At 37.3% G+C, this 72,089-nt stretch overlaps 1 protein-coding gene across 2 annotated transcripts; it reads right to left on the bottom strand.

Moving 5' to 3' along the window:
• Nucleotides 1-29,269: 29,269 nt before the first annotated feature.
• Nucleotides 29,270-33,813, bottom strand: RGS1 (regulator of G protein signaling 1). Of its 2 annotated transcripts, none has more exons than XM_042924713.1 (5): nt 33,582-33,813; nt 33,058-33,138; nt 32,343-32,404; nt 30,860-31,023; nt 29,270-30,100 (listed from the first exon to the last, which is right to left on the bottom strand). In XM_042924713.1, the coding sequence occupies exons 1-5, from the start codon at nt 33,716-33,718 to the stop codon at nt 29,915-29,917; spliced, it is 630 nt and encodes a 209-aa protein (XP_042780647.1). In that variant the 5' UTR covers nt 33,719-33,813; the 3' UTR covers nt 29,270-29,914. The 2 variants fall into 2 exon arrangements, with proteins under 2 accessions (XP_042780647.1, XP_042780645.1); XM_042924711.1 differs by having other exon boundaries at nt 32,343-32,407.
• Nucleotides 33,814-72,089: the final 38,276 nt, after the last annotated feature.

Consider the following 72,089-nt stretch of genomic DNA (forward strand, 5'->3'; position numbering starts at 1 on the left):
TAGCAGAGAGCCCAATGAGGGGCTTGAACTCATGAACTATAAGATCATGACCTGAGCTGAAGTTGGATGCTTAACCAACTGAGCCACCCAGGTGCCCCAATATAATTACTTTTTAATGTTTCATTAGAATTAATAGAGGTTTTCCTATTTATTTTATTTTCTTGCAATTAACCATTCCTAGATTCACCAATGTATAATTTATTAATTTCAGTTTTTTATCTAGTATTTTCTTCATTGAATAATTTTATTCATTGAATAACTGCTTTTTCTTGCTGTTGTTTCTTCATTCTTTTTGTGATGTAAGTATTTAATACATTTATTTTCCTTAAAAAAATAAGCAATGAACTTGTGATTTTATATATAGTATTCTCAAGTTTGTTGTTGAAATGGTCCTATGTTTTATTTTACAAATTGTTCTTTATTTTATTCTTTTGACTTAAGAGGTTTTCTTTAGAATATTATAATCAAAAACCGTTTTTTGTTTAAATGTGTATTTTTAATATCAGATTTTTATTGAATTGTGGTCTGTGTAACTTACTTTTTCGGAACTTATTGACGATTTTCTTTGTGATCAACTTTTCTCATGTTTTATTTGATCTTCAAAAAAGATGCATTTATTCTCTTTAGAAGGAACATACCTATGCTAAAAGAAAGACACATTTTTATTTACTGCAATTCTTTTGAAATGCACCATATTTATTTGAAAGAAATTTACTAAGAGTTCAGAGTGGTTGGGAGTGTGGTGTTGAAGAAATAGAGTCCACGGCAGACTTTTTCTGCTGCTATACCCCTATCCCCAACCCCACCCTGTTTCATTTTTGAGGTTGAAATGGCCTTGGAGGCTGATCTCATACTGTGGGATGGGCAGCTAATCCCTAAAGCTCCTTGTCTCATCCTTCCTCTCAATGTTTAACTGTGGAGTACACTTATTTTGGGATGCTAACTTCTCTTCTCATAGCCTTACTGTGTTCTGGGAGAGAGAGAAACAGATGACACTATAATATTAATGATGTTTTAGTTAATCCAACTGAACCACATATTCATGAGTCTTTGCCATGTTTTCTCTATCAAGACTAAGCAGATAAAGTGGCAAATATCATGCTCCTTTATGAATTAACATATAGAGACAGTCTAAGTTGTAATTCCAAGTGCTTATTTAAATAATATAGTTCAGCCTTTAGTATGTAAAAATGATATTCAGTCAGAGTTGAAAATAATGGCAATTCATTGTTATTTTATAAACTTTCTTTAGAAATATTTTTATTAGTAGGGGCACCCGGATGGCTCAGTCAGTTCAGCGTCCGACTTCAGCTCAGGTCATGATCTCGTGGTCTGTGAGTTAGTGCCCCATGTCCGGCTCTGTGCTGACAGCTCAGAGCCTAGAGCCTGCTTCAGATTCTGTGTCTCCCTCTCTCTCTGCCCCTCCCCGGCTCATGCTCTGTCTCTCTCTCTCTCTCTCTGTCAAAAATAAGTAAACATTAAAAAAAAATTAAAAAAAAAAAGAAATATTTTTATTAGATGAGTTAGGTCAAGAACAGTTGGCTAGCACATTTTCTTATCAGAACTTTATAGACTTGAGGAAGTAGTGGTCAACGCCTGCCTCAATGTTGTGAGGTGATCTGAATGTTCTTAAAATTATCGAAGTAGAAACACATATGAAAATGATAAAGAAAAACAAAACAAAAAAGAAGTACATCAAACACGTCATACATCTCTACATCTTGCTAAGGATGATGACTCTGACGTATGGAGTTAGATGGCACTAAAAAGTATAGACTATGATTAAAAATAGTTGCTGTGGTCAGACATGTGAGACCACAAAGCGGAAGTAGTCTAATCTTGAGCCACACGTATTTTTTAGAAACAGCCTAGTGCCCATTTATTTACAGCAACAGTCTTGGCCATTCACCAGTAACCAAGGCAAGAAGAAGTGGTCTGATACTAATGCAAAATGTTAACTATTTCAAGTTGAATGAATATAATCTTGGTATATTTAAGTAGTTATATATATAATGTAATAATCAAATTTTATATAAAATTTTGTTATTTGTATAGCACTTTAATATATGTTGTCTCATATGTTTTTGTAATATTATCCTGAGGAAGATAGGTTAATTGTTTATATTATTCCTATGTTATAAATGAGGGAATGAAGTCAGAGAAGTGAAATGACTTGTCTTAGATCACATAACTATTTAATGGTGAAGCCCAGACTCAATCTAATCTTCAAAGACTATAATCATGGAATAAAATTAAAAACCATCAGAAAACATTATCCAGGTCCATTTCCGTGCTTATGGTTTACAATATTACTGAGATGAAAATTATCTCAAGAGTTTGTTGGTGGCAGATGATTGAATATTCCATAGAATACTACAATTGTAAAGCTAGATAGATCTAAGAGATCCAATTTGGCCATCTCATTTTATTTTGTGTTGTAATTATAGTTCCTTCCTGTTAATCTATCAAAACCAAATTTTAACTGTTCACATATGTAAAAAATACTAAATAAATATAGTATGTAACAAGTTTGTCCATATGATGCTAAATACTTTTTTTTAATGTACAAGAAAATCATAATACCATATATTGGAACAGCCATCATACTCTCTTAAGAGAGAATATAGCCTAAAGCAGTTCATCCATAATCTGCTTACATTATAGGGTTTATATTTTGCTCTTCTTGGTTTGTCTCTAGTCTACTTAATATACATTTTCTAGATAAACACCAACAACAGAATAAAATTTATGTTGGAAGATGATTGAAAACTTGAGGCTAAAATTTTCCTACAGGTTTGATATTGTGTAAATGATCTATCTTTCCATTTATATATGAGTTAAACTTATAGTCTAATACTTTGTCATTTATTTTATAAAAATTCCTATTTTAAAATATTCTGAATATTAAAATGCAATTTCATGCCGAGATAAAATGTGTCCTGTAACTGCAAAGTTATTAGCAACAATTATGTTGTATACTTTGGAGAGTAGAGAAAGGTAAGATATTATTTATAATACAGATTAGAACTATTGTAACATTCAGAGATGTTATATCAGACACTTGAATTTGTTGAAGTAGGACTTGAAGTGGGCTTCGAATGATAGATCTGCCTTTGCGGAAGAGACGTGTAATGTTCTAAAAATGAGGAACATAAAAAAAAAATCTCACAGGACTCATGGAAGCAGAGAGTAGAATGGTGGCTACCAGGAGCTTGGAGGTGGAGAAAATGGGGAGGTGCTGGTGAAAGGGATCAAAGTTTCAGTTATGCAGAATGAATAAGATCCAGAGAGCTAGCATACAACATGGTGACAATAGTTAATATTGTATTGTATACTTGAAATTTGCTAAGAGAGTAGATTATAATTGTCCTCACCAAAAACAACAACAAAAATAATGTGATGTGATGGTTATGTTAGTTAGCTTGATTGTGATAATGATTGCACAATGCATATGTGTAATATCAAAGCATCACATTGTACACTTAGATGCATGCAATTTTTATTTTTAAATTATTCCTCAATAAAATCTGGAGAAAAAAGAAAGAAAAATGGATGTGGAATAAATGCCGTAGCAGACCTTACAGTGAAGCGTCTGAGCTTGTCTGCTTATGGGATAATCCAGGCTGAAAAACTTCAAGTTAGAATTGATGAACTCAAGTCTAAGCCAGCTCTAGAATATGGAATCAAGGTTATCTGAAAAGCGGATATGTTGGCCAGTGTGTGAAACCAGGGAGTTTGACTATCAGGAGAAGGCAAAGTAACTCTAATCAAGGGTCCAAGACAAGTACAGGTCCAGAGGGAAAGAGGATAATTATCAAGAGAGGCTGAAACAACAGTCAACAAACAGAAAGTCAGGAAGATAAGGAGCTAGTGAAGATACTAGTGGAGGTCTAGTATCAGTGCCTGGGTGCATGGGGCTAATAAAAGGTAAGTCAAGTCAGTATGAGGCACTAGTGATCAGAAGAAAAGATGAAAGGTCCTCATGTCAAAGTGGACATAAGCAGCAAGACTAGCTCAACATAACACCAGGAAATTATTAATACAGGGATACTCATATTCCTTTGTTTTAGGTGTAGGATTGCTCAAAGCCTAGAGGCAGGGTTAAACCTGTGAGTAGGGATACTGAGTCTTCAACAATGGGGTGGATATAGAGATTAGGAACCAAACATGCCATTCTTCATGATTGAACTTGAGAGCAGGTATTAGAGTATGGGAAATAAAGTTGGGCATGAACAACTCAGAAACTAGGAAGAAGAGTTCAGTTTTGATGTGGTTGGTATTCCATAGGCTCTTCAGCAGGGGAGTAACCACATTGAGGTAGTTATTTATGCAAACTGTTCTGGCAATAGCATGTGTGGTAACTGGAAAAGGGAAATTGAGCAGATAAGAATATTTTGTAGTGGGGCCCCTGAGTGGTTCAGTCGGTTGAGCGTCCAATCTCCGCCCAGGTCATGATCCCACAGTTCATGAGTTTGAGCCCCGCATCCGGCTCTCTGCTGTCAGTGCAGAGTCTTCTTCAGATCCCCTGTCTCCCTCTCTCTTTGCCCCTCTCCTGCTTACACTCTCTCAAAAATAAATATGAAAAAAATAATATTCTGTAGCAAATATGTGAAGTTATGGTACACATTAACTTTATTTATTAGGCAGCTTCAGAGAAGTTGTGAGGATATAAGTTTCAGTGCAGTGGGTTGAAAAGTGGATAGGAAGTGAGTCAAGAGAATGTCTGGGTGTGGGGCACCCGGGTGGCTTAGTCGGTTGAGTGTCGGACTTCAGCTAAGGTCATGATCTCACAGCTTGAAAGTCTGAGCCCTGTGCTGGGCTCTGTGCTGACAGCTCAGAGCCTGGAGCCTGCTTCAGATTCTGTGTCTCCCTTTCTCTGCCCCTCCCCCACTCATGCTTTGTCTGTCTGTCTGTCTGTCTGTCTCTCTCTCTCTCTCTCTTTCTCTCTCTCTTGGATAAAGGCAGTGAGGATAAGAACTAGTCAAAGATAAGTGTTGATTTTAATTTAGAATTCTAATGGGGATACCTGGAACAGAAGTGGGTTTTAAAGAGTAATGGAGATTTATAGAAAAATGATTAGCTTAGATTTGAAAAAAATCTCTAATTGACTCTTACATGTAAAAAGCTTCAAATTTTCGGCAATCAGATTGTATGTTTGTATTACTCATTTATGAGTTTATTTATTTAGAGCAGGGAGGAGCATTCTAAATGGAAGGATGGGCTTTTACAGAGTTAAAAAGCTTACAGAGCTTTATGTCTATCAGTATTAGCTAGGGCATCTTATCCATGGGAATGTGCTCACATCCATGCTGGACATAGTTAGGGACCATTTTCTCCAAAATTACACGTAAATTAAAAAAAATTCTCTTTCTAGATTGTCAGCATGATCACTTCTATAATTCTAGTCCTTTTCAAGGTGGTATGACACTAACATTATGGATAGTTTGGAGGATGGGAGGGGCATCTCAAAAGTGAAATGAGATAACCAGGAATAAACAGTATTCTTAATAAAAAGGACTATGGACTGAAAAAGTTAGGAATACATTAAAATCTTATATTTAGTTTCAGACAATATAGAGAGCTTTCTTCAAATAAATTCATGTGAAAATGAATAGGATCTTAATGCAATATAGTCCAAAAAAGTTATGTGATTAATTAAGAAAGAGATACAAACACAGACAGCATTGACAGAGATGAAGTGGGCTCAAGGGAGATCATAGTTTCATTGTATTCTGCTGGTGTCCTCTACTTTCACTTTTTGTAACAGTTTTTAGAAGATTTTGACTAAATGAGGCTCGTTCTGGGGACAATGTCTCCAATGGAACAGTCAGGTCAGGAGTTGCCACAGGATATGGGGTTGTTAGTTCTGGAGAAGAGGTCTGTTAAATACCTAAAACTTTCAATTGGCGTTTCTATATCTGTTGAAAGCTTATGACTTTTTAACACATGAAATAATTAAGCAACCATCAGTCTTGTTTACTTCCTTTTATTCTGTGACCAAATGGTCTTATTTATAAAAAGTTTTGAGTGGGTGGAAGTAAAATGGAGTGTTTGAGAAGGAAAGAGTGGTGGCTAATACTTTTCAAAAGCCAATCACCATCCTTGCATTTTAAATAAACTTGAGGGAAAATATGCCTCATCTAGTCTCTTTTTATTTTCCAGGAGTTTCCCATGGGCTGGTGCTTTGTCACCTCTTCAGTAATCACAGAAAGGAGAAGAGTCACACTGTTACTGGCTATGTCATTAGTGACAAGATTAATGGTTGTTGTCTCGGGGTGGTGGTTACAAGCCCATGTCCCATAGCTGCCTTGATGTCATTTTCTTTTCATCTGATTTATTCTGTGAAGTTTTCAGTCTTCACAGTCTGACCATTAAAGGACATCAATCATGCAAATTTCTCCCTTTTAGATTATTTTAAAAGACAATTAGATTATAATAATCAAAATGAAGAAGAGAATAAAACAACATTAGGAGAGCATTGGACTGAAACTGGGTGGGTTTGAGCAAGTCTCTCCGTCTCTCCTAAGACTTTGTTTCCCTAGGTGGGTTTGGAATAATCATCCCTGAAAAAGTTCCTCTCAGTTCTGTTGTTTGGAATCTGTCACCTGTTCTGGACAAGAGGGTTTTCCTTTAACACTGGTGACAGCCATGTCCTCTGTGGTTTGTATCATTCCCTCTTAGTGTAGGACTCATACACCCCTACCTGAATAAACTACATATGATAAATAAGGCGTAAAAATCCTTCCAAATACTACTAGTTACTAATGATGGTATCAGGTATTTGTATAACATTTTATATTTTTCACACCCATGTCTAAAACATTCTTATTTGATGGGCATAATAAACACATTAAATAAGTAAAAGCAAATGAAATCAGTTCCATTATATAAAAGGTATTGAATGGGGCGCCTGGGTGGCTCGGTCGGTTAAGTGTCCGACTTCGGCTCAGGTCATGATCTCACGGTCCGTGAGTTCGAGCCCCGTGTCGGGCTCTGTGCTGACAGCTCGGAGCCTGGAGCCTGTTTCGGATTCTGTGTCTCCCTCTCTCTGCCCCTCCCCTGTTCATGCTCTGTCTCTCTCTGTCTCAAAAATAAATAAACATTAAAAAAATTAAAAAAAAAAAAAAAGGTATTGAAGTTCATACAGGGTCATGGCAAGCCCTAGATTATACAGCTAATGTGAGGTAGGCCCAAGGTTCTGATTTCAATTCAATTCAATTTCCACACTGTCAAATAAACGGATCTATAAAAGTGTTACTTATCATTGCAGTTAGGTGGCCAAATGTAAGAGAGCTACTCTGCCTGACTCTCTCTGTCTGCTACCACAGGGAACATTGATATACTTTGCTGTAACTTTGATGATTTTCTGCTTGAATGTAATATATCAGATTAGCAAAGAGAATTATTAAAGGGAGTGGGCTTTTAGAGATATTTGGGTAATTTTCTTAGCGATTTGGAAAGCTGTCCAGGAAGATTTTTACATTGTTGAGGCCCACAGGACACCAGGCTCTCTATTGGGCCATCCCGATCACACCCCAAGGAAGCTGCATTCCTGTATCATCACCTGCAGGAGCAAAAGGTCCAGTCTGACCTATCCCACTCCTTAGCTACATCAGCACAAAGCCCTGAGCTGCTTTCTTCTGACTTATGTGACTGTAATCTCTAGTCAACCAGCTAGAGAATCAGGTCAACACTCAGCATAATATATCATGGATTGAGCAGGGAAGTCCGAACACTGGAAAATAAGATAAAAGGGCAGGATTTAGCAAGTTTAGTGCGAAGAATCTCATATTTCTGTGCCTCTGGAGTTAGGCTGAATAGCTTCAAATCTTTCCTTCCTACCTGGTAGCGGTGTGAACTTGTACAAATGATCTAACATCACTGAGCCTGAGTTAACCCATTTGGCTAATTTTGAAGATAAGGGTATGTGTCTTAACCAGTTGTAGGTGAGGATTAAATGAGAAATCACAGCAAAGTACTTAATATAGTGCCAGGCACACGGGAATGACGGACAGACTTGCCACCCACTTATAATTCCCACGTAGTGACCAGAGACTTAGTTAAAAAGTTATGAGTCATGTTAGAGGAAAAAAACATCGTCTTTTTAATTTTTGCAGAAAATAGTCTAGGTTGTAGGATTTTTTTGGAAATAGCATTTATCCCTTTGAAAAATAATAATTCTAAAGTATCAAGATAAATTATAGGTAATATAGAGATCATATCTTGTAACTGATAGGTTGTCCTCACTCAGCCACTAATTGGTGCCCTTGGAGAAGTTATTTTGTTTTTCTGAACTTTTATAAAGTGGATTTAGATGGTCTCCAATACTTCTAGGTCTAATAGCCTGTGATTCTCATGAGTATATATATATAGTCTATATACATACACACACACACACACACACACACACACACACATATAGTCTATGTATACCTATTATTTGTAAGTTATATATATATATATAGTATATATATATATACATTGTATATATATATACACATATATATTGTATATAAGTTATATATACATATACATATACATATATATTGTATATGTACTTATATACATATATATTGTATATAAGTTATATATATATATAGTATATATATATTGTATATATATATACATTGTGTGTATATATATATATATATACATTGTGTATATATATACATATATATGTGTGTGTGTGTATATATATATATATATATATATATATATATATATATATATATACAATTATTTTAAAAATTTGGGTGCCTGGGTGGCTCAGTCAATTAAGCGTCTGACTTCGGCTCAGGTCATGATCTTCCGGTCTGTGAGTTTGAGCCCTGCGTCAGGCTGTGTGCTGACAGCTCAGAGCCTGGAGCCTGCTTCTGATTCTGTGTCTCCCTCTCTCTCTGCCCCTCTCCTGCTCATGCTCTCTCTCTCAAAAATAAATAAATATTAAAAATTTTTAAAAACCCAATTATTTAAAAAATACATACCTCTTCTTCTTCACGGAAATTCCTCTTTATAGCCTTACCATCACATGTTGGGGATTTCCCCTTGGATAAACTAATGGTTTGAGCACAGCCTCAGTCATCCCGAAAGAAGGGAGGCCCCTCTGAGCCTAATGGACACATGCGTTGACAAATATGAGGAAGTTCTATTTAGTGCAGTGGTTACTTTGCTTAAGGAACTTGTCACCCCAGAGATTGTAGCTTTAAAGTATAAAGTATATCAAAGCTAGCTACCATTCATTGCCGACTTTCTACATGCTAGGTGCTGAGCTGCAAGCTTTACTGACACTACTTCATCCCCCCGCCCCATACACACCCTGTCAGTTAGGTATTGTTCTCATTTTATAGTTGGGAATCCTGAAATTCAAAGATGTTAAGCAACTTGTCCACAGTGACGTGGGTAGTGGTGATGCCAGGTTGGGTCTTTCTGACAACTCCACTGATGCCCTTAACCTCCACATTGCCTCCACCAAATGGTTTAAATATGTGAGAGTTAAGAAGTCAAACAAAATGTTCTGGAAAAAAACCCTGCTAACTTTCTGAGTTTGACATAAATCATGTAATCTCTTTTTCTCCAGCGTATTTCTGAACACCTTTGTCAGACCCTAGTTCAGATAAACTATGACTTGCTTTCATGAGGGAAGGACTGTGTGTTTTTACCACTGTAGCACCTGCACTTAGTACAGTGTTGGAACACAGTCAGTATGCGTTGAATGATGAATGTCCAAGATGTTTATTTATTCAGTAACCATTTATTGGGTACCTATCATGAACAAGGCATTCTGAGACATGTTCCTTTATCTTCTAGAAGGTTATAATTTAGGGAAAGGGGGATAAGACATGTATTTTAGTGCTAAATGAAGTAGCATATTTTCCTCCAAGATGATTATTTCTCCATTCAATCTTAAAATGTAGACTGGGCAATAATCAAATTTTCCTTAATGGCTTTCGTATTGCTTGACTTTTTTTAAAATTGGCTTTTTATCTAATTTCTCAGTTGCAGCATATATTCCTATGTATCTACTATCTAAAAAATTCAGCAATTACATTTTTTGCTAGGTTAACCATCTCTCTCATATCTATTCTTATCAGTGTTTGGCAATCCTGCTGTCAATACCATGGTTTAATCTATCTGTTTACTGTATTAGTCAGAGTTCTATATAGAAACAGAACCAGTAGGATATATATAAAGCTTTGAAATATTTATTTATTTATTTACATATTTATATATTTATATTGATATAGGAATTGGCTCCTGTGATTGTTGGGATGGGCAAATCTGAATCTGTAGGGCAAGCTGGTAGGCTTGAAAGGCTTGAAACTAATGGTGCAGTCTGGAGGCAGAATTTCTTTTCCCTCAGGGAAACTGATTTTGCTCTTAAGCCGTTTAGACTTGATGGAAGACTGCTCACATTTTTAAGGATAATCTCCTTTACTCAAGGTCAATCGATTATAGATGGAAATCACATCTACAAAATATCTTCCACAACAACACCCAGCCCAATATTGGATGAATGGGGTACTTGGTGGAGACAAGTTGGCACATAGAACTAATCTTCACAATCACTGTTGATAATATGAAGAAAATTGCCAAGATAATAGAATAAGCAGGTTTTTCATTTTTTTTTGCAAAGAGGAAAGGATTCTTTTTGTGGATTGTTATGTTAAACCTCTCGATTAAATTTTAGACATCTGAAATTGCCAAGGAGAACTATAGAGTTCTGATAGATCAAGAGTAATGCTTTGATTGCAACAAACAAGTAAAGAATTGTGTTCTTTCAAGGAGTATTATGGTAAACACTTCCAGAAACTCTGCACTTCAAAATATACAATTAGAAATACACCATCTTTGTTAAGATTTCATTTCCACTCCTTCTGGCACTTCACAATCATTCACCAAAACAAACCCATCTTTTGTAGCTAATGGAGTTGAAGGCTAATCTCCTTAGCTCGTCGCTTGAAACAGTTTCCTGTAAATCATTTAAAAACCTCTTCAACTTTTCTTAGACACATTTTTTAATTACCTTTCAATGTGAAGATGGGTACAGGTCCATTCTCTAAAGTCAAGACTAGTTCCCAGTCTAGTTTAGAGATATTTCTATGCATCAATCTATATGTTTCTGTGAAACTGTCCTTTAGTAGTTTTATTTCAGTTTACATTAGAGAGTTCATTCTCAGAAATCATGTGCAAATCACTCTTGTTTTGGGACTTTCTTTCTTCTTCCAGTTCTCAGTAAAAAATGTCCCTGAAACTTGAGTTTTATAGCCTGTGTAATCCAAAAACCATACCAAATTTTCCATCAATTCTGAGGGTAAAAAGGAGTTGGAGAGCTTAAATTTCATAGTTTCTAGGTCTTTTTCTTTAATGATAGGCTTTGCTTATTCTTCAGCATCTCAACACAGATGAGCACAGATTCTTCCTTAGTTTATTAGCAGCAACAACAAAAAATTTCTTCATTCACACACAGCACTTATTAGGTAAGTTAGCACATGTTACTGTGGAAAAAAGCCAAACAAAAAGTGTGTATTTTTGTCTGGGAAATTGGGTAAAGTGAAGGAGTTTACATCATAATAAGTCAACCTCAAATGAAACAAGAGATACCCAATATGCCCTGTTACCTCACCACCTCCTCTCTGGCCCTCTCAGCTTGTGGTCCTCCTCTTTCCTTTCTCTGGCTCACTCTTCTGCATTTATAGCTACCACTTCCTTTGAGGAGCCATTATAGCAACTTGCTCCCTTTGCTTACAGGGAACATCTTCCCTACCCATATTCAGCCTGACACCTATGCCCTTAGATTCTAATCTATCCTAAGGGAAATACTGACTTTTTAAATCAGATATCCTATAATTTTCATAAAGAACAATGAGACACTAAACACAAAGGCTGCCTAATGAAAAGGGCACATATGTATTGCAAGTGATGGCAAGATGGCAATAATGTGACCTAAAAGAAGACTTTCAACCAGAAAACATACACTGTACAGGTAAAGAATGCAACATTTTCTGTTCTATGGAATGCTGCTCCTGAATCAAAGGAGAAAGTTCTTTTCATTTCTCTTCTGTTTCAGCTACCCATAGGGACTGTTTGGTGGTTTTTCCTAACTCCCATATTCCTTACACGGAGTGTAATACTCAACACTGTTTTTCGAAGCTATTGATAGATTGAATGATATTTTCATTCACCTAGCAAACATGCATATTTATCAGGAATAAAAGGGAACGGAGATGCAAAAGTAAATTAGGTATTTTGACTTCAAAGACATGACAGTCCAATGATTGTCATTTAAATAAATTATCCAAATACATGGTATCAGTGCTATGATAAGCTTGCGTTGTGGATACAGAAGGGTTACAAAAGAGGGTCTGGACAACTTTTCACTGACAATGTTTATGTGTGGGTGGCACAAGTCACTTTGGAAAACAAATAATTATTATATGTTCCAGAGATGGACCATTCAACAGTGGGACAATGGAAAATGCTTTTCTAATGGATCAAGGTACCTATTGGGTATGGGGCACATGTAGAGAAAGGTGAGAAATGATAGAAAGGTAGAATAAAGATGAAGATAGGGAAATTTTTCTCAATTTATTGTCTGCTGTAACACATTCAAATTGCTGGCAACAATTTTCTCAGAAGCATCTAGCAGAATTGTGCTGTTTTCCAGCTTTCAGGATAATAGCTTACCAAATTTGCACTAACAGAGTATGAGATAATGGGGAGTATGTAAGTGATGGATCAGTGAGCTGGCTATTAGTGGTTGTTATGTGGAATCAGGCTAAGATAACTTACCTGATGTTGGTGTGCAGAAGAGTCACTGGCTAGACACAATAGAGGCTCCACGAGTTATTGTTCAGCAAAATATTCATAGCGTTAATTGGCACTTTCTGCTTCACCTTGATAAGATTTGTAAGCCATAGATTTGTTATTGATGTATAATTCTGTGCAGGGTAAACTGCCCTGTCCTAATGCATTTAATAAAAACAGAGAACAGCCTGGCATTGTATTACTGAAGTATTACTGGAGCATTGTATTATTCAAATATTACTAAAATATTCCCAAGATACAATTGTGTATACCAGCTTTAGTGAGGGAGTCAGCATGGGACAGTTTATAAAACTCTCTGCTCTGAGAGAGGTTCTAGTGCACTATTGACTTGTGGGTTTTTAACTTTGTAAATTTATTATATGGGTCTCCATGGTCTCCATGGATAAACCACTTGATCTTTTTGCACTGGGGCTTTAAAATCTACCCATAGGAAGAGTAAATTAGATAACACAAGATCTGACATTCTGTGATTCCAGACAATGGGATAAATAGTGTGGGTTTTTATTTTCCTCCCACCACGCAGATGAGAGAGTACTTAGCTAGACAAAAAGCCCATTTATATTGCTTTCTCATCTCATGACTTCCTCCCAGACACTACTGACTGGAATAGACATTTAATAGGTCCTTCTTGACTGAGTAATGATCTCTCTGGATGGTCAGGAGCCCTCAGGGATTTTTGAAATATTCTCCAGATTTGGACCCCAGGGTATTAAAGAAAGATGCCCCATTTTGTCAATGATGTTTCTTTTATGACACATTTAAAAGCATGGATTTTGGGGCATGTGAGTACTTATTTTAGTCAGGAATTTTCCTGGAATAAGTTTGAACTGCTGTAATTGGAAATTTTTTCTGTTGTAATTATGTTATAGAAGCTGGGACATGGGTTCACTTTTATAAATGGAAAAGTAAAGTAATGCAGGCCACGAGGATTCATTTTTGAAAGAGAACCTAGTGGAAATATCACACCATCCCACCTTAGAAACTTGATGAATAAATACCCAGGGATAGAAACAGAAACCACAGGAGATAGAAAAGGCTCTGAACCTTAAGAAGGAGGAAGAATGTAAAAGGAAGGGCCTGAATCCTGACCATAGGAGGAGTCACAAAAATCTCCCTTTGTGTAGGTCCACGGAGCTTGTTGGAAAGGGAAATGAGTGGGTGGAGGATCATTGAATTTCCAATTTCAGTGAAAAGAAAACTTTCCTGTTGCTTATGGCTGAAACAGAAAAGAGGAAAAATCAAAGCAAGGGTGAGGACAAAAGGGGGAAATAGCTTTCAGCTAGTATTTTTGTTTCTTTTAATATAGGGTGTCTGGCACTAAGCCACATGTGTATCACTGAGTATGGTGGATGAGGGAGGAATATGAAGTATAAAAATGGAGAGTCATTTTAGAAAAGAAGCTTAAGAGTTTTGGGGACATGTTCAGAAAACTCTAAGTTAATCCCTTCTTAGCTTTTTCATATCATTATGCACATCTTAAAAAAGGATAAAACTTGCCCATATTACTGTGGTAGATGCTTGAAGGCATCCATTTTCAAGGGTGATAGGCCAGCTCTGGGACTTTAGCCACCCCATGTCCCACCTGAAGGGCAAAGGAATTAAATATCATTGTTCACCTGAAATGTAAATACCATGATAATAAATATATTACTGTTTTAGCTAGATGAAAGGTTATAACAAAGAGACTCCAAAGGCAAGTGGAAACATCTCCAAGTCATTGGGCAGGTAGATGACTACTACTTCCCAAAGCCATGTGGGTACCCAACCAACAAGGGTTGCTCTGCCTTCCTCTGTGACATTGTCATCATCTCTATAGTTAAAGCTGGGTGGGTATGTGTCTAGGTTCTAGCTGACAGGAAGTGGAGAAAAGTGTGGAGCTGGCCCACCCACCGCCTTATTGCTGTGGGTATCAGTGAACACCCCAACTCCACTTACAGGCCCTTTTGAGTAGGGGATGGACAGAGGGAGAGGAGGAGAGAGAATCTTAAGCATGCTCCACTCCCAGCTTGGAGCCCGACATGGGGCATGATCTCATGACTATGAGATCATGACCTGAGCCAAAATCAAGAGTCATGCTTAACCGACCAAGCCACCCAGGTTCCCCGGAGAGTGAAATTATTCTATATGAATTTGGGATACCCGTAAATCCCCTAACACAATATTCTGGGACTAATATTGAATTTGGCACATTAATAAAGCTTATTAAGGGAATAAAAGCACATGGTAAGAAATGATAAGGTTTATTAATGAGATGTTTTGTTTTATTATCTTTTTGGACTGTAACAAAATGTCCAGGTAGTTAGAAGACTAGCTGATGGACCATTTGGAATATGTTGCAAATACAAATGGCCTTTTATAAGGAAAAGATTGGGCAAACTGAGGCCACCAGACAATTGCTGCTATTAACAATAGTTACTACAAATAGCGGCATAAAGAAGTCAATTTTCTTTTAATACAGAAAGGCCTCTTGAACATTTTGCCGTAAGAAATATCCTGCATTGAAATGATATTTATGAATCACTCATGTCTATCACACTTTAAGTGTCTTGAGATAAAAAGAGTTGGCCGTCTGCTATATATTCATGTTTCACCTTTATAGTGCAAATTTTTTTCTGGGAAGTGGCTGTTCAGCAAGGGACTACATTTCCCAGACTCCCTTGAGGATTTCTGATGCCATGTGACTAGAGTTCTGGCCAATAGAATGTGCACTAAAATGATCATATCACTTTTAGGCTCCATCCATGAAAATCTTCTTGTGTGGTCATCCATATGTTTTCTTTCTTCACCTGCCAACTAGATATTGATGGTTAGGATGACTATGTAAGCATATGTTGAGCATGACAGACAGGTAGGTTCTGGAATGCCTGGTTAAGAGCAGAACTTCTCTTAAGAGAAATAAACTTCTATTATGTTAAGTCACTGAGATTTTTTCTTTTCCCCTGTTAATGCAGGTAGAATTTACCTTGTCTAAGTTACATCTTGATTCAAGAAACATTTGTCCTGTGATTCATATTTTAATATGCTTAGTGAATTGCCTTGCTTAGGGTATACATTAATAAATTCTTATATAAAAATTAGACTATCGGGGCATCTGGGTGGCTCAGCTGGGTGAGTGTCTGACTCGATTTCAGCCCAGGTCATGATTCAAGGTTAATGAGTCTGAGCCCCATGTTGGGCTCTGAGCTGACAGTGCAGAGCCTGCTTAGGATTCTCTGTCTTCCTCTTTTTATTCCCCTCTCCTGCTCTTTCTCTCTCTCTCAAAATAAATAAATAAACTTAAAAAAAATTAGAGTATATGCATTGAGTTCTTTGAAAGAAAATATCAAGAATCCATTTTGAGCTTATTTTATTATTTTAGTTGAAACTCAAGATTTTTTTTGTGATAAATACAAATATGTCGAATTGATTAATAAAGGAAAATAAAAATAAAAATAAAATCAATTTAAGCATGCACCTCTCTCCTCCTGAAAAGTGCTTAATAAAGTCTGGGTGGCCTAGGCACTCAGAGAGGTAACAAAAAGTAGAGAAAAAGAAAACAATCATCTGTACGTGTTTATTTGGTCACAGGTTGATTTTGCCAATATGTATCAGACCATTCATGATGCCATGGGGGATTATTGGGCTTTACTCTTTTCTTCCCTTCTTGGTCTCCATTTTCCTTCCTTCCTTGATTTGCTTGCTTCAATTCCTATCCTCTTTGCCTTTCCCTGCTGCTAGTTTAGGAATCAGAAGCTTCCCATCAGCTTTAAGATTAGGCAGTTCTAGAATTTGACAAACTTTACCACAAAGCCCTGACCAGTAAGTTAGAAGGAAGCTTGAATTGCTCTGTGTCTACAACTTTATATCTCAAGCTGGCTCCTGGGTGGGAAATAGAACTTCACAAAACTCATCACCTGTCCCCTTTCTGGTGTTTCCCACAATCCTGGCCCAGTTTTCTGTCCTGCTCAGCAGTAGTTTTAACGTCCTCTCTCTCTCTCTCTCTCTCTTTGTCTTTTTCTTTCTTTCTTTCTTTCTTTCTTTCTTTCTTTCTTTCTTTCTCTTTCTTTCTTTCTTTCTTTCTCTCTCTCTCTTTCTTTTTCTTTCTTTCTTTCTTTTTTCTTTCTTTCTTTTTTTCCTCTTTGCATTGAATCTCCAGTCCTGATCCTTAGCTTGTTTCCAAGTGAGTGCTTTAAATTATTCAAGGGAAGTAGTCTCATCTTCCTGTCAACAGTGGACGCACTGGTCAGCTACTCTCTCTAGTAACTCTCCTCACCCCAAATCAACACCTATTGTATTTCTCCTTAGTTCAATTCCAGAACAAGCAATCCTCCTGCTGTTTCTTCCTTTCCTTCTTTTCTATTCATTTTTCTTCTCTTGGGAAGTCAAATGAGCTGTCTCCACTTGATGATTCACCAGCCACTGCAGGTTCTTTCTCAAAAGACTACACTTAGAATCTAATCTTTTGAAAATAGAATTCTGCATTCTTTATTTCTACAGTTGATTATTATTAAGCAAACATCCTCCAATGAATTAACAATTACATAATAGTGGAAATACCTAGGGAATGAGTCAGCAAATGACCAAGTTGTCATTCTAATGTTATAAATCTTGAAAGATTCAGTTAGCAGATAGTATTTAGTGTAACCCAGAGACATTGAATATCTTTTAAATATTTTAAAAAATAATGCAGGATACCAAGCAAGATGAAGTAAATTCTCAAAATGCTTAAATGATATAAAATTGATGTTCTTAAGAGGTTTTTTGATGATGACTGAGAAAATGTATCATCTATTTGGATGATGCCATCATCCAAACAAACATTTATCATAATGCTGTAAAAGAAAAAATTGTACTCAAAAAGTAAATCTACCCCTAGTTGGGTAAATCACTCTACCTTGCTGAATTTTGATTTACTATCTATAAAATAGGAATAGTAACAGCTCTTTCTATGTCATAGTGCTGATCTGGAATCAAAGAAATGATATATGTTACAGTTAGAATTCTGTGCCAGGTTTTCATCTTCCTATTTTGTTTATACATACCATCTGCTAGATCAAACTATAATCATATTGATGGCATAATATGTGCCTGGTTTATCATAGCACTTACACCAGTACCTTACTTGAAGAATAGCCTTAAAAAATTTTGTTGTGAACAATGAACAATATATCCTTTAGTTTTGCCTTATTTCATGTAATTTATTCTGTTATATAACATGCTAATTTTAAAACATGATACAACTCCTTTTTTTTTTTTTTTTTGGAAGAAGATGGATTACAAATCTCAAGTAAATATATAATGTAGCTGCATCAGAGGTCTCAGATGATCCTAGCAAGAGTTTTGGAGGTGGAATAGCCCTTCATATTTGATATAGTTGAAGCAAGGAGGCCAAATTTTTGCACCCTGCACTCACTAGTCATTGGCCCTAGGCTGCTCCCAAAGAGGGGATGTAAACCTGGTGAAGCAGCTTTCTTAGGACAAAGAAAATTCCTGGAAAGAAACTCATCAGTAAGCTATTAGTAGCCTGAACTCAGGTGTTAGGAGAGATAGCACTTTGGTTCTGAAGATGGATTGTGCCCTATCATATCTATTACAGTCCACCCTTGCACTACCCAGATATAATTGCTTCATACAGTATATTCAACTGTATCCATAAACAGCTGCTATAGGGTTCTGGAAGGACTCTTTTCCTGGGGAAAATTTTCTTGAGGAAAGTCTGTGGGATGAAGCACTCCACCAACACCATCACCACATTTGGTCTAGAGGTCACAGCTGGTCTTCATTATTTTTCTCTTCTATTACCCATTCTAGATTCCTCTCACCCTGGGCCAGCACTTCTGCTGGTGTTTTGGCTTATGTGTTGGAGTGATCCAGATTATCATTGTTCAGGGGTCTGATTCCCTGGTCACCATGCCCACCCCAGGCCTGGCTGCTACATTCATCCTTGTACTATTTCAAGGGTCAGGAGATGCCCCATGGGAACAATTGAGTGCCCCAAAATATTCTTTCTTATCCTTCATCTGTAACAGCAGCCCTACTTTTTCTTAATAATCAAGATCAATTACCTCTGCTGGGATGATGACTCCTTTCTCTGCTTGATGGTCTCTTGGTACAAGGAGCTCAAGGAAAGCAATAGGTGCCTGCAATTTCAAATTTAATATAACTGTGGTTTTGACCTTGATGGAAGCATTCATCTTTTGGGAGCAAAGTCACTGAGAGTGATAGCAAATGGGGCCACTCCTACTCTGACCCTTTGGTTCCCAGACCCATATATTCCATGTATTGTGGGCATAGCACCATATAATGGTTACTAATTAAGAGTGTATCCTTTATTCTAGAAGATGGTTCCTTAAAGAATATCATCCCAAGATGGTGCCTCAACTGTGCCATCACAAGACCATTCCATTGCTCCATCAGGGTGGCAGCATCTGGGTATTATGGCATGTGATATGACCCTTAGATCCCATAACCATGTGCCCATAGCTATATCACCTTTGCTGTGAAGTAAGTCTCTTGGTTTGATGTGATATAGGATCCTGTACTGGCGAATCAAAAACTACAAGCCCTCTTAGAGTGGGGCTGGCTAAGGCAGGAAAGGTAAACCTATACCATAGTTGATATATGTTGATTCAAGTAAAGACGAATTACTTCTTTCAAGGTGAAAGAAGTCCAATGTAATCGAGTTGCCATGAAATGGTTGGTTGGCCCCTGAAATAGGGTACCATGTCATTTGTTCAGTATTGGCTCCCTTTTTCTTGATGATTGGGCTTTGGCAAGGACAGTAGTTAGATCAGCCTTCATGAGTAGAAGTCCATTCTTTTGGGCCAATGCATATCCATCTATGCCATCATTGCTATTCTGTTCATGGGCTGGCTGATAACAGGCTGGCTGAGGTCAACTGGTAAAGTTATTCTATTTGGTTGTTTATGCTTTTTGTGTGGGCAATGATCTCTGCTGAGTATTACCATGTGGTACAAAGGCCTTTACTTTTGAACACTCTGGTATGTCCACCCACATGCATCTCCCCTAGACCTTCTTATTCTCAATTTTCTTTTTTTTTTTAAGTTTATTTATTTATTTTGAGAAAGAGAGAGAGAAAGCAAAGAAGGGGAGGGGCAGTGAGAGGGAGAGAGAGAACCCCAAGCAAGCTCTGTGCTCTCAGTGTGGAGCCCGACGCAAAGCTCAAACTCAAGAACTGTGAGATTGTGACCTGAGCCTAAATCAAGAGTCAGATGCTCACTCAAGTGAGCCACTCAAGCGCCCCATCTTATTCTCAATTTTCTAATCATTGTTCTTCTAGGCCTGAATCCACTAGCCAAGCCATTCTCCACTGCCTGTAAGTCAATGCCTAGTCTAACCTCAGGTCACTTTTCTTTCCATATTAAGTAGATGACCAGGTGCATTGCTATAAAATGTACCACTGAGGAGATTTTCCCTCACTTCTCTCTTTTAGGTCCACCCCTTAGTGGAAATGTATTTCGGTAGCAGTCAATCTTTAGCCTCCACCTCCATACTATCCCAACACAAACTTGGTGCTTTTCATCTTCCATCATTCATCATAAGGGAGCCCTAAGCTGCCATGGGGCACAGATAAGACCTGCTCATGTTCAGCCTTGGATTTACCATTTCCAACTCTCAGAGGATTTCTGTGGGCCCACCTGATTTTATGGTTTGGTGGTCTCATCTAACCCAGTTCCTAATGAACAGATACTCCAATACTATTAGGCCCAGTCACAAGCCAGGAGCTCTGAGCTGGGCTGACTCTTCACACTTGTCCTAATTGAGAAAAGACACCTGGATGTTTGTTCCCCACATTGGCCATCCAATATCTAGAGATCGTGCCTCTGTCTGACACTGCCTATAGCAGGGTGGCAAGTTGGTCTAATTCTGAGTTTGAATTAGCAGACCTATTGGAATCTCCCAATTCTCTGTTCTTTGACCTAGCTGTATCAGTAATATTTTGGCCTCCACCTTAATTTTTTATGGTATTTCTCAAACAGTCAGAACCTAAGTTGGGAAAAAGGACATTATTCCCTTTCAAGAGACCTTTTCAAGACCCAACACCTACATAAGCGATTAGGCTGACATAAGTGTCTGCTCATGATGGGGGTGATATTTAATGGGGCACCACACACTCTCCCAGTTCTTCTTCTTTCTAGATTTGGAGTGTTCTGTTTCTCTGTCCCATCAGGGCTCTAATCCTAACTCCAAAAGGGGGGTGTGCATCACCATCACTTGACTAATACCTCTTCCTATGCATTTTCAAAGATTTACCAAATGTTCAGGGAATTTGTCCTTTTAGTGTTTATCCCTCTTTAATTGGGCTCTCCTTTACCTCAGATTTTGGATTTACATCAAAGGGAGATATAAGCATCAGCCTCCTGCCATACTTAAAGTAGTCCATTTCCTCCGTGTCCACTGTTTTTAGGCCATAGTTGTACATCATGAAACTCTTTTCTTTTAGGGTGAATTAACTCATAGGCGGTTCTTCGGTTTCTCTGGAAAATTGGCCCTGGTGAGTTCACCCTCTAATTTTCCTGGATGCACTGAATTCATACTTCCTGTCTGAACCCCAGCTTAACCACACACATGATTTCCAGGGCCCCACATCACATATTCTTGGAATTCTGATTTGGTGATTGGCCTGTTTAAACCTGCAAGTATTTTTACCAATATAGTATATAGCCCTAAATTGAGTCAAAGTGAGTGAGTGGAAAATACATGTTGCATGGCCAACTTTCACTTAGGTTTTTATCAGTTGTAAAATTTTCCATCACTTATTCTTTTCCTGCTTCCTAGCCCTCACCTCCCTTTTTGTGTTGTTTTTGGCATTTTCTATTCTAAGTTACATCTGAAATATGCTTTTCACATATTGTTCTCGTCCGTAGCTTACATCCTTTTTTCCAGGCAGCTCTATCTCAAAGAAAATCACAAGGTCAGAGAGATAGCCTTTGCCTAATGTGGGAACTAAATAATATTGACCTGTGACAGAGAAATTGCCCTGGTTTTTTCCAGGATGTTTCCAAATATCTTTTGAGATGAAATAAGGAATTGTTTCTTTATGAATAAAATGTTGTATATATATATATATATATATATATATATATATATATATATATATACACACACACACAACGTTATATATATGTGTGTTTTATATTTATATATATATATATAATGTTATATATATTTATATATATATATATAACACACATATATATAACGTTGTGTGTATATATATATATATATATATATATATATATATAATCAGTGTCTTTGCATTCATCAGGATAAAACTCCCTAGTTGTTCTAAAAAATAATCTCCTAATCTCATAGGCTTTTATTTTTACTCATACAAATGCTGGTGTGGGTTGCATGACTATTCTGGGTCTGGTAACTCCTGCATGTAGCTTTGCAATGTCAGAGTCCTTTGCCTCTAGCAGTGTATATGGAGAAGAGAGAGATAACCAGCATGTTTTATTGCCAGTTCTGGAACAGAACTCAATTTCGTGGCCCTAATAATGTAAGGTGAAATATCAAGTTGTAATTCAAGGTAAAATACCAAATTCAAGTAAAATAACTACTGAGAAGTAAATACCCAGTCAAATATTGACTGTATGGAAACATTCAAAGAAGGTTCTAAATTTGCCACTCACTGTCAGAGGGCCTGTGAAATGTAGTTTTCCTGAAGTCCAAGGAGAGGGACTAAGATTGACAGGCATGTAGGCAGTCTCTATCACAACCTTCTGAAATGAAAGAGAAAAAGAAATCATTATTTTTGGACAATGAGAGCTAAAGTAAAACGATATTGATGTGAGTGATTAATATTAGTAATTAAGAGGACAGACTTATCCTAGCCCTTTGGAACCCAATAATGCCAGAATTTACATTTATTGGTGAGTTACAGAGCTCAGTGATATGGTAGTTCAGAAAGTTACTTGGGTTACTTTGAATTTAATACACATTTGTGTTGTGCAACCATCATTTCCCCAGAGCCATATCCTCCCTCCAGGATAGAATGACTAACCCCTTTTCTGAGTTCTCATAGCACATTGCTCATGTCTGTTGAGCTGGTGTAAATGCTGCAGATTCCACAGGAGCAAGGTGGAGAAGCAGCAGGATATCTGTGATTTCTTAGCTTTGCAGCATCCTAAGGAGTGGGAGGTGTGGTTTGCCCTCACTTTTCCCTTTTCATCAGGAACTTTGGACGGGAGTACGCAAGCACCCAACTGAGTTAGTGATAATAGAAAGAGCTTGCTAATGGAGGTAAATTTGATGTAACTTGGTGCCCAGGGGAGTTCCTTAAACTGTTGCTAGTACCTGATGACCTTTTAGAAAGTTGGCACCACACAGCTTCTCCCCTTAGGGAGGGGAGGGACCACCAGTCAGTCCCCTTTGGCTTTTCATCAGAGACCTGAAGAGAGCCACTGGGGAGGTTAACTATCATACAATCTTAATAGTCCCTCCTTGGGGCGCCTGTGGCTCAGTTGGTTAAGCATCTGACTCTGGATTTCAGCTCAGATCATGATTTTGCGGTTTGTGAGTTCAAGCACTGCATCAGGCTCTGCACTGGCAGTGTGGATGGAGCCTGCTTGGGATTCTCTCTCTGTCCCTCTCCATCTTGCTATCTCTCTCCCTTTCACAGTAAATAAATAAACTTAAAAATAGTCCCTCCTGTATACCTCTCTTATAATGCTTAGTCTATTTCATCGTAATGCTTTTTTGCTCTTTTCTTTCCAAGAGCACTGTGAGCTTCTCAGTAGTGGAGGGCTCTGTCTTATTCATCTCTGTTTCCCTACCACCTAGGATGGTTTATGGCACATAGCAAGTGTCATTAATTGGTGAATATATTAAGGGAGCAATAATCTAGACTCTTTTCTAGAAGTTTATAGTTGAGCCCAGATTTCTAGATTTCTGAATTTAAAAACCTCGGAGTGAGACATTTTTTGTGCTTCTCCCCCTCAATTTTGACACTTTAAACTACCCTCATAGATAGTGTAAATTATAATCATTCTAGTCACCATTGTGACAAAGCAAAACAAAACAAAACATTGTAGGAAGTATCTTGCTCAATTTTTAATATGGGAACATGTTCTATTACTTGTTTATAGTGGATCATATGTAAATACTGAATTAACAGATTTAAGGAAAAAAAGCACTACACTAGGAATACAATCTGTTTTTAGAGCTGATTCAAACTGAGGGTTTTAACATAGAGTATAAAATTTAAGACAAATGGAAAACGTGTAGATTCTACTGATTTAAACCAAACCCACTGAATTTTTCACCATGTTTGACTAGAATAGCAACAGAGAGTTTGAAGGAGATAAGAGAATATCTGAAACCCACAAAATTCCTGTTTTTCTTTTTCTCAATCCAGAATAAAGAGCAAAAATAACTTCACCTATTTTGAAGAGTTAAGGTAAGAATTATTGAAATAAAGAATGTGCCAAGAGAGTGACCAGCTAACTGCAGGCCTCCAGGCCCCTTGTTTCTCTCTGTTGCCAAGAAGCGAACACGAGAACATTCCACCAGTCACGTAATTTTACTGTCAAGTTAATGACCAGGCCTTCCATGTAAGGAGGCAGAATTCCTGCCCCAGTTTGATTTCATCACAGTCCTCTGTGTTGTCTAGTGTTCCTGATCCCTGTGGCGGCTTCTGTTTTGCCTGTCTCTTGGCCTGAATCCTAGACTTTGGTTTTGTTTCCTGTCTTTGAAAGGTGCTCTCAACTTAGAGCAATTGCTTGCTGCAAATGTGTTGAGTCTCTTGGTTCTTGGTTTTTGTTCTCAGCCTGGATGAAGACTTGTAAGCCTCTGTTTTTTCCAAGAGGAAAGTGACGTTTAGGAGAAAACATGTGGAATGCTTCATCTGTAGGTTAATTAAGAATAAGCTGTTATCTATTGAAAGTACTACATAATTTATTTTGCATGTGGAACTTCTTAAAATCAAAAGCCTCAGCCTTCCTCCAGTACTCCCTTCTTCTATTTCCAAGTTGTTTGATGCACATTTGTAACTGAAGGGCCTCAGAGAGGATATATTTAAAATGCACCCAGAAAGGAATTTGCTGTAACTTTGAGGGCCAGGGCTAGACAACCCAGAGGGATCCTATATTGGCTTTCTCTTATTTATCACAGCATATTGCTAACCAAGTTTGTCTACTCCCCCCTTCCTTCCCATTGCTTTGATTGCTGCCCTAGTTCAGGCCCTGATATTTCCTGTGGGGCTAAAAAGACTAGCTTCACACTTAGCTTTCCTTCCTCAATAATGTCTTCCTTTGGAAGTGTCTTCCACACTAAATCTAGAATTAGCTTTTGAAAAACAAGGTAATGATGTCACATTCAGAAAGAAGCATGAGATAATGGAAAGTCTTCAAATCTTGGATCTGCTACTCAGTAGTTATGTATCCTTAGATAATTTTTTCACTTTTCTGTTTCTATATTTGTTGAGGAAAAAAAATAGGCTTAGAGTGCTTATCTCAAAGAGTTTAGGTGTGGACTTAGCAAGTTATGTGTATCTGGCAGAGTGTCTGGATGGCAGTAGACACTCAAAAACAGGTAGGTATGTCTTTTCCTCTTTTGTTTAAAGTTTCAGTGCTTACCTACCACATAAAAGATGAAATGTACATTCTTTGGAGTAGACTGTATCTCTTCTTAGAATCTACCCTAAACTACATTGTTAGTTTTCCTCTTATTCTTTCTTTTCCCCCATATATTCCGGCCACACCAAATAAGTCACCATTACTGAAGTTTTTTTTTTTTTTCTTTTTCCCCTGATTTCCTGACTTTCTCACAGACTCTTCTCTGCACTGAAGTGTTCCCACTTTCCTTCTCCCCTGCTTAGGTTCTATTTATTCTTCAAGATTCACCCAAATTACCCCTTCCCTGAGGGAAAAAAATGGAGAAAAATCAGTCAGCTAACATTATAACAAGTAAAAATGCATATTAAATATAAGGCAATTGCAAATACTTTTCCTGAGTGAACAAACCTAATGTCTATTGTTATTGTTATTTGAATATCTACTTTTGTTAAGAAAACTTGGAGTTAAGGAACTTTTTAGAAGTCTTATATTTTTGACTTGAAAAGAGAAAAACAAAGAAATTATTAGATATCGTGGGGTATATGTCCTCCTCATTGTTATCTTCTTAGATCCCTAGTTTCCTATGATACACATATTAGAAATAATATAAAATAAATCTGAGAAAGTGAACTTGTTTTTATTTTTTAAATTAATGAGTTTTATTTATTTATTTATTTGTTTGTTTATTTATTTATATTATTTATTTATTTTTAATATAATTTATTGTCAAATTGGCTAACATGCAGTGTGTACAGTATGCTCTTTGTTTCGGGGGTAGATTCCTGTGATTCATCGCTTACATACAACACCCGTGCTCATCACAAGTGCCCTCCTCAATGCCCATCACCCATTTTCCCCTCTCCCCCACCCCCTCATCAACCCTCAATTTGTTCTCTGTATTTAAAAGTCTCTTATGGTTTGCCTCCCTCTCTGTTTGTAACTATTTTTCCCCTTCACTTCCCCCATGATCTTCTGTTAAGTTTCTCAAGTTCCACATATGAGTGAAAACATATGATATCTGTCTTTCTCTGACTTATTTCACTTAGCATAATACCTTCCACTTCCATCCACGTTGCTGCAAAAGGCATGATTTCATTCTTTCCCATTGCCAAGTAGTTAAATTCATGAGTTTTAAACCATACATATTGTTAACTGCAACTGCTTTCGTATGACAATAGAGCACAAAATGTGAGCTGGGACTCAGACTGAGCCATTGGATTAGATTTCTTTAAATAGTTTGGGGCACCTGGGTGGTTCATTTGGTTGAATGTCCGACTGCAGCTCAGGTCATGATCCCATGGTTCATGAGTTCTATACAGTCATGGGCTCACTGCTGTCAGCACAGAGCCCACTTTGGATCCTCTGTCCTCCTCTCTCTACCCCTCCCCCGCTCATGCTCTCTCACTCTCTCTCTCTCTCTCTCAAAAATAAATAAGAAAAATAAAACAAAATAAAAATAAATAGTAGATTGATGAGAGCTAATCACATACTATGAATAGTATTATAAAACAGTCACACCATAATAAAAGTGCCAGTGTAAGAAAATTATCTTTTCAAGTATTTTTTAATATCTTGAATCTATGCTGTCATGATGAGTTTTTGTTTATTTTTATTTGGTTTTCTTTGAAAATGAGAAGGTGTCTTAGATGTTTGTTTTGACCATCTGGCCAAAAACTGGATGGCTGTTTAACATGGCATCTTAACAAGACAAAGACCAGAAGCATTTATTTTGTGACCAGTGTGTGTATTGGACAGTTGCACTTCTCATGCCTCAAAGTCTGAAGGGCCTGGACTATTTAATGTGACAGTAGTACTGGAAATAGAAGCAGAGTGTCTTGTGTTTATATGGACTCACTCAGTTCATATCCATTAGACAGTGAAAATAACTACATAGTGATGGAAGATTTTAGAAAACCTTTGCGGACGAGTTATTCTATCCGGGCCTTGAATAATTGGCTGGATTTTGAAAACTGGGAGGAGGGAGGCAAAAGCATTTTAGATGGATAGTAGAAATTAACCAAAAGCCTGGAGATAGTGAAGCCCAGGACTCATTCAAGAAAAGACCATCCAGTATGACATGAAGGTAAGAAAGTAACCAGAGAGGAGCAATGGGAATTATACCATCAAAGTCTAACTGAGAGTGTTTTCAATTCCAGAAAGAGAAATTTGAACTTGTTCTATATGTTATGAGAAATGACACGGTCAAATCAGAAGGGGATGTTTGTGGCTATTCAGAGGACGGATTGAAGAGAAGAGGCTGGCAGAGGGAAAACAAGGCACATGAGTTAGCAAGCAATGAGAGCCTAAGGCAGTGGTTATAGAGAAAGAGCAGGTGATATGCCACCTCCCCACACTGGTGGTGGAAGGAAGATTGGCAGAACTTGGTGATGGAATGAGTAAGGGAGAGAAATACGTTATTATTACTATTGTTATAAACCTGAATTCTTCCTAAGCTTCTCTTACGATGTGATCTGCTCAACCATGGAACAAAGCTTAAGATGGAGCCAATATGGATTCTATTCCATGGAAACACAAGAGTAATACTTTTAAAATATTATTGCATATTACCCCATACTTTAGCTCTGGACCTGATGACTGGGTAAGCCTATATTGAGAATATCCATCATATTTCACTGTGGTTTTTAGGGGCTGATTATTCAGTAAGATATGAAACACAAGCACATGGGAAGATACAGCTATATGCTAGTACGTGCATCATCTTGGTTATTTTTCTGCTCTCTGTAGGTGATCCCTATAGAGTAGTCTTACTTTCATATTTGACACTTTGGAAGACTATTTACAGACTTGAGTGATTTAGGAAATGTGTTCTGGTCAGTGGGGGGCAGTGTCACATCGCAGAAAGAGCAGTCAGATTTCTGTGCAATCCCTGGGAGTGTGATTTTCACTTAATCTTAGGGTTCCCAACCCTGAATTATCTTTTGAATCACCTGGGATTTCTTTCTAAAATATAGATTTTCATACCCTATCCCTTGGAGATTCTGATTCAGTCAATTTGGCATAAGGTCTGAAAAAGGTGTTTTTTTTATTCTGTTTTGTTTTCTTAAACATCCTAAGTAATTTTGATAGCTAAATTTGAAAACTAGTGGTTTAATCTGAGTCTCAACTTTCATAGGATTGAGTTTTATAAACTTTCAATTACAATAAAATCTCAACTGTTAATGAAGTTACTTCTTGAAATAACTATTCTATCCCCTTTTGAAAGGTTTCTTCAGTCACCTGGGTGGCTCAGTTGATTAAGTGGCTGACTTCCCTCACGTCATGATCTTATGGTTTGTGGGTTTGAGGCCTGCTTTGGGCCCCCCATAGGGCTCTGGTATGAAGCCTGCTTGGGATTCTGGCTCTCTCTCTTCTCTCTCTGGCCCTCCCTCTTCTCTCTCTGGCCCTCCCTCACTCACAGTTTCTGTCTTTCAAAATAAATAAATAACTATATATGTGTGTATATATACATATGTGTGTGTATATATATATATATACACACACATATATAGTTCAAATAGTTCATATATATTCAAATAGTTCATCTATATTCAAATAGATGAGAAATTGAAGAAGTCATATATATATAGATAGATATATAGATAATTACTGCATATATATATGACTTCTTCAATTTCTCGTCTATTTGAATCTTGACCATATGAGAACATGTTTGTTTGATTTTTATGCATTGTGATAACAAAGAGAAAACCAATGAACTTTGTCTAATAGATACATATAATACATAAATATAGGATTAATTGTATGATAGTTTTAGTTTTTGAAGAGATGATAGAAAGTAGAAAGATACTTGCTTGAATTTTTGTTAAATCTGAGGAATAAATACCAGTTTTTAAAAACAGCAAAGAAATGTAAACAGAAATTGCTTCTATATATTTTTAATACAAAACTCATTTATTACTGACACTGTGAAATTTACAAATTCTGACTTCCCAGTTTTAAGAGCAACAGCTTAAGTTAATACATTGTTTTCTTCTTCATCTCTTTCAAGTAAAAAACAAACCAAAAAAAAAAATAAAACAACACCAAAAACCCTTTGGCATGAAAAATAGCAACGGTGGTTTCGAACACATATTTTCCAAACAGTCATCCAAGTTAAAGACTTGTTAGCAGCTCAATAAATCTCTATATAATAATATGTAGCATAAATATAAGCTGACCTTGAAGCTTATAGCATGTTTTAATCAGTTTCAAAATCTTTATTCACAGTTTCTGTGTAACTGGACTTTCCCAGCCTTCTCAGTTCTGAGAGATTTTTCTGATATGTCCACTGTATGAAGGAGACAGTACCACAGTGTCTCCTTCCTTTTACTGTCTCTTGGGTTTCATCTTGCTCATGTTTCTTCGATCCTGAGCCTGGATAACTTCCATGTGAATCCATGTTGAATCATTTGTTCTTGCCCTGGGCCTGTGGAGTCACTCAAAAGGGCCAGGTTGTTCACCCAGGGAGCCATTAAGTGGCACATTCCTTCTGTCCTCGAAACCATCTTCATTTCTCTCCAGCTAGGAACTGATCACTTTAGACTATTAGCCTGAAGGTCATTCAGCAGATTTAAGTAAATATTTGATTTGAGAAATCTGGGGTAAGAGTCCTTTTCCATAAGAGTATATATAATTTTTTGGGCTTCATCAAAACACGTTGGTGTTGGTGCTTTAATCTTCTTGGCTGTAGATTCTCGAGTGCGAAAGTCAATATTGATCTAAAAACAAATACTCACTAGTTAATATGCACTTCCAATTTATTGCACATTTTATGATGTAACTATGTTTGTTGAAGCACCTCAAGACAATGGCGTTAAGCCCTCGTTTATATCAGTTCAAGTATCTCTTAAATGCCTATTCTAAACCAGCCCTATACTGGATGTGAAGGAGGTAAGAAGAAATATCCTCTCAAAATTCTTTGTTCCAAGTTAGCTTATAGTATAGTTGGGAGATGCAAAAGAGGCAGGCGTGAAAAATTTAAATACCCATACAAGGTGATACATGCATCAGAAAAAGTGATATGGTCATTTAAAATGTATAGGAGAGGACACTTTGTGTAGCTATTTTTTGCTTGAACCAAGAATATTTCATGGGAAGGTGGGTACATTACTAAGTGAAAATATTTCTGCTGCTGCAATTGTGTGTGTGATACATACTAATCTGTGTTTTATCCTAATGTAAGATGAGCATCTCATTAAGGACATTCTGATATGCAATTCTGGCTAATAATACTGGTAGTCCTACCCACCCCCTGTCACATTAGCTAATTTTGCAAAATCAGTCTTTTCATCCTACTGTCTTCAAATATACATAAATATAGAAAATTATTATTGCACTGAAGTATATGAACATACCTAAGTACTTAACAATGAAATTATGACACTTAAAAAAGATGTAATCTTGCTATGTGTGTGGAATGCTATTTCTGCATCTAAGTTCCTTAAACATAAACTGGTGGTAATGAAGATAATACTCACTTGTTTAGCAGCATCTGAATGCACAAATGCTTTATATATTTTCTCTGCTTTGCAATGCAAAAGATCAGACTCCGTTTTTTTATAGTCTTCACAAGCCAGCCAGAACTCAATGTTCTCCTCACTGAACTCAGACTTCAGGAAACTTCCAAAGACATCTTGACCAACTAAAAAGACAGTGGGGGGTGGTGATCTAATTAAATTAATTGAGCCGGTAAATGAATACAAGAAAAATACTATTGCATTGCCTATGCACAAAGGTAAGAGATGGCTAATGCTGAAATAGCTGTGTCATAATTTATAGAGATGGGAAGGCCTCAGAGGTTCTTTCATTTATAGTTTATCTGGGGCCAAACAAACCTATCCACAGTCACACAGCTACTTAGTGATCTACAGAACTGTGTTTTGCTTCCATCTGTTAATTAAGTTAAAATTCTGCTCTTGTGATTACAAAATAATCTCTTTTCTTATAAATACTAACTCCTAACCAGACTGTAGAGTATTTTAGGAAAGCAAACATTGACGAAAGTCATTAACATCATGTTCATTATTACCAAATATAATTTCCCCATCCAATTCTTATTAGTCAGAAAATGTGCTGATGTGCTGATTATATTTGCTCGTGTTACTGAGGCTTTTAAATGGGCCATTTCTATGCCATTTATTTATTTGGCTGGATTGTAAACTAAGTCAGATAATAAGATGGATGAAGGATATTGAACAACTTGACCCCCAAGCAAGGATTCTGGAGACTACTCTGCTCACCCATACCTCTGAGCAAGGTCTTAATCCCAAGAGAACTCTGATGCCTATGATTGGGGAAAGGCAAGCTGATTTCATTCTTTACCTTGTCTTATCAGAAACTCCCCATCAAGACTGTTTAAAAATTGTTCTAATCCTATCTGTGTTATCATATATCATGTTATATATAATGCAATTATGTATTATGTGTCTCAACTTCCTTCAAGGCAACAAGGCACTGTGCCCTTGTTTTTTAATCCTTGGTGCTTCTAAAATGCCTGCCACTTAAAAGTGAGCTAAATGAGTAAATTAATGAATGTATGGATAATACAGTAGTTAATTAATTGAATGAATCCCACTTCTTACATCCAACAGTTACAAAAATACATTCTATAGGTAGCTTTCAGAATGGCAGTTCACATGTTGAGATGTTTGGTTTATGTTAAAAAACTTGAGGTTCTGAAACTTCAGAACTTCAGCATAATTTTAAATTTCACTCCTGTAATGACTCCAGGGAATACCTAATCGTCTTGGCAAATTTGTCCGAAGGATAGTGGCGGAACTGAGTACCAGGTCTTTAAACTACAATGAGACACAATATACTGAAGCTATTAGTGACTACAGAAAAACTATAATACAACTTTTCACACACTCTCCTATCCAGAAGACGATATGTTATTGAAGTCATTCAATGTGTTAGTGTATTGAGCTAAGCCCAAAACATTTAGCAGTTAATCACACTTACTTTGGTTTGCAAGTAGTTTTTCCAGAGATTGAGACCACTGCATTACTTCATTAGCAGAGAGTCTACTGGGGACAAAATTTACATAAATTAGTGAACTTTTTTGTGTAATCACAAATAAAATCAGAATGGCTGCTATATTTTGGTAATTCCACAAACTAAGATTCTAGTTCTATAATTTTGTTTTTTTAAACTTTTAACGTTTATTTATTTTCGAGACAGAGAGAGACAGAGCATGAATGGGGGAGGGGCAGAGAGAGAGGGAGATACAGAATCGGAAGCAGGCTCCAGGCTCTGAGCCATCAGCCCAGAGCCCGACGCGGGGCTCGAACTCACGGACTGTGAGATCATGACCTGAGCCGAAGCCGGACGATTAACCGACTGAGCCACCCAGGTGCCCCTCTATAATTTTTTTAAAGAATTTGTCTGTAAGAAAACAAAACTTCCCTTAAAATGACTACAGATATGAAAAATATCTACCAACAAAGTATGAAGAAATCCAAATACATATACTCCAGCAGTATAATAAATTGCAAATTATGGACACACATGTTGACATTTAGTTTACATTTGTACTAAGTAGTCTACTCTTATTTGGCTGGTTACTTAAAAGAAATGAAATCTAGTATGTGCAATATTAATCACTTGCTAGACTACAGAGCTAGCTAATGCATAGACTACTCTTAAAAAGAAAAGTCAGCAGTATTAATGTACATACATGTCTTTGGACTTAGAAGATTTCATTCCAGACTCTGGATGTGGGATCATAGATCTCAGGTATGCTTTCATATCCATCCCACTACAAAAGACACAAATATGAATATTCATATTTCCTTATTAGAATACATATTATTTGTAAAAGGAGCATGAAATAAACTTCTCAAGGAACAAGGCAATAATAAAAATTGTTGTTATAACATTTTGCTGTATTAAGATTGAGGTAATTTTTATGAGCCAAAGTCTGCAAAAATTTCCATATAATTTAATGGCCTATCATGATTTATTTTTTAGATACACACACACACACACACACACACATATATATATATATATATATATATACATATATATATATACACACACATATATATATATATATATATATATATATATATACAACAGCTAATTTCTCTGATCTAGTTAAGCTAACTGCTCATATTTTCTTCTATTCATTCTCAATCCTTCTGCCATTAAAGATAATCTAAGTCAAAATCCACCAAGTGACACACAAAATGAACTTACAAAGTCTTTGGCCTCTTTTTTTGAGTTTTGTCATCTAGAAGTGAATGGTCCGTTTCTTTCAATTCCTTTGGATTAGCAGAGAAGAACATCCCTGGCATTTTGTTTAACCTTGGCGTGGAGATCGCTGCTGCTCGCATAGTCCTCACTCCGTAAATATCTGCTGGTCAACGTCTGGGCGGCTTTATATAGTAAAGGCAGACAGGCTCGTGCTGTTCAAATGAGTCTGTTTATCAAGTGATGTTACCACAGACACTGGAAGTTCCCCCTTTCTTGGTGTGTTATGACGTGTATCTTGAAAAAAAAAAAAAGAAAAGAAGCATGCAGTGATGTCTTGTGGTTGAAACTTACCAAATGAGAACAGGTCACTTGATTAAAAAGAAAGAGAAAATTTAACCTACAGAGGCACACACATATATACCACATGTCTAAAGTATTCGCAGCATCAACCTTTGGTTCTAGGGGATGCTTGTTTCTTCATAAAAAATTGCACATTTCAATAAAATACTTCATTTGGCGTATTTATTGTATCACATACAAATTCAGTACTAGAGAGGTATATCCTCAATGCTTTGAATAGTCCCTGACTACAAAATTCATCTGATCACAATATTTGGAAAAGTTCTTTTTTCCTTTCAGAAAGCAGTGTAAAATAAAATACCTTTTATCTGGGGCTCTTGGGTGGCTCAGTTGGTTGACTGTCCGACTTCCGCTCAGGTCATGATCTCATAGTTGGTGAGTTTGAGCCACACATCAGGCTCTGTGCTGACAGCTCAGAGCCAGGAACCTGCTTCGGATTCAGTGTCTCCCTTTCTCCCTTTCTCTCTGCCCCTCCTATGCTCATGCTGTCTCTCTCACAAATATATATATATATATATATATATATATATATATATATATATATAGGAAGAAAATATATCTTGAATTTTCCCACTTCCATGACAAGAAATTTCCATGTTAGCATTTTCCAAGCTGTGTGCTAGACATTCTACTGGTGATATACAAGATGATTTTAAGGGGTCCATGAATGTTAATTTTTATTAAGAATATAATATATCAAACTGATTTTGTGTATTTTACTGCATTAAACTATTACTGCAATTAAAACTATAAGGACATGAAGTATAGTTAGTACAATAATATAATGTCATGTAAATACATTGATACTAAAGTTATCATATTGTATCGAAGGAAAACTGCGTATGGTAAAATGAGTAAGAGTATATCTGGACATCCCAATAATGTGCGCTTCTGAGGTGATGATCTTCCAAATTTTGGCAGTATCTCTGGAGAGAGCCAGTCTAGCTTTAATTAAAATTAAGGATTTAAAACAAAAAAAACCTTAAACCCAATGAATTAGGTGACAAGGAAGAAGGGTTAATGCAATGTAAGCTTTTATAGAGTTTGTATACACAGTGTGTTTATAGTGTCCAGTTTAACATAACCCCCCTTTGGTTCTTGCCCCTGAAAAGACAAAATAAATTTTTAGAGAGGTTTCTGATGGTATTATGTAAATTTGACAAAAAGAAGGGCGTATTACTTTTCTTATCTTGGTTCTATCATCAGGATAAAATATAATTGAAAAGATCACATTTATAATATTTCAAAATTCACTTATTACACAGTCATGAATATATATGTATTACATTGTATGGGCAAGCATCATTTGATGTTTGAAAGATAGCATGATGCAGAAAGAGAGCTAGTGAGATGAGGTGGCCACTTTGAAAGTGACCCAAACAAAATCGATGGGGCTTAAAGGCTAATGACAGAAAGGCATTTACTTGTATATTTCCTGTGGTTCAGTCCATATTTACTTTTCTGTTAAAATGTTCAATATTGCTCACGTTTGTTTATCTGATAACTTCTGATTTCTCTAGATAATTGTGGGTAAGCTATATTAAAAAAATAATTTAACATTATTTTTAATGGCCTGATATTATTAGTATTATCCAAATATACTGACAATATCCAAAGTATGTTTCTGCAACGATATTTCCTTTGGATGTGAATTAATAATATTAAGACAACAATAACAGCAGCAGCAGCAAAGTTTATGCAGCCACATAGGTTGGGGAAATAATGGAGTTAAGGTTAAATAAGGTTCTTAAATTGTCAAGGCAGATCTTTTCAGAGCCTTTAACACACATTTGTCAATTTTTAAAAGGAGGGTAGAATATGTGACAGTTTCCTAACATTTTTGAAAACTGAACTCTCATTAGGTAGGGAAGATAGTCTTCAGGAACAATATTCTCTGGATAAATTAGGAAACTCTGGTCTGAGACAAAAATAAAAAGTCGCCTCATAGATTAATAATTCCTTTAAATCTCTAATTTTTTGCTACCTAAATATTGACTTTTGGGCTCAAGCATTTGTAAGCAAGTACAATTGCATGCTTCCAGCCCAGATGGAGAATTAAACTCCTGATAGAAGGGTCCTTCTGAAATTCCTATGTCACAATTGGCTGTTGGATCCAACTCTGGCACAATAATGTAGCTGCTCTCTCAAAGGCTGCTTGCTAGATATGCAAAGCATATATGTGCCAGAGCTAGGCAAATTTGGCGAGGCTGCATCAACAAGGACCCATGAGTCCATGGCAGGGCATTGAAAGTTCTTTATGAATCATACAGTGGCACTGTCTGGCCCCTTTTTGTGAAATTCATTGAGAAAAGACAAATGGTCAAATAGGAACTTAACTAGATCCATCCCTTTGGTTGAAACTGTAGAGGGTTTGATAAAAGCCAGTAGAAGAAACAGTGGCTCTCATAAACGTAATCTTATTTGAATATTTCCTCTGTGAAACTGCATATAAGTAACTAAGTTGGAGTCTTAAGAAAAGGAATACTTCATGTGGTCTTAGTGTTATTTAAAAAAAATTAAGAGATGTTAGTTGTAGAGCATTTTAGGTTTACAGGAAAATCGAGAGGAAAGTACAGAGAGTTCCCACATACTCTCTCCCTTCCCCATAGCCTTCCCCACCATCAACATCCCGCATCAGTGTGTGTGGTATGTTTGTTCATGAACCTACACTGAAACATCATTATCACCCAAAGTCCTTAGTTTACATTTTGGCTTCCTCTAATGGTATAGGTTTTGACAAATGTATAATGACATGTATCCACCATTATAGGATCATACCGAATAGTTTCCCTGCCCTAAAAATCCCAGTGTTATGTTCTAAAATGTGGAGGAGATTGGTTAAAAAAAAATTCTGATTATGGCTGTCTATTTTAATGGGGAAAATTTTAATCTTTGCTGAGTTTATTTTACATTTTGGTTCCAAACACTCCAATCACCTGAATCCTAGTAGGGAGGGCTTTGATCTATGACTTTTTCAAATTTTATATTGATTAAATAGATTTTAATCCTTTATAATATTCCTGAAATTTTTGTAAACATTAGGAATTATGGGGAAAAGGACAAAAATGAGTATGAGATTATATCTTAAAAATAAAAAAATAAAAATAAAAATGTTTAAAATGTCATTAAAGTCAGTGACATGATGGGGTGCCTGGTGGCTCAGTTGGTTGAGCATTTGACTTCGGTTCAAGTCATGATTTCACTGTTCATGGCTTCCAGCTCCATGTCAAGCTCTGTGCTGACAGCTCATAGCCTGGAGCCTGCTTTGGATTCCGTGTCTCCCCCTTTCTGCCCCTCCTCTGCTCATGTTCTGTCTGTCTCTCTCTTAAAAATAAACATTAAAAAAAAAAGGTCAGTGACATGAACAGAAATTTTGATTCATTAAAACAAAATGTCTTGATTTGACAAATTTTAATTGCACTCCTGCAATGTATCAGATGTAGGTACAGCAAACAGAAAGATGAATGAATCTCTGTCCTAAGGGATTTACAGTAGAGTAGTGCAGACATGTATTTAAGTAAGTAATCAAAGTGAAAAGTGCCAGCAGAGAGGAATGTATAAGAGGAGTGATATTAACTCTGGATTTGTGGGACAGGAAGAAAAAAATGCTGTTACCATTACAAACCAGCAAGTACCTTTTCTCTGCCCATTTCTTCATTTCAGGTCAACACCCCTTGGAAAGTACAAAAGACTGAAATGGGGAAACTGGTCTTCAGCAAGTAGACACCTCTTACATGCATACAGATGATGGAAGAATGGATCCCATATGTAAACACAAAGCTCTGCAGAGGTTAAAAGTGACTCTGAAAGACTTTGTTGAATTAGTATAATCACTCAGTGGTCAGGGAATTAAGACAAAGGCTCACTACTTTTTGGGCTTCTGCAACATCCAGGTTTATATGTTTCAGCTACATTTCATAGAGTTTATTTGAAAAGCATCAACAAAGGAGAATTTGGAAAGATTTTGTTCTCTATGTCTATGGAGAGTGAAAGAATTAAGCATTTTAGATTTGCTTATGGTTTTATTCTCTAAATGAAGAAATCAGCTGATAAGTTTTAGTAAGATATTTGCAACTTGGTGAAATCCAATGATCTCAGTAAATGCAAACTGAGCAAGATAAGAATCTAGTTTCTTTTTCTCTCTGTTCTAATCTACTTATAGTCAACACCAAACACCTCCTTTCTATAATATAAGTGATTATAAGAAAATCAAATGTGAGACCTTCAGTGAACTAGGCTCATGTGATTCTAGAAAACTCATTCACCATAGAGCTCATCTTAACAATAAAGTTCTCATTAATCGGCTCATTTTTGCTTCATTCTTGAATGTACTAAAGATTAATATTTGATTAATATTATCTCTGATATACTTCCTCCACATTGGACTCATTTCATTTATTATCACCCTATGATTTATAATCATTTCAACAAGGGAAAGTAGTCCTATCAGACTCTATTTGACTATGCTTTGCAAACAAAATTTGCAAGTACTGAAGCAAGTGTCTTGTTCCTGAGTTGAAATAAATGGAAAACTAAATGCTATAAGAACATTGACACATTATTTGCAGTTGGACTGGAATGATATGTTACATAAGACAGGACATAAATGCAAAAGCAGAGATATTCAAAGGTCAGCATGGAGAGGCAATCTGTAAAAACAAAGTTTTTTTTTTTTTTAATTTAAATTCAAGTAAGTTAACATACAGTGTAGTCTTGGCTTCAGAAGTAGAACCCAGTGACTCATGTCTTAAATGAGACACCCAGTGCTCATACCTAAAAGTGCCCTCCTTAAAGCCTAGCACCCATTTAGCCCATTCCCCCCATCATCTCCCCTCCAGCCACCCTCAGTTTGTTCTCTGTATTTAAGAGTCTCTTATGGTTTGCCTCCCTCTCTGTTTTTATCTTATTTTTGCTTCCCTTCCCCTATGTTCATCTGTTTTGTTTCTCAAATTCTACATATGAGTGAAATCATGTATTTGTCTTTCTCTGGCTGACTTATTTCACTTACCATAATACCCTCTAGTTCCATCCACGTTGTTGCAAATGGCAAGATTTCATTCTTTTTCATCACCAAGTAGTATTCCATTGTGTGTGTGTGTGTGTGTGTGTGTGTGTGTGTGTGTGTGTGTATACCACATCTTTATCCATTCAGCTATTAACGGACATTTGGGGTCTTTCTGTAATTTGGCTATTGATAGTGTTGCTATACTGGTGCAACCACTCTGGAAAACAGTATGGAGGTTCCTCAAAAATTAAAAATAGAACTACCCTACAACCCAGCAATTGCACTACTAGGAGGTACTTATACAAAGGATACAAAAATGCTGATTCGAAGGGACACAAAACAAAGTATTTTTTAATTATTAGGGAACAACTTCAATAAATGACTGTGTTAATTTCTCAAGTTTCTTTTTTCTAAAGTTTATTTATTATGAGAGAGACAGAGACAGTGCGAGTGGGGGAGGGGCAGAGAGAGGGAGACAGAGAATCTCAAGCAGGTTCCGTGCTGTCAGCTCAGAATCCGACGTGGGGCTTGAATCATGAAACCACAAGATCATGACCTGAGTTGAACTGACTGAACCACCCAGGTGCCCCTATTTCTCAAATTTCTAATAACACTATTTCAGTGATTTGCCTTTGCTTTTACTATACATTATAGTGGTTAACAGCAGTGACTAATTTGCTTTGTTTTCTCCATTAATTATATAATTTTTCTAGAAAAATCTATCAAGTTTGCCTGATATGCTTTGTTCTTTCCGAAACTACGGCACTTATTTCCCATGACTCCATTGACTATTTTCTTCATGTCTTTTCTAATGTTTTGCGTGTGTGTGTGTGTGTGCGTGCGCGCATGTGTGTATTTATTTATTTTTACCAAGTATTGATGTCAAACTTACAGGATATTTATTTTATAATAAATGTCATACACTCAAATCATGTTCTTCCTACTTTAGAAAACACCTTAATCAATACATAGTGGCTACTTTAGCATGATTCTACCATTACTGTAGGTACATGTGGTCTGGTGTTCCAGTGTTCCTGTGTCTGCCCTAGGTCCTCTTCAAATAGGCTTGATTTATTAATTTGTTTTTTCTTTTTTTTTAATTCTTGCCTAAATGAAAGGCTTGGAACCCAGTGAATCCTAATGATGTGGTAACCTTGCTGTGTTTCAAAGGGCTGTGTGTTCAATACCAAGCTGTAACTTTGGCTTGTTTTTGTGAGCTTGATCAAATTGGCTAACTTCTTGTCAGTTTCCTCTGTATAGAAGTCAAAGGTGATCATTAAGCAACTTGCAGTGCTGGCAGTGTTGTGGGGACATCTTTGCTCCTTTTGAGATTCTATAGTGATAAAAAAAAATTACACTCAGATGGGGCTTCGGGCTGGCTCAGTCAGAAGTGCATACGACTCTTGGTCTTGGGGTCATGAGTTTGAGCCCCACGTTGGCTGTAGATATTACTTAAATAAAACTAAAAACAAAAATTAGGGGTGCCTGGGTAGCTCAGTCTGTTAAGCATTCAGCTTTGGCTCAGGTCATGATCTCGTGGTTCGTGAGTTCAAGCCCTGCATCGGGCTCTGTGCCGACAGCTCAGAGCCTGAAGCCTGTTTCAGATTCCGTGTCTCCCTCTCTCTGCCCCTCCTCCACTCACTCTCTCTCTCTCAAAAATAAACATTAAAAAATTAAAAAAACATTATACTCATAAAAATCAGGATTTAGATAGAATTTGTGATGGGTAGTACGTTTTCCATTGTATTTTATGTTAAAGCCCTCTGTCTAGACTTCTCCCTCCTAAAGCTCAGTGAATCTGGCAGCCAAACTGTTCTAGATGCAGGGCTCCTCTTGGCATCGTATCTCAGCATGGACTGCGCCAATCTCTCAGACTGTGTCTTTCTCTATCAATATTTGTGTGTCACAAATCTTTTCTCTTAGCTAGGGCATTTCTGGAAACCAATATGTTAAACAAACGTACAAATGTATGTTCAGATGTTAATGACGTGGAAATACCACAGGCTATTTCTGCCAACCCCAATCTAATTTTGTCACCATCTGCTTTCTACAGATACTCATAGCTGGAAATACTGATCATTCCCAACTGCAGACTTTATCCAGTTTCAGTTTCCAAGCCAATCCATAATGAGACTAGCAAGAGCTAAGTTATTTCAGTTTGAATTTGAACTGGCGGAAAGTCTCCTCTGGAGTCCATTTTTAAGATAGGATCTTCATGGTAACAGATGTCAGCAACCCTATTTTGAGTATTAAGTTAACTTAGGCAAACAGTAAAACTGGAAGCCTCATGGGGGGTACTAAGTAATATAGACCAGGTAAAGCTACTAATTGGAGAAATATGGTTGCCACGAGCTATTTACTTTCCTAAAGTGTAAATAGCCCCTCTTCTAAACTTCATATCTTGGTTTTCTTCTCCTATGTGCTTTGTTTTGTCTTTACATGGCTTTGCAGAAACAGAATGTCAGGGCAATATATTTGATGGGAACTAAAATTTAGAACAAGCTCATAATCTTGTTTTATCTTTTGTGTCAAATGATATGGAAGATCAGGAGAGATAAACTGCTATTTGCTTCTGTTATTTCATTTGTAAAAATCAGGTAACTGTTACTTTGAGAAATTTTTGTCTTTGTTTTGTCATTGTGAAGTTTTAAGTTCTATTTCATCTGGATTTGGTGTCTTCTTTTGACTCTTTGGCTTTTTCCTCTTATTTAGTCTGGTTTGACAAGGCTTTTAGTTGAGACAGTAAGATCTTAACACACCAAAAACAGTGTAGACATATTAAAAGCAGCCTGGTTTGTGGGGAAGTTTGTTCCATTTTCCTTGCTTAGGGTTTTTTTTTTTTTTCACATTTTGTTTAAGCAAGATTGAGGTACATTTGTCTTCCCCATATGAGTGAGTGGGCAATGCAAAAAAAAAAAAAAAGTGAAGTGATTAGCAATGTTTGGACTAAATTATAACAGGAGGTTGGGCATAGGCAAGAAAGCAGGGAAACTAGGTCAAAATGGGATAAGGATTTGAAATGTCACAGTGGGACTGGCAATGAGTATGACCGACTCTGAAACTGATTTATCCCTCTCCTGACTTCCCTGTTCACTACGCAACAGCAATTGAATCCCAACAAAACTGAAACCTCTTTAGAATATGGCAGTTGTATCATGACTTACATGATTCTATTCAATCCTGGGAACCACAGCCTTTAAAACAAATATCTTGTAGGTAGTTACATATTATATAATTCAACATTTGCATCTTTAAGTGAATCATTATTCACCAAGTATAGAAAATCAAAAGCATCTGAGAAGACCTAAAAAAGATCAATACATTGGGATTTTCCTTTTTATGTACCTTTCCTCCTGATTTGGGACAGTTTCAAAGACAATGGAGGCCATAGACCAGGGAAAATGTCACCGGTTGACTTTTCTTTTACTAGAAAAATTTATTTAAAAAGTATATCACTTCGGGGGTGCCTGGGTGGCTCAGTCGTTTAAATGTCCGACACTTGGTTTCAGCTCAGGTTATGGTCTCATGTTTGTGAGTTCATGCCCCACACTGGGCTTTGGACTGACAGCATGGAACCTGCTTGAGATTCTCTCTCTCTATTTCTCCCTGTCCCTACCCCCACCCCCTCCAAAATAAATAAAAATAAAAAAATAAAAATAAAAAGCATATCACTTCAGAACTATGAAAGCAGTTTTCAATTTTGGGTTATGTCTCCCCTCCCCCCCCCCCCCCAGTAGAATCCATATTCAATTATCAAATCAATTATCAGTCAATCCAGAGAAAGATCTGGTCAGCTATGGATGTCTTCAAGACCAGAATACCATCCACTTATAGAACTGCTGTAAGATTAAGATACTGATTCAGGTATGTGTGATCTCATAGAAGTCTTAAGTCACCCATGATTACATCAAATTAAGGTCTATCTTAACCACAGCCTAACTTGGTGGCAATAATTGATATTAATTGATGAATAAAACTATATCCAACATTATGTAGTTAGAAGGCCACTATCCAAATTTATTTATTCTTTCTCAGAATTGTTCTTCAGTCTCCTTTTCCTTTCCCTTTAGCTTTCCTTTCCTGCTAAACCCTTTGTATTTTTGTGCCCAAACATTTCCCTTCCCTTCCCTTCCCTTCCTTCCCTTCCCTTCCTTCTTCTCTAAGTTCATTGGCTTCTGAATGTGCAGATAGATTATCGTTACCTGATTTCACTGTGAAAATTTTACCTTTATGAATTGTCTTCCTTTGAGAAATTAGAACAAAACAAATCAATGTGAAGTTAAAAGCTTAGGGCTTCTGAGGGTACCATCTCCTGAGTTCCAATAGGATCTATAATCTTTCAGTCAAACTCTATAACCAAAACAGATTTCTTCTAAATAATTTTTTTTTGTGTGATTTTAAATGGATAATAATGGGTCTGTTCTGCTCAAATGTCCAGAACAATGTTTGGCACATATGAGGTAGTAAAAGAAGATGGCTAAAATAAGGGGTTAAGGGCTAAGACTTACATTAATTTTTTTAGGTAGTGTATTTATTGAATGCTTTGTGTATTGATGGCTAAAATAAGGGGTTAAGGGCTAAGACTTACATTGATTTTTTTAGGTAGTGTATTTATTGAATGCTCATTGTGTATGCTAATCATTCTGCAATATATTAGGGAATCTAGAGCAAATCATATTCTGGAGAGAGGCAAATAAAGGGAAATTTAAAAATGTGCTAACTGTACAATGTAGGGTTAAGCTTACAATGTAGGGTATTCTGTGAGGGTATAAGGTGGTACCTAATTCAGCATCAGCGGGGTCATGAAAAACATATTCACCCAACAAATAATACTTATTAAGTACCAGTTACTCTGGGCACTTTAAAAGAGGACAGACTCAGCTAGCATATGCCTTTTGTCCTTAGCTCCTTTCCTTTTTGCCATCTGTCTGGGCAGTTATGTTGCTATCAAGCAGTTTCAAAAGGATGAAAGCCAGAGGCTAAGGATGCCCCAGCAGAAATATAGAAGGATCTGAGCACCTGATGCAACCAGGAAGCCACCGTTCCAGCCTGGTCAGCAGATCTCCAAGTCTCTTGTACATGATAAAAAGAAAATGATCAAACTTTGAGTTTTACTATGTTATGTTCTGCTTTTAATTTTTATTATTCTAAAATATATACTCTGTGTGATTGTTGCTATTGTTGTTTTAGTTTATGTTTGTATTTGTCCTGGTTAATTTGAAGATTTGCATTTTTGTCCTGGTGGTTACCTTTATAGCTATGACTTTATATTACACACGTTGACCTTTATTGCTTTAAATGATGTCTGTAACTGACAAGGAGTTATAATCCGTCAATATATTCTACTTTCCCTACTCCCCTCCTCTCCCTCTACAATACAATTTTGCTATATCATGTTTTCTCAGCTTGTCTCAATACTCTTAAATGCTTTCACCAGTGGAACTTGACTTATCTTTACGAAATATCATTTGACAATAAAGAGAGTAAAGAGAAGGAAAATGAGCGCATCTCCAGTTACCTCCACCCTCTTTCTCTTTCCAATATCTGCAGCTGGTGTGTCAGTCCCTGGGTGATGAGCACGTGAGGGGGTTGTGAAGGAATATGGGCTCCAGCCTTTTGGGAAGGACTTCATGCTTCAGATAGAGATGAAGCAATGAGAAGTCTCTCCCATTCTTTCAGATTGCTTTATTTAGCAATTGTGGATCATGTACTTTCTCTGCCCCCACTAAGCCAGAAGGGTCGGCTTAGTACAGCAGGCCATCAGAGATTTCATTCAACTTTTCAAGGGGAGGTGCCCAACTCCCTGTGCAGCAGGAGCACAAAACAGGTTTCTTATGTAGAAACTGGCTGTGTGTTTGGGACTCCTCTAGATTCTAATGCACTATTTCAGCCCATGGGACCATCGAAAGCTCAGCTCACATCTTTTCCACTGTGGAGTTTTCTCTGCCTAGTCTAAAACCCTACCCTCTACCTGTGCCTGGGTGTGGCCAGGAAAATGGCTGGTGATGAAGTCCACTTATGAAGGACGCTTCCCTCTCTGAATTTTAATTCTTATAGCTCTCTTTGCTTCTACAACAATCTACAACCTTAAAAAAAATATGACATTTCCAAAATTATTATACTGAAAAGAAATCTGTGCCCCTGGTTATTCCAGCATTATTTACAATGGCCAAGACACAGAAACAACCTAAGTGTTCATTGATGGATGAATAAAGAAAGTGTGATCTATTTATCTATATGTAGATATGTCTATATATATATCTATACACAAACACAATGGAATATTATTCAGTCATAAAAATGAAAGAATCCTGCCATCTGTGACAATGTGAATGAAACTTGGGGGCATTATGCTAAGTCAAATAAGTCGGACAGAGAAAGACAAATACAGTGTAATCTCAACTTACATGTGGAATCTAAAAAACACAAACTCATTGAAACAGAGAATAGATTGGTGGTTGCCAGAGGTGGGGTGTGGGGTGTGGGAGAAATGGGTGAAGCAGTGCAAAGGCACAAACTTCCAGTTATAAGATAAATAAGTCCTGGTGATGTAAGGTACAGCATGATGACTATAGTTAACAATACATTACTGTACATTTGAAAGCTAGCGACAGCAGATCTTAAGAGTCCTTATCACGTGAAAACAATTTCTATTGTTCTATGTGAGGTGATGGCTATATTTTGCAATATATATGTTTATCAAGGCACTATGTTGCACCAAAACTAATACAATGTTATATGTCAATTATATCTCCCTAAAACTGGAAAAAACAAGAAATTAAATGTTTAAATAGTAAAACTTTTAATACGTGCTTACAGAAATAAAAAGTGAATTTTCGGTATTTTTTGTTTTTATTTTCCTAGTTGTTGTATCAGGAAGCAATGTCCTGCCACTGCCCACTCTGTTCTCAGAAACAGATTTCTGAACTCTTACAGATTTTGTGAAATTATAGATATGTACTGGGATTCCAAGCTGAATTAACTTTTCTTTCTAGTCTCAGGAAGGAAGATAGGCAGACGCTGCTATTTTACAGCCCTGGTAGGCAGTAGCATCCTTCCTACCATACTGACATTTGGGTTTGTTGGTTTCTTTGTTTATTTTTTAAGTGTTTTATTTTTGAGAGAGAGAGAGAGAGAGAGAGAGAGCAAGCATGAGCAGGGGAGGGGCAGAGAAAGAGAGAGGGAGACACAGAATCTGAAACAGGCTCCAGGCTCTGAGCTGTCAGCACACAGCCCGAAGTGGGGCTCGAAGCCATGAACCGCGAGATCGTGACCTGAGCCGAATTCCAACGCTTAACCAACTGAGTCACCCAGGTGCCCCTCATACTGGTATTTTGAAAGAAGCACTGCTCACTGCTATCCTACCACTTGCAGTGTCTTTAAACGTGAGAACAGAATATGCTGTGAAGCTTAAATAACAAATGTAGAAAGGGGAGACAAGCAGATTATAGAAACGCCTCAGTGTTGTACTGAATTTACTGTTCTAAACACATGCCAGGACCCAAGTCAGATGTGTCTGCTTATTAAAACTCACTTTTTCTCCCCACCCTACTTCCAGCTCCTGAGAAAATTGATCATATTGAGCAGTATGATTAGGAAAATTTTATCATTTAATCTTTAAAGCAATTTATGAGGCATATATATTATTATTCCCCTTTTAGGTAAGGAAATGAAGGCTCAAGGGGATTAAGTAATGGACCCAGGATCACACAACTAATACATGGTAGTTAATAGAGAAAGACAGGGACTCTGGCCCCATCCCATGCTCAGACCCTGTCTGTTTCTGCTCTCTGAACCGAGGAACAGGTCTCTCTTGAGCAACTGTCTTTCTTCACTTTGCTGGTGGTCTCTTTAGTGGTGTCTGCTCAGAGCTTGCTTCGTCCCCCTAGATGTCTGGAGGCCTGGCAGTGCCCTGCCTCCAGCAGGCCTGGTCTTACTGGGGAAGACCTCTTCATTCCCCAATGTCCACTTTCATTTTCTAGTTCTCCTCCTTTTGAAGGAAGAGAAACACACACACATGCACACATCATTAGTGCTTCTAAAACAGAGAAATCAAAATCTTCCATCTAAAGAGGTTTTTCCTTCTCCTCCTCCTCCTTCTTCTCCTTGTCCTTCTTCTTCTTCTCTCCTTCTCCTTCTCCTTTTCTCCTCCTCTGTCTCCTCCTCCTCCTCCCCCTCCTCCTCCTTCTCCTTTTCCTTCTCCTTCTCCTTCTCCTCCTCCTCCTCCTCCTCCTCCTCTTCCTCCTCCTCCTCCTCTTCCTCCTCCTCCTCCTTCTCCTCCTCCTCCTCCTCCTCCTCCTTCTCCTTTTTCTTCTTCTTCTTCTTCTTCTTCTTCTTCTTCTTCTTCTTCTTCTTCCTTTCTTCTTCTCAGTGATAGGACATTTTACATCCCAGTTAAGGCTTCTCTGTTAATGTATAAAATCTTGGGTTTTCATATCTTGAGGTTCTGCCTCTAATTTTCTTTTCAGGAATTGTGGTAAATGGCACATATGGTCACATATTCTATTTTCTCCTTTGAAATTTTGTTTTAATTGTCTAATATGACATTATCCCATCCAGTGTATTTTTCATTCTGGATATCGTAGTTTCCATTTCTAAAAGTTTAATTTGTATCTTCTTATGTCTTCTGTGTCTTTAATTAACATCTTTTTGAACATATGGGATGCAGTTGTAATAACTGTTTTGATGTTCTTGTACTAGTTGTGTTTGTACTATTGTTGTGTGTGGTATTATTTGTATCATTTCTGCAGAGGTCTTTCAATGGACTCATTCTCACCCTCACTTTTGGTCCTATTTTCCAGGCTTCTATGCATGCCTGGTGAGTTTTGATTGGAAACCAGAAGTTATGATTTTATCTTTCGGGGTGCTACTTATTTTCATTCCTATAAGTATTCTTAGATGATTAGGTTACTTGAAAACATTCTGATTTTTCCAGACTGGCCTTTGTTAGGTGGGATCAAAGCAATATTTGGTCACAGGTTGATTTTCTGGTTTTGCAGCAAGGCCCTTTTCTAGTATTCTAAATATCCTTTGAATTTTAGGTCTTCCACTCTGCTTTTTGTGACAAATTCTGTCTCTGTGTAATCTCTGAGTATGGTTCCCTCAACCTTTTTTTTAAAAATGTTTATTTATTTATTTTGATAAAGAGAGAATGTGGGGGCGGGGAGCAGAGAGCGAGGGAGACAGAGAATCCCAAGTAGGCTCCACACTGACAGTGTGGGCCTTGAGCTCACTGAGCGGTGAGATCACGCCCTGAGCCGAACGCTTAACTGCTTGACTGACAGAGCCACCCAGGCACACCACCCCAATTCCCTTTCAAATGGTTCTTTCCTTGGCCTCCAGTAGGTTCATCACAGATAAACACTGGTTAGTATCAGGAAATACTGAAGTGGACCCCTCTGCAAACTCTAGAGTCCTTTCTCTGGGGAGCTCATTCTTTCATGATATCTTTTCCTGCTGATATATTTTCCTGCTTTACCTGCTTTGGTCTCTCTAAACTCCCAACATTGCCTCCTTCAGGGAGCCTGCAGGGCTTTGCCTCGGTTCCCTTGCCCTCAGGCATAGCTGGGACATTTTCTGTAGGCAATAAACTGTGAACGTAAGGTGCACCTCACTTGTACCCCATCTTTCAGGGATCATTGTTCTTTATTATCTGAGATCTTGAGCTCCTACAACAGTAAATCTTTGAATAAAGAAATAACCAGCTTGGTGACATCCTTAAATTCAGTGACCAGTTTTTGTGTCGTTTTTATGTTGATATAATTATTACCTAGCACTAACTCCTTCTTGCTATGACATTACATGCTGACAACAACACATTCGTATCAAAATTTTATTCTTTATTCATACAGTCATTTGATTACAATCTTCACCTTCAGAGTACTATCATGCTGACCTTATTACATTTACTGTTGAATCTAATAATTATAAAGATTATCAAATCATCTGGATTTTGGACTTGTACAGTTTCGAAAATTGAAGTGTTAGGCTTTCTGTCTAGGGTGATGGCATTTGAGGTTTAAAAGGAGGCATATAAATGAACAAATTGGCTCATGCTGGTCAAATGATTTGTCTAAAGTCAACCAACACGTCATTGTCAGAGCCAGGGACAACTCTCGGCAGCATGACTTCCAACCACTTGTCATAACCTCTAGACCACACTTTTCATCATTCAAAACCCTGAACATGCTTAGGGAAGTATTGCTTGCTTTCTTAGAGTACTTCTGTCAAATGGTCACTCTTTTGTTTGAATGTGTCACAGATAGATCTAGAAATTCATTCATATGTTTAACACACCCTGGTTTCCCTCTCTTCCCAATGCAGGGAGTAACACATTACATTTGCAATAGTTTGGCCAGTAGGAGAAACTTTGCCATAGTACAGGAATCACAAAATAAGCATCACACTCAAGACCCCAATTTCATGTAGTAATCCTTTAGTGTTGTGGTATGGAAAGGGATCAACCCAGGGAAGAAGAGATGCAAAACAGGCCGATTAACAGAGGGGGTCATGCTCACTCTGGCACAATGCTCTGTGCTAATTGTTTCATTTGTTATATACACCAGTTATTCTAAAGAAATATTACCCTAGGTAACACTCATACCAATATTTTCCTTCAGATTTGGTATAGAAATAATTTTACACTACTCATAAAAGTAATAATGAGAGCTAATAAAGCGAGACAAGAGAGGTAAAATGTACTTAGATTTTGTTTGATTACTTGATCTAATCTTTATTATTATCCTTTGAGACAAATGTCATTATCCCCATTTAACAAATTAGATAACTGAGTTTCAAAGAAATTAATTTTTCTAACTAAATATGTCAAAACGTGCAATAGAACTGAAGTCTGACTTCAAAGTTCATGCTTCTTCCATTGTTCTAAGGTGCTTCTCAAAATCACTGCTTTTTTTTCTTTTTTAAAATTTAAATCTAAGTTAGTTAACATGTAGTGTAATAATGATTTCAGGAATAGAATTTAGTGATTCATCACTTATATACAACACCCAGTGCTCATCCCCACAAGTGTCCTCCTTAATGCCCATGACCCATTTAGCCCATTCCCCAACCAATACCCTGCCAGCAACCCTCAGTTTGTTCTCTGTATTTAAAATTCTCTTATTATTTGTCTCCTTCTCTGTTTTTATCTTATTTTTGCTTCCCTTCCCTATGTTCATCTGTTTTGTTTCTTAAATTCCACGTGAGTGAAATCATATGATATTTGTCTTTCTGCGACCGACTTATTTCACTTAGCATAATACACCTTACTTCCATCCATGTTGTTGCAATGGCAAGATTTCATTCTTTTTGATCGCTGAGCAATATTCCATTGTGCATATATATACTACATCTTCTTTATCCATTTGTCAGTCAATGGACATTTGGGCTCTTTCCATACTTTGGCTATTGTCAATAGCGCTGCTATAAACATTGAAGTGCATGTGCCCTTTTGGATCAGCACTCCTGTATCCTTTGGATAAATAAATACCTAGTAGTGCAATTGCTGGGTCATAGAATAATTCTATTTTTAATTTTTTGAGGAACCTCCCTACTGTTTTGCAGAGTGGCTGCACCAGTTTGCATTCCCACCAAGAGTGCAAAGTGTTCCTTTCAAAATAACTACTTTGCATGACTCAAGCTGCCAGCTCTTCAAGGTGCCACTTCCCTCAAGTGTATGAGAACGGGACACTCAGGAGACTTTCTCAGCACCACAAAGAGATAAATTTTCCATCCAGATCATTTTTCCCCTACTTGGGTAGTCCTGGGGGGTACCCTGTAGGTCTTTTTTTTTTTTTTTTTTGCATCTATTTCTTTCCCAAATTGGAATCTGGTTTGGAGCTCGTCTTGTCTTTGCAGCTTCGTTTGGGGCTTGCCTCACATGTGTGAAGCTCAAGGCTCATAATCAAGACTCTTTCCTGGCAACTTACCCTCCATGGTTTCCCCACCTCCATCAACTTTACCAACTGCTTTCTTTCCCTAGGCAGTTCTCCTCACAGAAGTGTTCGTGTATATGAAGACTGTAGTTTTGTTGTTGTTGTTGTTTTGGGGTTTATTTTGTTGTTGTTGTTGTTATTTTGGTTTTTTTACAGCATGTTAAGACCTTTATCTGATGTTCAAGTATGATTCAGAACCTTTAGCTCTTTCAGTTCACAATTAGAATGACAATATACCATCTTATGAGACTTTAAGACTTGGCTTGTGAGTTGCATGCCTCACAGAACATCCCTGACAAAAATCATTCTAGTTTAGGGCTTTTAATTCATCTATTATGTAATTACTTTGAGTATAATTTGTAAATTCTAGCATTTAGGGTTCTTTATAGAGTGTATTGTTTTTTAAAGTTAGTACTTCAAGACCACTTAGTAGGACAGCATTTTTGTCGAAGTGAAAATAACAAAAACGAAAACATTTTGGTGGCAATAAGCTAGGGAGGAAGCATGAGACCAACTTTAATAATATGATTCCAAGGCAGCTTATGAGAACCCTATAAACCATGGGGGTTTCCATTAGAAAAATACTAAAATTTAGTTCTGTGAAATCTAGGGGCTTTCTGATGTTCAGCTGTAACACATCTGGACTGAAAAATTAAATCTCGTTTCATAAGCATCCTGTGTCAGTTTCTTTGCAGTGCAGGAAATAGGTTCAAAAAAAATAGATATGAGAAAAGATATGAGAAAGGCATACAATTGCTATGCAGAATGCCCTGCACACTAGTTCATACTAATGTGGCCATTTCCAGGAATCAGTGATTGATTATTTTTCACGTGATATACTTAAAACACACTGATGAGATGATATACTTAAAACACACTGATGAGAAAGTATTCACATTTAAGCAATTGTCAAGCATCTTTGCCGGTGCAGTCATGTGTTCATATATTTATCATTAACACTGACATGTAGACATATGCATCTGAATGTTCTACATGCTTTTTCATGTTTCACTTTTTATGTGTAATTCAAGAAACATTTTAAGATAATCTACTTCACTTACGTTTCACTTTTGTTGTATTATGCTTCTTTTAAAGAATCTCAAAAGCTCTTTACTAGAAAAGCACACTGGTTTAAATATGTAACAACTGACTTATATCTATCTCTAGAGCATAAATACCATTTTTTCCTACATAAATCCGTTCATCTTGACTACTCTGAACAGATCTTGAATACTATGAGACAGATGTTATTATTCTTATATTTTACAATGGAAAATCTAGTCTCAGAGATGTTTTTAAACCTGCTTCAAGATTTACATATATTAATACATATATGTATATATATATGTGTGTATATATATATATGAATGTATAAATTTAGAACTCACTATGAGCTATGTTTTCTGTATATTTACCAATCCTCACAATGACCATAGAAGGAAGGGACAACTTAATCTCCATTTGATGGAGCTATAGTTTTGGAAGGTTAAGTAATGAGCCTGAATTTACACACTTAACAAACTTTAGGGCTAGAATTCATAGTCCTTGGTGTCTGATTTAACACCTAACTGCTGTTCACTCTACCATATTTATTTTCCTGTCCTTTGGCCCTACCAGGACAGTGCAAGGACATACACCCAGGGCCTCTGACTCCATTGTCCATGGAGTATCTACTCTAAGATGTGTTAGTTTTACAAGTACAAGAATTTAATTGGTGTGAGAGTTTCAACACATTGATATTTAGAGGTAGCAATAATCCCCACAAGTGGAATTATTTTTTACATGATTTATTACTCAAGAGTAAAACTGCAGAAGCATCTGCCCCTGAGACATATCCTTGACTAAGACTGATAGAAGATGTTTTAGCAGCTCAGCAGTAAACAGCCGGAAAAGCACCTTATCTAAAAGGGTGCCCTTGAAAGTAACTGACTGCTACTATGATTATAAATAAATCTTAAATATAATTAAAATAAAATCTCTCCAAGGCATTTCCTTTAACTGTTTAAAACATAAACCCTATGTCCTTGGTAAAGCCTTGGTTTTGAGTCAGCCAAGAAAACCCTGTGAAAGGAGCAGAGGTGGCTTATTCTGGAGTGCTACTCTGACCTTCCTGTCCCACAAACTGAGGTCAAATTTCCCTGCAGTAAACTTCAAAACTGCATAAATGAGGACATGTACATAGTCAATCCACTGCTCTGTCCTCTGAGGTCAATTCTCCTTCTCAGTCTCACTCTTGAACTTCCTCCATGACATCTGATAGGAGGGAAGTGTTCAGCTGACACTTTGTCAATTTCTCTTCCAGGATGATGGCAACCTAGGGCATTCTATCTCTGACTAAGTAACTGGCCCCAAAACTTCAGAAAATGCCAGTATGAAAGTTAGTGACCACAATTAGTCATAGGCTGCATCGATCAAGAGAGATCCTTGCTGTTTACTTCCCTTTGAACATTCTTTACTCGGTGTTGAGACTAAAAAGTACAAACCGTGGCTGAATGCTGTAATAGTTTGTTCAAGCCAGGGCACATACAGTTCTTGAAAATAGAGCTGTGACTGCATTCAGATATTCTAGTGTGTGAGTTAATGCTTGCGGGTTGTGTCTTTTAGCTGATGAGGAAATGCTACTGAGTGCTTCAACCTTGAAAATTCAACCTAAGTCATAGATAAAATTATGGATCAAATGAAAATTGATGTGTAATCCCCCTGCCATCTCTTTCTGGATACCCTTTCCAGTTGTCTTCACTGGGCTGTCTTCAGTGGATCTCTTAAGTAGTTTCACAATGAAAACACTTAACCCTTTGTGTTATCTTTATCAGTGACAGTGATGCCTAAAGGGAAGATACTTTAGAGCAAGCTTATTACTTCTTAGCTGTATTAGCTCCATGTAATGCTTATTCTGAACAGTCCCCAATTTTTGGACTTCCAAAGCTCATCTTAAAAGGAATTGGCTTAGCTTTTCATTGTTAAGGTGAGATCAAATTGAGTATTTGTTAAGTGGAAGCTACGGTATTTGAATTGTAAGTGCCCCTTAAAGGCTGGCTAGAGGAATTGCAAAATATGAGGGGAAGGCAGCTGTATGTGCACTATGTAAGTGAAGCTCAGGTCTGGGAGTGGCCCAGATGTGGGGATTCAAGTCCAGAGAGCTTAAGAAAAAAACCACGACTTCCTCACTTCCTCACAGAACGCCCTCCTCCTGTCCTCAGAGCTGCCTTCAGCTGGCTTAAAGGAGGCTCGTGATTTCTAAGTAACTGTAAGTAGGGCAGCAGCAGGAGCAGGTTTGAAGCTTTTTACTTTATTTAATTTTTTTTTTCCTTTTGGTCAAAACCTTTAGTTACTAGAAGCAATTTTGAAGACTTCTGAGGAACACTGTAGGGGAAAGACAATATTATATGGTAAAAGATAAGTTCAAGGGAAAGGAAGAGTGTCATTTGAACTTCTCTAGAAAATCTTTGAGGGTTGGGATGTTACTGTCATCATCTACTCAATTTAAGACATTTAATTAGTGTGTAGTTCATGCTATGGAGAGGAATGCAGAATTGTTTTACCCAGTAGAGAAGGTATTGCATGCTAATTGCACAATTATGTTTAATACAGGGCAGGATAAAAACTGTGTTATTAGAGAAATGCAAAAAAATGAAATGACATAGAAAACGTGAAGAACTTACAACTGAGGTATCAAGTTCAGTTCCCAGAGGCTGCTAGCTTCCTCTTTCACCTTGCCTGCCTCGTGTCAGTGCTCACTGACAGGAGATAGTCTGGCCAATCGTTAATTACAGATGGACTTAACTGCTAGTGGGATGTGTAAACTCTTTCATCTACTATTGTAGTTGAACATATGCTTTCAATTAGCATATCCAAAACTTTGGAAGGCTTTGTTAAGTGGTAGACCTGATGATCTGCAGGAAAAAATAAAATTCAAGTTCAATGAAGGGATGATTTTAAAAGACTTTCTATTTTGATATATTTTTTGATATAATTATGATATATTTTGATATAATTTTGATATGATTTTTTATTTTGATATAATCACAGAAGACTTGGAAAGATAGTGCAGGGTTCATGTGTAATTTTCACCCACTTCCCTTAACTTTAACATTTTATGTTAGTAAAACTAAGAAATCAACATTGGCATAGTACTGTAGCTAAGCTACAGACTTTAAAATCAGATTTCCCCAGTTTCCCACTAATATCCTTTTTATGCTTAGCCTTCAGGTGGCAAAAATATTGAAAATATTTGTAATACTAACTGATGATAAGGATGTACAATAGTTGAAAATCTCATACATTGGTACCAACACTTGGACAAATAAGTTAGTAATATCTAGGACTTCACTGTGCCTTTGAGATGATATTTTATATTCAATGGAATATGTTATTAAATATGTTTGCATTGAATAAACTATAGTATTAATATTGTTTCTTTTCACTTTAGACATGGGAACTGGAAAATTTTAAATTATATATGGGGATCACAGTACATTTTTATTGAACACACTGATCTAGAATGTAAAAGAAGTGTTTACCCTAACACTCAGATATTTTAGATACATTTTAGAGAAGTTCTCATAGTTTATAATGAAGGGACATATGCAAGACTTCCATTGTATTAATATTGTAATAACAGGAAATTAGAAACAACTTATATGTTTGTCAATAGAAGAATATATAAATAAATTTTAATATATTTACATAATGGAAAAAATTCAGTAGTAAAAAATTGTCTACATATACTGATCAGTATAGATAATAATTGCAAACAAAATGATTAAAAGAGACAAATAATACAAGGTTAAATAAAGTGTTCTATATCATCTTAATGTAAATTTTAAAAATTAAAAAATGCTCAAATCATTAATTCATTCTTTATGGATATAAACATAAATGAAAAAGGATAAAAACATGGATGGGAGTTGAGATTGACTGCATTTTTGACCCTGTTTTTTACCCTCAATATGTGCACCCTTTTTGACTTGTAACTTATAGTGCCCTCTCATTATATGTGGGCTGCACTTCCCCTTTCTTGACTTTGGGTTTGGCCATGTGTTTTCCTTGGCCAAAAATATATGGCAGAAGTGAGTATGCTAGTTCCTAGGCCTCAAGAGCCTTGTCTATTTCTCCTTACTTTCCTGTGTGTCTGCATTGCTAGTTAAAGAACAGGCCTAGGCTAGCCACTAGTCCTAACGGGAGACACGTGGAACAGAGCCAAAAGGCCCCAGCTAAGCCAGACTTCCTTGGCTCTACTGGACTAACTCACATACGAATGAACGTATTGAGATCTGCCGAGACACACATTGGATCCCAGCCTAGATTTACTGAATCCTCAGTTTTCTCTCAGGTCCATGAGAATAGAAGATTATAGTTTTAAGCTATTTCATTTTTGTGTCATTTGTTACACAGCACTTTTTATGGCAATAGCTAACTGATAGAGGAGATACACACCAACTGTAGTGTAATATTTCTATCTAAGGTGAAGAAACACAAATGTTTTGTACTCAAATGCTTTTTCTTTTAAAATTGTCTCTTATAAATATGAAAAAAATTAACATTTGTTAGATTCAGATGATAGATATATGTCTGTTGTAATTCAATATTTTGTACATATTTGAAATATCTTAGTACTTTTTCAAAAGATAAAATATTTAAGAAGTAAGACTAGGGGTGCCCGGGTGGCTCAGTCAGATGAGTATCTGACTCTTGGTTTAGGCTCCGGTCATGATCTCACAGTTCATAGGATGGAGCCCTGTGTCCAGCTCCATGCTGATGGCATGGAGCCTGCTTGGGATTTCTCTCTGCCCCCCGCCCCGGCTTGTGCAAGCATGCTCTATCTCTCTCAAAATAAACATTAAAAAAAAAAAGTAAAACTAAACGGTGCTACATCCAGATATGGAATATTATTCAACGCTAAAAGGAATAAGTTATCAAGAGATGAAAGACGTGAAGGAAACAAGTGCATATTACTAAAATATGTAAGAAGCCAATCTGAAAAGGCTACATACTATATGATTTCAATTGTATGACATTTTGGGAAAAGCAAAACTATAGAAATAGTAAAAAGATCAGTGGTTGCCAGATGTTAGTGGGATGGGAGAGATGAATAGGTAAAGCCTAGAGGATTTTTAGGGTAATTAAACTACTCTGTATGATGTTTCATAACGGCGGATACATGTCTTTATACATTTATCAAAACCTATAGAATGGACAACACTGACAGTGAATCCTAATGTAAACGATGGACTTTGGGTGATTCTGATGTGCCAATGCAGGCTCATCATTTGTAACAAATACACCACTCTGATGGGAGATGATGATAATGGGGGAGGCTATGCATGTGTGAGGACAAGGGGTATATGGGAAATCTCTGTACCTAGTGCTGTGAACCTAAAACTGCTCTAAAAAATGAAGGATATTATTAAAAAAATAAAAAAAAGTAAAATTAGAGCACCAATTGCCCACCTTTATATTACTTCATTTGTGATTTCAAGCCAATATTAATTCTCTGATACTTTTCCACATTCATTGTTGGTTTATTTAAATAACTCTTGTTTATAATTCATATTTATGTTTATGTTCAATTATCCCTTCAAAAATGTTTAGCATTTGTCCTCCCAGATTTTTCATTTTTTAATAAAATACTTATTGTATTGCATTAACATAAAATGGAATGGACTTGGTGACCTTTTATTTTATGTTTCCAATACCTGTCATGATTTAATCTACTAATCTGTGAATCATATGGCAGTTAAAGAGAGTTCATATCCAACACATGGTTAAATCTGAAAAGCAATGAGTGATAACATATCTCTCATTTTCCTCCACCTTTTCAGAGATATTGAGACCTACACAGTACCCAGAGATAGCCACATTCCTCTGGTTTTGCATAGCCACAGGAAAAGTATTTGAAGCCTTTTTCCCAGCTAGTGTTTTTTGCATCAGCCATTTGTGCCCTGCTCTAGCCTTTATCAAAATTGGAAGAAAAAACCAAAAAACAAAAAAACAACTCATGTTAGTGAAGTCACTGGGAAATACAGGAATTAGAAAGTTAGTTGCACAGGAAGCCTCGCCAGGAAATAGATGCTGAGAACTCTTGCTGAAGAATGAGCAGAAGGTTGTCTGAATGCTTTTGCAAAAGTGTTTTATTGTTTATTCATCCCTTGGGTATCAACATACAACTACTCAGTTATTTTTTTATTTATCTTGCAACAAAACTCTTTCAGCAGCCATTAAGCCAAAGTTTATATTTAGTAAAAAGCTGAGTTATTTTTGTTAAGAAAGTTGATAATGGAAGTGAGCTTGCACAAAGCATTTGTCAACATTTTCCATCTATGGTGGCAGCTGCAGTGCTATGAGTGACCACATGAAAAACGGAAGACACAATTGTACTAAAGCATCAGCATGTACTTTTCATAAGTGAGTAATTGTGTCATGAAGACTGTGCACAGAGATTATGAATATCAGCATGTGAGATATTAATGCAAGTCTCTGTGATCTTAGTTAAATAGAGCCTGGCAACCACAAACTGCTAGATCTCTCGGAAGCCACCTTGATATATTAAAATCATTTTACATGCTGACCGGAGGGCGGTTTAAACTTCATCTCATGTACTTACTCAATAAGCCAGTAACTCTGAGCCCTTCAGGCAATCCTCAGACACACGTCCCTCTCCAGTCTGCTATCGGCCTCTATATGTCCACGTTTTTGCTTCGGCTACCATGTCACAGCATGATTTTGAGGCACGCCCAAAGTGTGGTTTTCAATAAGGATAACACCCAGAAAGGCATTAGCTTCAGTTCATCCTATGTTCAATGCCCTCATATTTTTTAACATATTTTTGTAAATTCGTGTTTCCTTCAATTGCCACTACTTTAAAAAGAGGAATTATAGGGCACCTGGGTGGCTCAGTCAGTTAAGCATCCGACTTCAGCTCAGGTCATGGTCTCGAGGTTCATGAGTTTGAGCCCCACGTCGGGCTCTGTGCTGACACCTTAGAGCCTGGAGCCTGCTCCAGATCCAGTGTCTCCCTCTCTCTCTGCCCTTCCCCTGCTTGCACTCTGTTTCTCTCTTTCTCTCTCAAAAATAAATAAACATTAAAAGAAAATGGAAAAAAAAAGCAAGCGATGGTGTGAAATACAGACAGCATTCTCAGTGAAATATTCCTAAAAAGTGGGGACAAAATGTCATTTTAGCTACATTTCTTGGTACAGAAAAATTTCTCAGTAATACAGTCTCTAATCGCAAAGATTCTTTACTTGGCCAACTTTAGTCAAGGCTCCTGAACCTTCTCCTAGGTCCATCTGTGCACTTCCTTGAAAAATCCAATTTTAGCCAGACCCTTGCTAAATCAGTTTAGCAAAACCCTCCCGTCTTCCATATCTGATCATTCTCAGTATCTAAGGATGATGAGGTCTTCATCCTCCATCAGTCCCAGGTGATGTCTGATCACTGTGCCCTGTCTTTGGCAAGAATCTTGCTTGGTTAGTTTGACCACAACCCTCTTACCCGTTATGCTCCTCTTAGTAATTTTTCATCCACTAACCCCCACTCTGCTCCTTGGTTATAAATTCCCAAGTGCCCATGTTATATTCAGAGTTGAGCCCAATTCTATAGTGAGATCCCTTTTCTTCTTTTGTGTTACTCTTGAATAAAATCTATTTGGGGGCACCTAGTCAGTTAAGCATCTGACTCTTGATTTCAGCTCAAATCATGATCTCATGGTTCATGGGTTTGAGCCCCACATGGGGCTCTGTGCTGACAGTGCAAGCCTGCTTGGGATTCTCTTTCTCTCTCTCTCTCTCTCTCTCTCTCTCTCTCTCTCTGTCCCTCCCCCACTCCTATGTGCCCTCTCTTTCTCTTTCTCAAAATAAATAAAAATAAGCTAAAAAATTAAAAAAATAAAATCAATTTTTACTGCCTTTACTACTGTCCAGCTCTATTGTTTTATTAAGACTAACTTGTGTTCTCATAGAAATAAAAGAAATATTTATGTCAAGAAAGATTTTGTACCACTGGAAATAATATTTATAGTTCCAAAAGTCTGCCTTCTTTCCCCTACCATAAGAGCTATAAATTATTAAGTGTCTTAATATTATTATCCCTAATAATTTCTATTATAATCCCAACATTATAGCCATAAATATTAATCTCTACCAAAGACTTCACATAGTTTGGTACAGATTTTTTTCATCTTTGTGCTATTCTTATGAAGTTAGAAGTGATAAAAAATTTATTTTCTTTTAGAAATGGAGAAATTTTGTAGGCCCTACCAGGAGTTAATGAGGTAGGGATGAAATGAAACTTATTGATTCTCAGCTCGTGGGTTAGTCTCATTTTTTATGGGTTCCTCATTAGAAATGACTAGGAAAAATGAGAACAATGGTGATAAGATTATTGTCACTGGGAATTTTCAAGTTGTCCATGGAGGTGCTTTCTTTTTAGGAAAGAATATTCGATGAATCACAGTTCCTTGCATAAACCCCTTTGAAGAAAAAAAATGTTCAAAGGGGATGTCCAGAGGATAACTCTCTGAGACTACAGTGTATTGATTCTTAGTCAACAGGGGAATTTCTCAAACATTCTTAAAGCTCCACCCAGGACAGCATCTGTCAGCAGTATCTGTCTTTCAGGTCAGACACATTTACAACTGGAGCCTGAGATGTTAAGCATCTCTAACTCCCTCTTAAACTAACTGTTTTCATCCCCTTAAAAGAAGAGAAGCCAAATAATGGAACTCTGCATGTCTGACTGATTACTCATTTCCTGCAAATGCAAAAGCTAACAGTTCACATGAAATGAGAATAGCAACAAGTTGTGTATTATAAATTTGTTGCAAAGAATTAGAGCTCCTCCAAAATATTTCTGTTTAATTAAAGGCCAGACAAAGAGAAGTTCTCTAAGTCTGTCTCTACTCCAGGAAATTTCCCATGCAAACCACCAATGGGAATTTCTTTCTGCCACCAGCTGGCAAAAAAGACCCTATTCATGTTGCTTATTTTGTAGTTCACAGTTCCTACACTAAATCATAGTTGTACAGGTGAAATTTCAAGGAACGCTGTTCATTAGCATTTAGCCTGAAACTGTAAGTACGCTAGAAATTTCTAACATTCATGGGTTTGTTTCATAATGGTGAGTTGTACTTGAGGTATTACCCTAATCCAACGGACTTTAGGTAAAATCACAGAAGAAAATATTCTAAAGAGAATTTTTAGAATTCATTTGGAATTCTGAAAAACATTTCCTTTGTTAAAAGATATAGAGAAAACGTGCTTTCATAACCATCCATGGCAAGTTGTTATGACATTTCATAACCTTTATAATTTAAAATAAATCATTATGAAGTTTTTATAGATAAAGTAAATTGTATTTTTATGATTTAATTGACTAGCAAGCAGATTTAACAAGAGTAGAAGAAAAAGGAAAAAAAGGGTAAGGCCTTCTCTTCTCAAAGATAAAGAAAACATTAGGTAAAGTGGTTAAAGAAGATTTTATTCATTAACTACTGATGGTAGGGGAAAGGGCTGAACCCCATTTACATTTGCATGGAAGCACTGTGGCTTTTGAAAGGGAGAGTGAGAGAGGGAGGAGGAGCAGTGAGGGGCTTGAGTAGAGTCCAGGGAGTGAAAACCTACGAAGGGTTGTTCAGGGTAAAGGATCAGCCAGCTGTGTCTGTTAGCAACAGTTATGCAAGTTAGGATTGTGTCCTCCCACAGAGACTGAGAGACAGAGGCCCTTTCCTTCCTGATGATCACTTTTCAAGGAACGGTTTTCAGGTCCTTGAGGAGATACAAATATATCTCAAAGGGACAGAGGAAGGATTCATAGTTGTAAGCCCTTTTTTAGTCAATGCTCTAAGAAAGGGAGTCAGAGGCCTATCATCAGGAGCTGCCTACAACAAGCAGTAAATTCTTTTGACAGTTCTGACTGAGCTTTTTCAGAAAAAAGACCTCTCTCTCTCTCTCTCTCCCTCCCCCCTCCCTGTCTTTCTCTCTCTCTCTCCTCTCTCTTATTCCTTCTTATTGTTATCTGACAGGATGAACTATAGAAAACAGAAACTATCGCTGTAGGTATTTTAAGCAAGATGAGTTTTAATACAGGAAATTATGTGCTTACACAAATATTGGAAATTATAAGAGAAAAGATTCTAGGCTGGGCCTTCAGGACTGATCCCAGATTGACCCCACTGGGAAGCTGCTATCTCTGAGGTCTTTACTAGAACGGTAAGTTTAAGAATAATTCCCTGAGCTGTAATGCAGGTGTTGGAACGCTAAAATGAAGAAGCTGTCACTGCAACCCCTGTGTGTGCCTTGCAATATTAAGGACACTAGAAAGCGGATTCCCATAGCTAGAAGTTAGGCATTGACTCTTGACATTCAAGGAGCTATAGGAAAGATGCTAGAAGTTGGCTGCAGGAATACCTCATGTTTCCACAACCTTGCTGGCAAGCAGAAATAAAAAGATAGCTTTGACTCTGCTGTACTTCCGAATCTTTCATCAACAGAAACTAATTTGTATCCAGAACACTAGCTACAAAAGTGCCTTTGTTTCTTTTCATTTTGCCCCTCTTTTTCTCTCCACCCCCATCTTTCAAATGTATGAGTATGTACTTATCCCACCAAAAGTGCTAAACTTTGCTGAGCTATGAAAATTACACACAACAGGTGAATCTCATGCTTTTATGTAGTTTGCAGTCTGGCAGGGAGATAGATGAGGAGTTGCTGTCCCACAGGTGAGTGCTGGAATAGAATTGTGGGTGCAGGGCTCCGGAAATATAGGAGAGGTTGTCTCTTGATGGTACCAGAGATGTTGTTACAAAAATGATCCTAATGTTGTCTATGAAAAAATGACTACAAAGTTGTCCATTGTCGGGGGGTCTCTTTAGAGAAATCATAGTTAAGGAAGTCTGGTGAGCTAATGGAATAGCAAATCGTTTAATATAGTTCTGATATAAGGATAGCGGCTCTAACTCTAGAAGAGAATAGTTGAAGACAAGACCTTACCTCTCAGCATGAGGCTATAATTTCTCAAAGCACAATAATATCTAAACAGGATGCCACTGACCTTTTTCCAACCTTGCTTCACAGTTGGTGTAGGCATTAGGTCTGGGCCTGTGATACCCAAAACGTGATTCCCTGATGAACAAATATTTTCCCTCTAACCTCCTAACTCTGTGTTTATTTCTTAAGCTTGGAAGAACACAGAATGCCTCATTATTATGGGCATACACATGTCATTTTCTGATTCATTTAACAAATAATAATTGCCAATTTTGTGCTGTGTGGCATACACAGTACAGAAGAAAAGCAGATGCTTATGTCTGTGATGAAGAATCTTTAGTCAAGATACAGATGTGTAGACATTAGCTATATAAGTGGACTACTGCTCTGAAGGAATAATGTGTACAGAATGCTCCAGGAACCCAGATGAGGGCTCTCCATAGTCACATGGAAACATCAGCAGAGGCTTCCTGACAGAAACAGTATTTGAACTGAGAAGTGAAGACTGAGTAGGAATTTTCTAGATGGTTTAATATATGGAGATGGAAGGATGTTCTAAGGAGATGCTTTTCATATATCAACTGTCCTCAGTGAGAAGAAGCTGGCTACCGGGAGAAGGCCAGTGTGGGATTGGAATGGCACGTGATGATATGCAGATACATAAGACAGGTCAAACACTGCATTCAAAGGTATAGCAGAAATTGTGTAGTAGAAACTGCATGAGCTCCTGGAGAGGAGAGGTTTCCTGAGGCCCAGGGAAGGCAACAAGGACTTGTTGGGAAGTCCAACAAGGGGTGGAATTTGATTAAAACTTGGATTTGGAAGGACTTTGTTCCAGATTTGGCGAGTGATGTGAACTACTCTCTCTCTGGAGATAATATTAGTGTGGTCCAACTACTGGAGAGCAGGAAATAGAGCTCGTCTTTAGCAGAGGCACATCTTTGAGACTGGCAGAAATTACTGTTGGCCATGTTACTGGCCCATATAAAGCTAAAAATGCCAAAGCACATTTAAGGGAGTAGCTAGAGAAGTAAGCCACTTTCAGTTCTAAATGGCTACATGGCTTTAAGACGTGTTGAAATTTCTAGTGGATTTTATTGTGGGTGCTATTGTTATTTAGCCTTAAGAAGGTAAAATTAAATTTGGGGAACTGGGATTTCAGCTCTGCGTTTGCTAGTTTCATGACCTTGAGAAAGTAATGGACTTTTTCTGAGTCTATTTCCTTATCTGCAGAGCTAGGATAAGGTTCGCCTTACCCACCACTAAGGTTGTTTGAGGATCAAATGTGATGACTATATAAAATATTGTGGGGGCGCCTGGGTGGCTCAGTGGGGTAAATGTCCTACTTAGGCTCAAGTCAGGATCTCAGAGTTCATAGGTTCAAGCCCCACGTAGGGATCTGTGCTGAACGCTTGCTCAGAGCCTGGAGCCTGCTTTACATTCTGTGTCTCCTTCTCTCTCTGCCCCTCCCCTGCTAGCACTCTGTCTCTCAAAAATAAATAAATGTTAAGAAAAATTTAAATATTGTGTATTCTATAAAGTGTTACAGGACGCATTTTAAAAGAGGTAAAGTAGCATACCGTATAGTAATCCTGTGTGAGAAGACATGATCTGGACGTAAGTAATGCTATGCAAATAGACAATAACAACAAACATATATGAAGGTACTTTGAAGGAAATGCAGATAGAAAATAGTGACTTACAGGGTTTATGGACAAGAAGATGAGGTGGAGGTGGTGAGCTGCTAATAATGAAAAGAGAGGTAGTTAACATATCTTTACAATCTTTGTGCTTGATGCAGGATCTCAGGCTCATCCTAGACCTAGGGAATTAGAATATGAGCCTTAACAAGATGTCCAAGTAATTTGTGTAAACGTTGACGTCTAAGACCCACTGTGCTAGAAGATACCAAAACTGAATGTTGTGTCATCATAACAGTCGCTAATCGACTAATGCTGATGGAAGGCCAGAGACTGAATGGTCCTTGTGCCTCAGAGTGACAACTGAAACTGATTTGAGACTTTTTCCTAGTCAATAAAACAGGGGGATTATTTCAAACAATGCTCTGCTTTCTGAGGAAGCCAGGCAGATAAAATGCTGTTAACTTCAACCAGAGAAATGTTGATGATACTTTGAGGACAAGTGGCGCAGAGAATTTACACTTAAAAAGAAAAAGAGAGAAAAAGAATCTGTTGAACATGATGTGACAAAGCCACCAATGTGAAAAGTGATGACCACAGCTCCAGCAAACAGCTCAACTGCAATCTCATGAGAGACCCTGAGTCAGAACCACTGGGCTAAGCTACTTCTGGGGAAACTCTGAGAAAATAAATACTTGTTGTTTTAAACTGCTAAAAACAAAACAAAACAAAACAAAATAAAAATAAAGTAAAATAAAAATAAAAATAAAAATAAAAAATAAAATAAAATAAAATAAAATAATATAAAATAAAATAAAACCTCTGTGCTGGACACTGCAGAAAACCGATTTTAATGCAAATGAATAGTACAGTAAACCAAGTTTTTTGTTGTCGGGTTCAGAATCAAGCCAGAATGAGAAACTTATTTTTTAATTTCAAGCATATGCAAAGAGAACAAGATTTTAGAAACATATGTGCATCTCTGTAATCTCTAGCAATATTTTAATACAAAACATTTTAGATAACAAAAAGATGACAATCTATTTTTTCTACTGTGGAGAAAAAAAGATCAATTATGAAGCAGTCAAATTTTATCAGCCCTTTTCGGGATTGACAGAGGATTTCCGTGTTTTTTTTTTAAGTTTATTTATTTATTTTGAGAGAGACAGACATAGTGCAAGTGGGAAAGGGGTAGGCGGAGAGGGACAGAGAGAATCCCAAGCAGGCTCCACACTATCAGCACAAAGCCCACTGCGGGGCCCAAACCCATGAAACTGTGACATCCTGACCTGAGTCAAAACCAACAGTCAGATGCTTAACTGACTGAGCCACCCAGGTGCCCCCGAGAAGAAGATTTCTTGATGCCTTGCAAATAAAGTCCAAGAAATACAAGTGCAAAGGGGACACTTCTAGAAATTGTAGTGAGTCCTGGGTACACAATCCTAGGGTACGTTTCTGCTCCAGGTTCCTGCAATCACTACCATAAAGGGAGAATTTCAGATGTAATGCTCTGTAATGCTCTCTTCTCAGGAATGCCACCAATCCTGATACACGGTGGCAGGAATGCAGACCTCTGGAGGTAATATTTTATGTGTTGCTATGGAACTGTCTAAATATTATGAACAGAGCAGTAGTATTTGACATACAATGGTCCAACGTCGTGAAATTATGGCAACTAGAAATCATTTTCATATCTCTGAAAGGTAAGCTTCCAGTTTAAAAATGGCACCAGTGCCTTTAATAAATGAATTATCCTTTAAGCACTAAATTAGATCTTAGGTGGGAGATATAAAGTCTCAGACTTCAAAGGAGCTTGAGTGCAGGGAGAGTTGTGTGGACCCTAAACAAGGAAAGGCACAAGCACGCCAGGGAAGGCCTAGTGAAGGTGGGTTCAATAAAGAGCTTGGTAGTGAGGGGTAGCGCAATATGTGACCCCAAAATATGCCACTTTGGCATGTGGGTTATTTTGGGCTGAAGGCAATCGAGACCCAGCCAACTTAAGAAAAAAAACCTTTTTCTTCTATAACTACTTAAAATAATTTAGATAGGGGCTTGGGCCAGAAAAAAAAAGATATTATCAGAGATGAACTTTTTATCTGAATGACCTACCTATATGGCAGGGCAAACATCTAGTTACCTAACATCTACTCTTGTTATTGTCTTGGGAGTTAACCTCTCCCCCTTTTGGAGCCTCAGATCTCCATCCCGTTCTTTAGCTCAGGATGGCATATAAGCCTCAATTTCCCAAATTGTCCCTGGGTCTTATCTTCTTATAGAACCACCCCCTCCCATACATACATAATAAAATTTGTTTAACTCTTGTTAATGCATCTTATATCAATTTACCAGCCAAAGAACCAAGAAAGGGTAGAGAAAAAAGCTTTCTTTTCCAACAGTTAGTGTAGTTGGCAGGATACTTTGCTGGCTGGACACCACACGCTCCAGGGTTCCGCTGCAGGGAGATCCTGGCCCCTCTGACAAGCGCAGACAGAAGGTAAGAATTTTTACCACGTCAGTCTCCTGGACCTCTGCCTACAAGGGTCTGCTGGAAGAGAGAGTGGCGAGAGTCCTTTTTATTCCCTTTTCTAATTTTAAAATTGGCAGAAATGTTTGTGGAGGTTGTTTCTTGGATATAGTGACTCTGGTAAAGATGTATTATTATGAGCTATTGATTTTTATTGATACTTTTCCTTCCAGGCATGGTCGCTGTTTTTCTTTGTCTCTGCCTCTTGGGTTTGTCTTAGGAGGGAAACCATAGGACAGAGGCAGGCATGGGTCCTAGAAGCCTGGGGTTTAGTCAGTCTCACAGACTTGGTGAGGTTGTGATTTTCACCAGACCAGCATCTACTTAAACAAACTTTGTTGTGGGTTAATGTGCACATGAAGTAAGGGCTGTTGCTAAAGAACAACTTGGAAGCCAAAGCCACAAAGTTGGTGGGCATGGGTTCAGTACATAGAGCACTCACCACCTAACTCAAAAGACTCCCAGGCTGGGATAAGTTGGTCACAGAGTTGGTTGGACTGACAGTTGGTCACTTGCCAACCTCAAAAAAATTTTGTGCAATGAGGTACACTATGAAACACTACACAATTCTCAACTCAGCAGCACATCCCTCTTAGGTATTAGTTTGGCACTAAGAGAACCAAGCCTTAACTAAAGATATTAAAGTGCATATAAGAAAAACTGGACGAGGTTTTCTTTTTGTCTTGTTCTGTGTCTTTAGAGCTTGGTCTGGTGACCAGTGAGAACATTCTTTTTGGTCTCCCAGCTGAAAGGTGCACATACCAGTGTGTATCTTGGTGGCCAGTCGAATAGACTGGGGTTCCAAGAGAGAAAATTACAAGGAACACTCTTTGTCTGACTGTGCCTGCTCTCGGAGACATGTCATCGAGGGCCCCAGTCTATTAGGGGCTTTTGTTGTCTCAACCTTCTTGCTTTGGTAGTGCTGGAAAAATCCAATTCCCAGGGTATCTGCCTGGTGTCACAGATTAGTGGGTCTGTGACTGGAGGTGTCATGTTCGTGTGGGAAACCAGAGAATAATACCATTTTCATTACACCTTTCTTACCACCTGTAACAATAAAGAGCTTTTACTTTCTTAGACTATCTTTGGGAGTGAACTTTCTGGATCTTATGAAGGCTGCATCCTTTGCATGCTTCTTTGATGATGCCTTTCACACCTTTGGTTAAACCATGAAAAGGCTTATTGGTTTGAGACACTATTAAGGTTAATGAGATCCTGCTCATCAAGTGGCCAGAAGATGGATCCTTTGAATTGGCTATATTTGAAAGAAAAAAATAATTTTCAGCACCTATGAAAAGATCAAATTGAAAAGTGGATACAAAGAAATATAATAGCTAGCTTTAGGGACACCCTTTACAAAATGAAAGTCCAGAAATTAAACTTAGACCAAAAATTAAAGTCCACATCCAATGTAAATCATTCTTCTCACCCCTTAAAATTTTGAGTTAAGCACACCATCTGCTTATTTTATGTCTAAGAACTGTAGTCCTGGAAGCCATATATATTGATAAAAATGACAAAAACTTACTAAGCTTGTTTAATGTTCTGAGAATTTGGCTTGTTAACTCTCAGGTTGAGGACTCCAAAATATGACCAGACAGAAATGTGGGTTGTGTTCCATTTGCAGCTAGATATAGCTGGATAGAAAATTTGAACTGAACTCTTGTGGCTAGGTCCTATCAAACTTCTGCCAGCCCTTGGGGGAATTACAACCTAGAACAATGATGACCATTATGAGAATCTTTCCAATGAGATAAGATCATTTAAGAAGGGCACTTAAGAGGTGCCTGAGTGGCTCAGTCAGTTAAGTGTCCTTGACTCTTGATATCAGATCAGTTTTGGAATCAGCAGGGAAGAGTCTGCTTAGGATTCTCTCTCTCTCTCTCTCTCTCTCTCTGCCCCTCCCCCACTGGCCTGTGCATACTCTCTCTCAAAATAAACAAACATTAAAAAAAAAAGCTTCCAAATCAAATGAACGTATTGGAATATCTATTTTAATTGGTATGCAGAATCCTCCAAAAGTCTTCAAAATTCCAAAATAGCTTCACTGAAAGATTTTCTGTAAAACTGCTAATAAAAAATTAGAGATATAAGAGGTACCTAAAACAAAAGACTGTAAGATTGATGTAACTCATACTGCTCCTCTCTATCTTCCTCTGAATGTTCATTTTAATAATCCTTTGTTTAACTTGCTCTTCCACTCTGAAGAGACTATTACACCATTACCTTTTAAAATAAAACCACCAGGGGCACCTGGGTGGCTCTGTCAGTTGAGCCTCCAATTTCAGCTCAGGTCATGATCTCACAGTTCATGAGTTCAAGCCCTGTATCAGGCTTTGTGCTGACAGCTTAGAACCTGGAGCCTGCTTTGGGTTCTGTGTCTCCCTCTCTCTCTGCCCCTTCCCTGCTCATGCTCTGTCTCTCTCTCTGAAAAATAAACTTTAAAAGAAATAAAAATAAATAAGTAAAACCACCAGAAGCTATAGGCAATTTTCTTCAGGTATCTTTTACTCCTTGGTCAAAGCTGAACTAAGGGCCATAGTTAAAGAATTTCTTAAACCCAGAGAGGATCCTCAAAAGTTTTTGTAAATGAACTACTTCTGAGATCAGTGGATACAGAAAATAAGATGAGAGGCTACTGGTCTGGTTGAACTTGAGATATTCAGAGCCTAATAGGATTTTTTTTTTTTTTTTTTTTTTTTTTGTCTTTTTCCTTAAGCTAAAATAAAGCTATGTGCCCACAGGGAAAGAATCAAATTGGATATAACACAGTTGGATAGATGGGTCCTTCCCTTGACATGCCAGCTAGAATCAAGTTCTTTGGGGAATTGGAAAAATTGTCTTTGCCTTGCAAATCTCTACAAAACCAGAAATGTGGATCTAGAAGGAATTCAAAGTCAACTTGCCCTTTTTACCAAACCAAAAACCTCTCCTCTTTATCTTTGGCTTGTAAGTATTGTCCTTAAGAAACCAAAGTCCTTCTTGGAGTACTCTGGATACTTTTCCCGTGTGATATAGATTTTCTACCCTTATCTTCTCCAGGACCCAAGAACCATTTCTTCAAATGCAAACTTTTAGGGAGAGGTTTCTTATCAGAAAAAAAATAAAATAAAATGGAGAGATGTATTTGGAAATTGGACAAATGAAAGGTCTTCTCCACAAATTATAGGGTCTCTGTGTGTCTGTATGTTTATGTTTATGTATGTTATATATGTATGTTGTAGATGTGTGATATTTTCCTACCTCTGGATGGGATTGCCAAACTTAATTTTTAAAATAGCTCTATTTAATTGGCTTAAACAAGCAAGCACTTATATAAATTTATTATTTATAAGAATTCTCAAAAAATGAAATAGAAACTAACCTAAATGCTTTTCAGGATCATGTTGCTTAGGAAAATATTGGTGTTGAAGCAAGTTTAAATTTGGTGGTTTCATTAATACAGATATGTCTTTAGAGTTTTTAGCATTAAGTATACTTTTATTCTACCTGTGTTATTAGTCAAATAAGCTCATGTTATCTCTTACAAAATTTATCAGCAAGAAAAAGAATTTAAGATGGTGGCTGACTGCTCTAATGGCTCATGAAAGCTTCAGGAAAAGTCTGAGTATGATTGTTAAGACCAAATGAATGAAATGGATGTAAGTGTGATAAGAGCTTTTAGGTCAATTTTTGAAATAGTTTCCCCAAATCTCTTGGTAACTTGAAACCTTAAAGTATTGCTGAGTTAAATTATATGATAGATAGTCATTAAATATTTAGATCATTTCCAAATAAGATAAAATCTGAAATAATCACAAAACATAGATTTATCCATTTGGGGAGCTTCCTTTTACAGAGGAAATAAAACATTTGAATATTTTAGTAAACATGTTTTTGTGCTACATTAAAAAAAAAACCTTTGTACTGTGAAAAGCATATGTCTCTAGAACTTCTGAAATGTATTCATAATTCTGCCAATCTAAAGAATGCTGGCATAATGTGATGAAGTTTTGGGGTGGTGGGGGTCCAAAGCCAACAGCCAAGAAAGAATTCTTAAGACATCTTTAGTGTAAAATTGTGCTTTTTAAAAATGTTTATTTATTTTTGAGAGAGAGGGAAAGACAGAGCATGAGCAGGGAAGGGGCAGTGAAAGAGGGAGACACAGAATCTGAAGCAGGCTCCATGCTCTGAGCTGTCAGCATAGAGCCCTACGTGGGGCTCGAACTAATGAACTATGAGATCATGACCTGAACTGAATGGGTTGCTTAACCTACTGAGCCACCCCGATGCCCCAAAAGGTGATTTTATTAAAGCACAGGGAAAGGACCTGTGGGCAGAAAGAGCTGCAGTGGGGTTGTGAGGAGTGACTGATTATATACTATGGAGTTGGAAGAGGCAAAGGCAAAAGGGAGGCTTCCAGAAGGACTCTCACATGCTAAAGAAGACTCTTAAGATACTGGAGGTCTTGCTATTGTCAAACTAAGGTTGTTTTCCCTCTAGTAAGGGATTAACATTAAGATAGTAGGGAGTTCCTGGAGAAAGGTTATACTCTGCCTAACTCAAGGATTGGTCAGTGGGCTGCAGGTTATAAGGAAATTTAATTTCACTTACTGTTTCCTTCTTGCCTTTGTTCCCCACATCACTATGGAGGGGAGGGTGATGTTGGGGCTCCAGGAAACTGGAGTCTATAGGTTTCTAGAGATGAGGCTATTGATAAGATTGCCTTTTTCTTGTAATTTACTAAAACATTTGTAAGCTGATGGAGACTCTTGTCCTGCGTGACAGTGATCTCTATCATTTGTTAATCTTTTGTTAATCATTTGTTTTCTTTCCTTTCCTCTTGAGCAGTCAAGTGTGTCTGTGGAATATCACATATATCCCACCTTGGGTGTGTGGGGGGAGGATGTTTGTGGGGTATCAGGTTGCCTTTGCTTCCTCATCATAACAGACGGTTCACAATTGCTTAATTCTTAGTTTTCACTAGAAATTAGGATTTCTGAGTGCTATGAATTCTAATTAGTATGTCTGGTTAAAGTTACTAGAAACAATAAGGTAAAAATCTCCCCATGCAAGGAAAGTAGTA

Source organism: Panthera leo, chromosome F3 (genome assembly GCF_018350215.1).
Source record: "Panthera leo isolate Ple1 chromosome F3, P.leo_Ple1_pat1.1, whole genome shotgun sequence".
Classification (NCBI taxonomy): Eukaryota; Metazoa; Chordata; class Mammalia; order Carnivora; family Felidae; genus Panthera; species Panthera leo.

Excerpts from the sequence above, each read along its gene's own strand:
- RGS1 (XM_042924711.1), bottom strand. The coding sequence starts at position 33,718 with ATGCGAGCAGCAGCGATCTCCACGCCAAGGTTAAACAAAATGCCAGGG. Across the intron at positions 33,139-33,581 it reads AAAAAGAGGCCAAAGACTTT|TGGGATGGATATGAAAGCAT; the intron begins GTAAGTTCATTT and ends TGTCTTTTGTAG. Across the intron at positions 30,101-30,859 it reads ATTCAGATGCTGCTAAACAA|ATCAATATTGACTTTCGCAC; the intron begins GTGAGTATTATC and ends ATTTGTTTTTAG.